The 72,089-nt window shown below is 33.8% G+C and overlaps 1 long non-coding RNA gene across 1 annotated transcript; it reads right to left on the bottom strand.

Annotated features, from left to right (window-relative positions):
* Window positions 1–12,286: 12,286 nt before the first annotated feature.
* Window positions 12,287–65,175, bottom strand: LOC145242452 (uncharacterized). Its single transcript, XR_013862740.1, has 2 exons — window positions 64,944–65,175; window positions 12,287–17,037 (listed from the first exon to the last, which is right to left on the bottom strand). It is a non-coding gene; the product is annotated as an uncharacterized LOC145242452 (long non-coding RNA).
* Between the last annotated feature and the right edge of the window lie 6,914 nt (window positions 65,176–72,089).

Genomic DNA, 72,089 nt, shown 5'->3' with positions numbered 1-72,089 from the left:
CTGGAATACTTCTTATGTGTTGTCGGTTTCTTCGCAGCACATGCCCATTGACATTCTCCAGGAGATAGGAGCGATGACCATCTACCTGGGATACTACAGTCGCTGGATCCCAGCTTCCAGACACAGGATTCTGTACCCTTACCCGTTGACCATGGTATAGGGGTGGTAGATCCTCTTTAAGTGCATGTCGGTCAAAATACCCCTTTTGGTTCTGCTGACGTTGTTGGAATGCGCTGTATATCTGATCCTGATCATGGTTGTCGCTTCTGATTTTGGTGATCAGTGGAGATTGGATTTGTCTACCTATGAGTAGTTGTGCAGGGCTTGGTATGACACTTGAAATTGGGGTGCAGCGCCAGTGCAGCAGTGCGATCTCAGGAGTTGTTCCCGACTGTTTGGCTTTCTTGAGAATATTCTTGATAGTCCTTATTTGACGTTCTATGAAGCCATTCCCTTGTGGTCTCCGAGGTGACGTCTCATGATGGAAGCCCCATTCTTTGGCGAATTCGCGGTAGAGATGACTTGAAAAGTGTGGTCCGTTATCGCTCACTATCTTTGATGATATGCCAAACTCTGAGAAGATTTAGCGTGTGATGTTCACTATGACACTGCTTGGTGAATGATCAGGTAGGCGTTTGACTATAGGATACTTTGAATAATAGTTAGCTATGATCAACCATTGACTTCCGTGGAGATCAAACAGGTCTGTGCCAACTACGTCCCATGGCTTTGTTAGGATGTCATGTTGCATTAGCGGCTCTTGCATTTGGGATGGCTGATGCTGTTGACAGATACTGCATGACTTTGTGAACTGTTCAATGTCTTTGTTTATGTTTACCCAATGAACAGTGTCCTTGGCAAGGAGTTTTGTTTTCTCTTGTCCTAAATGAGCAGCATGTAGTTGTTCTAATATGTCTTTTTGTAGTGTCTGGGGGATGACGATTTGTTGTCCTTTGAGGATAAGACCATCATCAATTGAGAGCTGATCTCTTAGGCCCCAGAACACTCTAATGTCAGTGGGCAGCTGCTTGATTGTCTCTGGCCATCCCGTGATGATGGTCTCTCTCAGCTGGTTAAGCAGAGGATCCGCTGTCGTACACTGTCTTAGCTGTTCGATGTAATTAGTGGAAAAACAAACTGTATTAACCCGAACATCAAGTTCAATAGGGTCCACATTACAAGGTGGTGGTAGGCGCAATAACCCATCAGCCAAGAGGTTGTCAAATCCCTTGTAATATGTGAGCCTGAAGTTGTATCCTTGGAGTTTTATTAGCATTCTTTGCAGACGTGCCAGGGCTGAGGTGAGCGGTTTGTCAATGATCATAGTGAGGGGTTTGTGGTCAGTGACGACTTGGAAATGGTGGCCATAGAGGTATGTGTGGAACCTCTGTGTACCAAATACGATGGCCAGTAGCTCACGTTCGATACATGCATATCTCTGTTCTGTCTGTGTGAGGCTCTTGCTAGCATATGTGACAGGCGATAGATTGCCCTCCTCATCTGGTTGTAGCAAAGCTGCACCGATTCCATGTAAACTCGCATCACAGTGCATGTATATCGGTTTTTTAAGGTCAAAATAGTGGAGCACTTTTTATCTTTTTGAAAGCTTCCTGATGGTGTGGTTCCCACTGGAAAGCAGAGTTCTTGCGTAATAGGTCACGCAACACTGCTGTCTTGGAACTGAAGTCCTTGACAAAATGAGACAGATATGTCATCATACCCAAGAATTGTTGTAGTTCCATCTTGTTATGTGGTTCAGGCATCTTCTGTAGGTTACGTACCTTCACCGGGTCTGGTTTTAGTCCAGTGTGTGTGTACAGGTATCCAAAAAAGGATATTTCACGGCATTTGATCTTGCACTTCTCCGAGTTCAAGGTAAGGCCTTTTACGGTAGTGACCTCCATGAAACGTCTTAGGTTTTCGTCATGTTCCTGCTCTGTCGACCCATATATGGTGATATCGTCAGCTATACCACAAACACCAGTGCATTTCTCGAGTATTCTGTCCATCTCGAGTTGGTAGATGTCCTGACTGACACACAAACCGGCAGTCGTTCAAAACAATACCTTCCAAATGGTGTTTGGAAAGTTGTTAGTGGCTGACTTTCAGGGTCGAGCTTTATAGACCAGTACCCAGACTTAGCGTCCAACTTTGAGAAGAATTTGCTCCTGCAAATCGGTGGTTGAGTTCCTCGACAGTTGGAATTTGGTGGCATGGCCATATGAGAGCTTTGTTTAGCGCTTGTGGGTCTAAGCAAAACCTAATTGTGTTGTCACATTTGGTGACATAAGTGAGAGAGCTTACCCAGTTTGTAGGTTCGTTGATGCAGCGAATGACTCCTTGCAATTCCATCTTGTCGAGTTCCAATTTGATTTTTCCGCGCATGGCTATAGGTGTCCTTTCGGTGGGTCTATGTGGCATGGTACATTGGGGTTGACAACAAGCTTGTGAGTGTTCTGAAGTTCACCAATACGGTCAAATCTCTCAGGGAATAGATGCATTAGGTCAGCTACACTATTGATGGGTTGGTGCTGGGCTGAGATGGCACAGTTCATTATCACTGCCCTAAGAGCCACTGATGTTGGCATGCCCAATACGACTGCTTCTGGTACATCAACCCCATAGAATTGGGTATCCAGCCATGGGGAGTTTTTATACTTGCACCTAAAAATTGTGGTGCCATAACAGTTTATCCTGGTATTGTTGTAGGCTGTTAACAGACATTGTGTTGAGGTGAGTGATTCAGGCATTGGGTTTCCAGCTTCATCTATACTGCTAGGGTACATGTTGTGGAATATGCGGATAGGCAATGTATTTGCTTGTGCCCCTGTATCTACTTTCAGGTTGAAGGTATGAGTGCCTGGGTGGTCCTTTAGTTTGATGCTTAGATCAACAAATGCCTCATTTCGAGGATCTTTCATGTTTGCTGACTTTCCACTGTTAGTTGTGATGGAGCTAAAGGTGAGGTTCTCCATTGCCGTGCCTGTGTCAGTCATGGCTTTGTCATCGTGTTTGGCGACGCTGTTTATTTTCTTGCCAAACTTCCGTTGTTGGTATGACTGTTATGCCATGGCCTTTCTTATTGTCTCTTGGTTTTGTGCTTCCCTGTGATGCAAACTGTAGCCCAGTGACTTGTTTTGCCACATGTGTGGCATATATCATTTTTGGCAGGGCAGTGTTCTTTGCCAAAACGGTGACTGCATCCACAATTTTTGCAGGTTTTGCCGCGTTTTCGATCAATCCCTTGCCACTGGTGTGTACCATGGCTTATTGCGGCTATCTGTGGTGATTCCTGTAACTGGTGGAGCTGGTTGACATAAACTGCTCATGTGAACGGGCTAATCTAACATTTTTTTTTTTACATTAAGTTTTAATATAAACATGGCTCTTGTCAGTTATTTTATCTCCAGATTAAAACCGATTTGAAAATATTATTGCACAAATATTAAGCATTTTGTAGGATCCCCCTCATATTTTGTTTGTCTCTTTTTACAGAACAAAATGGAAGTCATATTTAACCAAATGAACATTCAGTAAAACCGTATTTCATATTTAATATACAAATTTTTTTAATATCATTAATCATTAAACTGTGTAAATCTTAAAACCTAACAAAATTATAACAAAGATTAATTATTAATTGCAGTTTGAAGAAGATGAACAAAGGTTTAAAAAAATCATTAAGTCGCTTATGCTTTTCCATAGTTCGTATAGTTAACACAAGTCTGGCGTCACGGAATCATGCTTTCTTTTTTTCACATTGTTTTGGAGGTACCTAGTGATAATATTAAATTAGTTACATCGTGGTACATACAGGGGTGTGTGTAAAACTGTGGTGCCTGTTGGAGGTACCTATTTATTATTATATATTTTTTTTTACAAAGATTAAAAAAGTGACACATTGGGCTGAAAAAAAAAAACGTCTCAGTCTCAGAATTTGAGAAAAATAATCGCGACTTAGTAGTTTTATTGTTTATTTTAATGACAACAATTTTTGCGCTGACGGATTCAGTAGATCCCTTGGGTAAAAGGGAATATTTAATCAAAATCGGGAGTTTTCTTTAGTAAATATCTTTTTAGGTATGGACTTAAAAATATTTGCCAAAAATAACATCTCAAAACTTCTGAGTAAATTCGTTTTATTGTTTATTACAAGATTATTTTATGATATTTTATGCTGACGGACCCAGTCGATCACTAGCAGTGTCAGAAGTCGCCATTAAAAATGCGTGATAAAACCCTATTTTTTTTTCAATTAAAGGACAAAGACCAAATTAAAAAAAAAATAACAGGTTTAATAGCAAATTATGCAATATTTATTTTTTTTTAAATCGGGTTTCTTTAAAAAAGATCTAAAGGAAATCAACAAATTTTAATTTCGATAATAATAATAATAATATATATATATATATATATATATATATATATATATACATTCTAAAAAATCACTTATCTATAAAAAATACTAATCAATGGGTATTTCCATTGTTCATTGTTAAGAATTTATCCATATTTATATTTTATATTCCATGTTCTTTTTAAATAAAATACTTTTTTAAGCAATGATTAAAAAACACGACATCAGATGTTTTTCACAGTTGAAATAAAGGGAGACAAGTGTCTGCTTTTCTTTGAGTTGATATCTTCGGTGGCTTTAAGCTCCAGAATTAATGTCTCTTTCTATTGCGTGCTGTAAAAAAAAGTTAGTAAATATGGGCCACCGTAGTTAAAAAATGATCCCATTTCATTTATCAGTTTTTGCCATTAAAAAATTGAATGAAATAGAAAAAATTGTCGTAATTGTACGACATTTTCTGAACAATATAACAAGATTATAAAGTTTCACTTAAAAAAAAAATTCAACGTCGTTTAAAAAAAAAAAATGTTTTAAACTTTGGACTTTACTGGTAAATTTGCAAATAACTGTTCTTTTTTTTTGTTTTAAATTAGCTTATTTTATTTATTGATCTTTTATCTTCAATTTGTGATATATAAATTTGAGGTGACAAAATTAATTATTTTCATTTTAATAGACATTTCAAAATGGGGGGGTGAATTTAAAAAAAGAACTTGTCTAGAATATTATATTCGGTTTATTGGAAAGAGCATAACATTTCACATTGAATCTGAAAATATCTTAAAAATTGAACCAATAGAAAAATTATGATAGATTTTTACATTTTTAAAATTGAAAAAAATTTAATTCGTAAAATTCAATTGATTTCATTACGTAAAAAAAAAAATGGCTGCATGAACGCGCGCAGGCAGTTTGTAACCACTGTTTTTTAAAAAATAATAAAAATAATATTCCTATTATTTTTTAAACAACTTTAATAGTTTATTTTGGAAGTATATTTCATACAAAAAATAAACAACCCACTTTAAAAAGAGAAATTACGAGGTTTTTTTAAATATTTTATTCACAGTTTTGTGTTAGGGGTGTCAAAAATTCACCCAAATTCTGATACCTCTAGTCGATCACCTGTGTCGAAGTTGCTTTAAGCAGCAGCAGCGACAATTAGTCATACATTGATCGTACATAATCTGATAAAGAAAGCACTGATTTTTTTTTTATATAAAAAGTAAAAGGTATACAAAGATTTGTACGTTGTGATATACTTCATCTTTATAAAAATAAGTTATAAAAAATAAAGTATTTTTTTAAATCTCGTTTGTTTATATTTGTTATTTTATTATGCATAAAAATTCGCTTAGTCTAGAAGGATTTTTCCTTAACTCACTACTGACAGCAATCAGCGTCCTAAATTCTCAATTTGATTGAAGTAAGTAATAAAAACCAAGACCACTGAGAATTCTTGAAGGCCTGGATCGACCAACTTCACTGCGAAGAAAGGAGAGGGAGAAAAAGGATACCTTTCAGTCGACACTGGTTTGACCTTGACCTTCATACACACATTGGCTCTGTAAACAAATATCGCAAGAATACCAAACTTTGTATACATCTATTTTGACAAAAAAAATAAATAAATAAATAAATAAAATAAAATAAAAAAAACAAAAAAAACAAAAACAAAAACAAAACAAGTTATATTATTATACTAACTGTACCGGGCCACGCGTTGCTATGGCTAAGTTTGTTTAAATGCCCCCCACTCCCCCAAAATAGACAAAATTAAGTTTTTATTACAAGGAATTAGCGTAACAAACTTTTTTTTTTTCATTATAAAAAATATCGAGAGAGAAAGAATTGGGAAGAATATATATAGTTTTCCCAACTCTCTCTCTCATATATATATATATATATATATATATATATATATATATATATATATAAGTTATGAAAATATTTATGGCAATTAAGCTACACAGAATATTCCACATTTCATCCTTGTAAGAATTTGTCAGGCTTATGGCAAGTTCTACTTATGTATTAAGCACTGTTGGAGTAAATACTGAAAATTTGTGCATAAAATTATGTCTTCTCATATGAATTTATGTGATTAAATGCAATAGTAATATATATATATATATATATATCTTCTGCAGTCTACACCCCATTTCTCCATGAGTCCCGCCCAGTGGACAACGAAAGCCGCTGGATTATACTGAGCATATGGAAGTCATTAAACAAAATGACTATGAAAACAACACTAAACAATTCATAACTTTTACTATTTTTTTTTATGAAAACCATCGGCCTATACTCAGCAGACTTCATTACAAAAACAACCCCAAAAATTACCTATCCTAATAAATTCATAACTTTTAATAGTTTTTTTTGACGAAAACCATCGGCCTATACTCAGCAGACTTCATTACAAAAACAACCCCAAAAATTACCTATCCTAATAAATTCATAACTTTTAATAGTTTTTTTTTATGAAAACCATCGGCCTATACTCAGCAGACTTCATTACAAAAACAACCCCAAAAATTACCTATCCTAATAAATTCATAACTTTTAATAGTTTTTTTTGATGAAAACCATCGGCCTATACTCAGCAGACTTCATTACAAAAACAACCCCAAAAATTACCTATCCTAATAAATTCATAACTTTTAATAGTTTTTTTTGATGAAAACCATCGGCCTATACTCAGCAGACTTCATTACAAAAACAACCCAAAAAATTACCTATCCTAATAAATTCATAACTTTTAATAGTTTTTTTTGACGAAAACCATCGGCCTATACTCAGCAGACTTCATTACAAAAACAACCCCAAAAATTACCTATCCTAATAAATTCATAACTTTTAATAGTTTTTTTTTATGAAAACCATCGGCCTATACTCAGCAGACTTCATTACAAAAACAACCCAAAAAATTACCTATCCTAATAAATTCATAACTTTTACTAGTTTTGATTATTTATTTTTCTTTTCCGACTGATTTTTAGTCTTATGTTTTTTTTAAGGTATTTTTGTTACATTAGGTCCACCTCCTCAAATTTCTTTAAATTAACGACCTCTTCAGGTTTCCGAGTACGCTGATTATGAAAATCTTGATTAGATTTTGCAAAGACAATTAATTTTCTATATACAAAGACATGCGCTAAACAAATCTATTTCTCTGAGGCCAACGTGTTTCTGTGTTCATCATCCACCAAAATTTTGTAGTGTAGCAGTAATTTTAAATAGCGAAAAATCATGTAAAAACGGAAAGAACCATTGTATTTTATTTTGGTGTGTTTTGTCGGCATAATCTAAGAAAAAGGGTGCAGTAATGTAGTCAGTTGGGAAAAATAGGTATCATTGCGATACCATATTTGAATGGTAGGTTAGTGTTAGTTTATTGATGCGAATAACATTAATCCCGAATATAAGAATGGTCAGCGCTCAGCCAATCACAATAGATGGAATCAGGCAGGGGAGACTTTATTATTTGTGAATCCAAAAATGGAAAGTATGTTATATATATATGTAAAAACCAGTTAGTAGCAGTGCAAGCACAATATTATGCGAAAATATAGAATTTGACCTGGTCTCAACTGGTAGCACTAAATATTGAGAGAGAAAATCGGATCTTCTTCCTCTATAGATATGGCGATTGTGATGCTGCTGCTCATTGGATATAATGCAGCATTTTATTATCATGAGTGAATGTAAGCTACATAAGATAGTGGTTATCAGGGTATATGTATTGAATTTGTATGTGATATCTGTTGTTGTAAAACCTATGGTACTTTGGTCCAGAAGAAAATTTTTGCAATCAAAATATTGTATATCAAAAAAAAAAAAAAAAAAAAAATATATATATATATATATATATATATATATATAATGACAATAAGACATTTAAAACTAAACTTTGGGTGGCTTTTTGTTTTATTTAAATAATAATAATAAAGATAATAAGAACAAGCTATATTATTATATTGTGACAGTAAAACGTTTAAAATCAAACATTGGATTGCTTTTTTTTAAATAATAATACAAAACGAGTTATATTATTATGTCATGGCAATAAAACTTTTTAAACCAAACTTTGGATTGCTTTTTTATTTTATTTTATTTTTGTAAAATAATATAACGGCCAAGATTGATTTTCTTGTAGAGTGCATTTATATATTTACATAATTTTTTACAAAACATTCCGTGGGGAACAAGATTTTCCCTATATTAAAAATGATGTAATAATTAAGGGATGAAGTATGGAACAAGGACTCCAGAAGCTAAGAGACTCAAATGGGACACATTTCAATCGACACCAGTTGACTGTCAAAGCATATGTCATGATTATTGAATTTCGTTTCTTCTTTTAGATATGAAATATTTCTTAATGTAGGCTGCATTTTTATTTTTTCTTTGTTCTCATATACTTTTTGTCTCTCTGGTTTTGTCATATTGTCAGGAGGTATATAAAAACGAGTGTATATTATTTACACGTCGATATGCTTATGTTTCAACATATCTGATTGTCTAGATATAAATGTTTTTATTGATCATCTGTAAGGGACAAATAACAATCTCTGGTGTTTTACATAATGGAAAAACATACCTGGTTCATCTTAGGTTGATCTTGATTTAACGGATCCTCAGAAAAGCTGGAAATGAAGATTCCTGCGACCCGACCTGGTAGTATTTACAGCAACTTTATTTCGGATGTTTCTCCCATTGGAAAACTGCAACGCTGGTCCTAAATTTATACTATCAACATTTTCCTTTACTCGGAGCGATTACGGTTCATAGACCATCTTTCTTCCACTGACTACCGACTTGGTCAGTTAACTGACTCCCAACTCTTGACTAATGTATTTTTAAGCAATCTCATTACGTCATTTTGTTTATGTTTTAACATTCTTTTACACCAAGTTAACATTTTTGTTAGTGGTAGTTATGAAAACTAACATTCCTTTCTATTAAAACATTTTAACATAAATAATTTTATCTGTAAATATTTGTTTCTCTATGATAACATTCTGTTTTTACAAATATTAATAACGATCATAATAATCATTAATCAGCACATCTTTTGGCATTGCACAGCCAATATCTAACATTTCTACTCTCATTTTTTTTTCTTTCTCGCCCACATACCCTTATTCTGAATTCGTACCAATGGGCCAGAATCAATGGACATTTTTCTTTTCTTTTTTTTTTTAACCATAACAGTCATTAACTTGGAATTAAGTTGTTTTTTTTTTAAGTTTAACAAACTGATATAAATTATTGCACAGTAAAAATAATTAAATTAAAATAAAAATCATTTTTCTTATTTGTCTGTTCAAAAGAAACAAGCCGTGCGTGCGTGCATGGCCCTCCTCTTGTGCTGCATGTGAGATGATGCTATAAAAAAATAGTGAAGAAATGACGAATGTGAGAAGTGTGAAGGGCCAACCGTTGCCTTCACATTTTCACCAAGTTTCAGAAAAATATAATGGATGGAGCAAAAGTTATGGGGTAAAAAGTGTAATATTTTTTGCAATTTTGGGGCATTTGTGACCCTTTTTGAGCTCCTGGGAACGCCGAATACTAGTGAAAACGGACAAACAATGCAATTTCACGCTGTAAGACACGTATATTTGAATTCAGCACCATGAAAAAAATACTATATAGACATACATATCAAGTTCTTGAGTAATATGAAAAAAGAGCTCCTAAAAGTCCCAGAGGGATGCGAACCAGAATTTTGCCAGGGTCACCCATACTGAATTTATATTAAGAACAATAGCCTCCAAATTTTGGCCAAGTTTCAGGAAAATCTAATGGATGGATCAAACGCTATGGGGCAAAAAGTGTCATTTTTTGGCGTTTGAGCCCTTGAGGATGTTGAATCCCAGTATAATGGATAACGGTGCAGTTTTAAGCCTTATCACATGTATACTTGAGTTGACCACCATGAAAAACCACTATATAGTTAGACATATCAAGTTTAAATCCATTAGTAATTTTTTGCCTTTCATCTACTGCCAGTACTCTATTCGTGTGCCAGTCCACCCAACAGGTGGAGCCCTCCTTGATGCACAGGTACTTTCTGCAGTGGGTGCACCAGAACCTTGTCTTCACCTTCTTTTGGGGGTTGTTTTTGTAAGATCCTCCAGGGTGAGTCTGTTGTATCTTAGGTGTTTCTCCATGCACTCAGCATAGATGTGTTCAGATGAGGTGCTAGGGGGAATTTTAGGGAAGTGGTTGCCTGGCTTCTAGCGTTGAGCACAGGGTTCTTGTTGTCCTTTGCAAATGGCTGTAGAACGGTATTTTCCTGCCAGTTCCAGACACCGTGCTTGAATGTATCTTGTAAAGTACAGAGGTTTTCTGGCAGCTCCTTGTGTAGAAAGAACAAAATGACATTGTAGATTTTGTCTCTCTTCTCCTCCTTATCAACCACATGCAGGAAAGTCCAGATGGCCAAGAATCTGCCTCGTGTCATGACATTGCGGCACCCTGGAGTATATCCAATGAAGTCACTTTCATCATTTGACCAATAATCCTGATAGATGAGTTTCACACAGATATATTCCATGTAGATCCTCAGCGGAACAAAGGCTTTTATTTCCTCAACAGAAATATCCTTGAAATTCTTGCAGTAGTAGTGTGATACTATAAAGTGGCCCTGGGGTGGATTTGAGCCACTAAGTGCTGAGAGGGGGGGGGAATAGACAAATGAAGAGGAAATAGCTTAGAATAAACAAAAAAATCGGAAATATCCTACAATCAACAATAGATAGGAAATAGCAAACAATAACAATAGAAACCTACTGATAAAACAGGGAAGGGCAGCCTCTGGTAGCCAAGGTGGGGTGGGCAACCTGAGAGACCAGGACAGAGGAGACATGCAGTTGAGATCTAGACGCACTCGAGGGTGGATGGAAGTTGGACAGAAGCAGTTGAGATCTAGATGTGCTAGACGATGGATGGGGGTTGATAACAACTACGGTTGAACAGTTATGGAGTTGACTGTGAACTAGAGACGTGGACGATTTTAGAGTTGACTGTGAAACAGAGATAGACGAATGTAACATCAATAGAACGAGGAGAAGACACACACACACACAAGTCAATTGATTCAGAAACATACTCCTGATCAAGTTCGCCTTCAGCTGAATCGGAATTTGTCACTTTATTCAACATGTTGCACTGTGAAACTCCTTGGTCTCGTTCTTTTACCAGTTGAAGTGCTTGGTTCATCATTAGCTCACTTCTACAAAACAACTCACAACTCCACCAAAACAAAAAACACATTTGCAGAACATTAGGCTTGCGCTAAATCGAAGCTAAACAGCGATTGGGCAGCTATTTTTAGCTCCCTGACAACACAAAACACATGATTGGAAATATACCGGTTTAGCGGTAACTCAGTATATAACATTTTCAGAAATTACCGGTATATCAGTAACTCACTCTGGTAGTGTTAAAACCATGCATTTCACATGTACTTATACATTGAGGAGTTTAGCTTGTGCCTTATATATTAAGATTTTTCCTAAAAACATAAAAACAATGACGTCTCTTCATAGATGACGACGACAACCTCTTTGTCAAAACATCAACAAAACATTAAACTGCGTGTACATTGGTAATGTTCCTATTTACTTGCCTCCCCACGAGAGCAGAATTAGACTATATACAGGGTGACCCCAAAAAAACAAAAGCTAAATGGAGGCCATCTAGAACATATGCTGTAGAACGGAGCAAAAAGGGCCAAAAACCCTAGTGTTTTGATGTGATGTTTTGAATATAATAAACTAGTTATGACCAAAGTTTCATTTCATTTGAACACTAGGAAATGGGGCCTAATTAGAGTTGGGGCCCGTTTTTTTTGGTCACCCTGTATATATTCAGTGCCAATTTTTTCTCTCATCTTGGCATGCTGAATTGAATCATTACTCTCTTATTTCATTTTATTTCAGTCCAAGTTCTCAAAAAATCAAGGAGCCCCTTACTAGGGACTAACACTTGATCTCTATATGACACATAGATATTCGAATGTTCCATTGAAGTATTCCATCTCAAACACTGAGTTAGTAAAGAAGTTGGAACATAATTTTTTTCTCACCAATTAACAATTTTAATATGTTATAGTATATCTTTTATTTTGATCTCTTGGTCTTACTGGATTTCAGCACAAGAATTCATCTAGTCTGGTGGAGTATTAAACTTCGTGTTATTACTTCAAGTAACATAAATTGGAGAAAGTGCATGATCCCTTTTGATTAATAGAGATCTTATACGGATATTTAGTTAGGGTTTTCTTATAGGGAGAAATATCCTCATGTCAGGTTGACCTTACAAACCCCTATACAGAGAGACCTTAGAGATTTGAGGACAGTGTCTAGTAGGCATTCAAGTTATTCTTATGTTTTAATTTTCTAATCGTTTTGTTTTTATGGGGATGAGGTATCCAACTGGATGCCAGACATTAAACCACTATTTCAGTCACTCCAATCAAGAGATCTTTTGAAGATACTAACCGTTCTTTTGAGTGCAATTGTTTGTATTTCTTTTGCACTTGGTTCATCGAGTATATTTGCGAGGTAATTTTAAAATTCTTTGATATGAGACTGGTTGCTCTTATAATTACTGCAATTATGGAGATTCGTTTCTTTTCATACCTTTATCTTTTCCCTCTCAGCTCTATTAAGGCCAGCATCATTAGGGAGAATTACTTCATCTAGAGTTGCTACTTTCTCCCTTTTGTCCCATATCAATATCAGGATAACAATTGTTTTTAGCTATGTAGCTACGTTCCTCTGTTTCATTTTACTTCAGTCAAAGTTCTCAAAAATTAAGGGGCCCCTCTTCCTGGGGCTAACACTCAATATCTATGAGATACATAGATATTTGAATATTCCATTGAAGTTCTCCAAACACTGATTTACTAAAGAAGTCAAGAAGATAATTTTCCTTTCCACAATTAACCATTTAAATGTGTTATAGTATATCTTTATGGTTTCTTGGTTTTACTGGATTCTAGAACAAGAATTCATCTAGTCTGATGAAGTATCCAGCTTTGTGTTGTTACTTGAGGTAACATCACTTGGAGAATCTGCCTCATTCCTTGTAAAAGGCAGTGTTGGCTAGCCATATTGAGAACTTATTTAGGCTGTGAATATGATGTGATTTTGAATATTTAGTCAGGACTTACTTGTAGAAAAATATCCTCATGTCAGGTTGACCTGTGTATGTACAGAGAAACCTTAGACACTTGAGAATAGTATCCAGTAGGCAATGAAGTTCTTGTATGCATACGTGTATTTTATCAAATTTTTCAAATCCTTTCATTATACTTTAAAGTTTGTGTATTTAGAAGTCCATTTGTTATTCCTAACATAGTGTTTCCTGTTGAAACCTGCATAGATTTGGAAACAGTATTTCTCACCAAATTTAAAAGAAAGTATTTTCAGGCATTAAATTAAAGTTTGTTTATTTAGAACTTTATTCTATTAGAAAATTGATTTGCTAAGAATTTTTTTTTTATCAAAACTTGCATATTTTCAGAAATGGTTTTTCTTTTCAAATTTTAAATTAAAGTTTGTGCATTAAGAAATGGATTTATACGTAGCTACATTTTCTTATCATTGTGTTTTCCTGGGGATGGGCCATTCTACCAGATGCCAAACATTCTCCCATTAGTTTAGTTACTTCAACCGAGAGATCTTTTTAAGATTCTAACCATCCCTTTAAGTGCTATTGTTTGTATTTCTTTTGCACTTGGTTCACTGGGTATATCTGCCAACTAGTTTTTGAAATTCTTTTTCATTAGTTCGGTTGCTTCTGTAATGACTGGTATGATTGATACCTTTTTAAAATTCCAGTTTCTTTTCATGTCGTACATAAGTCCTTGGTATTTTGTTATTTTCCCCCTTTCAATTCTGTTAAGGCCAGCATCATTAGGGACGCTTCAACTAGGGTTGCCACATTCTCCTTCCTGTCCCATATCACTATGTCAGGTTTATATGCCCCATTTTCTAGGTATATAGCTGTAGGAATTTCGTAGTCGTAGTGAATTGTGTATGACTTATTTCCAACTGTTCGTTCTGGTAAACATGTTCCCAAGATTTATTACTACATGGGATATTTAAGTTTTTACAGATTTTCTGTATGCATGCATATGTTTTTCCAAATGTGACTCCTGCATGAACGCATATCTGCACACCCGACATGAATATAGTCTTTCCACAGAGTGAACATGCATGCGTCACGTCAAATCTGATTTTGACAAAAACAAAGATTCACATGTTCCACCAAACTATATGAATTCTTGTCCTAGAATCCACTTGATCTCTATATGAGATATGTAGATATTCGAATGTTCCTGTAAAGTTTTTTGCTTGAATATCTCTTGCACTTGGTTCACTGGGTATATTTGCCAGGTTATTTTTGAAATCCTTTTTCATGAGTCCAGTTGCTCCTGTAATTACTGGAACGATGGAGATAGTGTTTAGTAAGCATTCAAGTTCTCTCCTACATTTCTGTATGCATACTATTTGCAGAAGGTGGTGCAGCTCCGTGTCAGAGTTGGCGTACAGCTTAAGGTCATCCATGAAGAGTTCCTTTATGTAGGTAGTTTTCCGTATGTATATATCCTATATCACTATGAGAATAACAGCTATTTTCTAGATATGTAGCCATGTTTCTGTATGCAGGTATGTGTTTTTTCTTTCATTTCCTCAAAAGTCACAGGGAGCAAGGTCTTGACTCTATAGTCAAGGAGGGTGAGGAACTGTCTTGATGCCCATCTTGTGACAAGGGTGGAGCTGTGGACTGGTGCATTGTCCTGGTGGAAATGCTACTGATCTGATTTGAAGAGTAATGGCCTCTTCTGACGGAATCTCTTCCTGAATTTCCTTAAAACCTCAACATAGTATTCCTTGCTGACTGTCTGTCCAGTAGGAATCCAGTGCATGCAGATCATGCTAATGCTGTAAAAAAAGGGGCTCATCATAAGTTTCTGGGTGGATTTGCTCTGTCTGGCTTTCTTGGGTTTGGGAGAGCCAGCATGTTTCCACTGGGAACTCATAGCTACGTTTCTGTATGCATACGTATGTGTTTTTTCAAATGTGACTCTTGCGTGAACGCATATCCACACACCTGACACGAATACGGTCTTTCTCCAGAGTGAATGCGCACATGTCGCGTCAAACCCGATTTTGACGAGAACGAAGAATCACAAACGTCACAACAAAATGGTTTCTCACCTGTGTGCTTCCTCATGTGTTTTTGCAAATGTGACTTCTGTGAAAATGTTGAACGACAAACTCCACAACAAAATGGTTTCTCTCGCGTGTGTACACGCAGATGAGTTTTCAGGTCAGCAAACGCCAAACCACAAATGTCACAACAGAATGATTTCTCTCTTGTATGGATCACCATGTGTCGGTCGTAGCTGGATTTGCTGGAGTATGTTGAGCCACAAATGATACATGAAAATGGTTTCTCCTGCATATGGGTTTGCGTGTGTCGTTTCAAGTTTGCTTTGATGGAAAAGGAAGTGCCGCAAATCGTACAGGAATATGGTTTCTCTCCTGTATGTGTACGGATATGGACTTTCAGATGAGTTTGTTGCGAAAATGAATTTCCACAGACTCCACATGAAAATGGTTTTGCTGTCGGAACTTGCATTTTTGGGAAAAAAGAATTTTTTTTCAAATTTAAAAGAAAATATTTTCAGGTCCTTTCATCATACTTTAAAGTTCGTGTATTTACAACATCATTTGTTATTCCTAATATCGTTTTATATATCATTTATTCCTAATATCGTTATATATATCATTTGTTATTCCTAATATCGTTTTTCCTGTTGAAATCCGCATATTTTTGGAAACAGTGTTTCTCACCAAATTTAAAAGAAAATATTTTCTGGCTTTAAATTAAAGTTTGTGTATTCAGAACTTAATTTGTTAGGAATTTTTTTTTCTGCTATAACCTGCATATTTTCAGAAACAGTTTTACTTTTCAAATTTTAAATTAAAGTTTGAGCATAAAAAAAGATTTGCTAGGAAATCATTTTCTGATGGAATTTCAAAAAAGGTTTGGCTGTTGAAACTTGCTTTTTTTTTTTGGAAACAGTATTTTTCTTTACATTGAAAAGAAAATAGTTTTATTTTTTTTTGCTCTGCTTTAAAGTTTGTGTATTTTATTTGTTAGAAAATGTTTTTTTTTATTCTGTTTTAAGGTTTATGTATTTTATTTGCTAGGAAATGGTTTTTCTATCAAAACTTGTATATTTTTGGAAACAGTACTTCTCTTCAAATTTAAAGAAAATATTTTTAGCCATTAAATTAAAGTTTGTGCATTCAGAAATGGATTTTCTAGGAAATTTTCCTGATGGAACTTCAAAATGGTTTTGCTATCAGAACTTGCATTTTTTTGGAAACAGTATTTTTTTCCAATTAAAAGAAAGTATTTGTAGGTTTTTATTTTGCTTTAAAGTTTGTGTACCTCATTTGCTTGCGCATTCAGGAATTTAGGAAATGGTGTTTCTATTAGAACCTGTATGTTTTCAGAAACAGTATTTCTCTTCAGATTTAAGAGAAGATATTTTCAGTCTTTTTTCTTCTATAAAATGTAGATGTACACAATAAGGTTTATGTATTCAGAAATTCCTTTTGAAAACTTGAAAAAAGGTTTCCATCCATCTGTAAATAAAAAAAATGATTAAAAAAAATAATGATAAAATAAAAACATGTTTTGATTTTTTTGTGATAAAAAATTATTGAATGCATGTTTTAACTAAAATATATGAACTTAACACCAACAAAATGATTTTAAAAAAATGGAGAAAAATTACGTCTTCTACGAATTAATATGATCATGTTTTATCTTTGACTATCTTCATTAACCTGTAATCTTGAACAGAACCCTTTTTACGGGGTAGCATATTCTTGTTTCATCAGCCATGATGAGATAGAGGTCCTAAGTAATTCACAATTGTATTTTTCAGTCATTCACACTAAGAATTGAACCTTTAACTTTCAAGAGAATATCACATTTATAGTTGATTTTTTTTTCAAGTACTCTAAGTACACGGGTCCAATCAAAATGTGAAAATGACACTCAAGATGAAGAGAGTAGTCCAAAGAATCCAAATCCAAATAAAAAATGAGCCTGTGCATAAAATAATGTTCTCAGAGTCAGATTTGATGAAGTAAGGTGCCAGAATCAAAGTGATAAGCAAATGAGATTATCCATGGTGTAACAACTGTTTTTGCCACCCAGAGCGGTTGTAAGATTTGACCCTCACCATCCTGACTGGCTGTTGATAATTCGTTCAAAATTCCAGAAAGTCCTCAAAATATTTATTTTCATGGAATTATAATCAAGGATCTAACTTCAGACTGCTGTTATTAGTCCTAGACTTTCATTTTATTCCAGTACTCGTGTATGTATGTATATATATATATATATATATATATATATATATATATATATATATATATATATATATATAGTTGTCATCCATGAAAACCAAAGATTTTTCAAAATAAAAACATGTAAGTCAAATCATGAAAACATTGTTAAATTAATTTTGCTGGCTACACAAACTGTATACACAAAGACTGGATACGCAAAGAAATGAAACAAAGATCTTTCTAAGCAAAAACGTATAATTCAAATTATAAATATTTTTTATTTGTAAATATTAACAAAAAATTTCTTTGTAAGAGAACTGCTGCAAGGCATTAAGTAGGTTGAAAATTTAGAAATAAAATTTTCAGGTTTTTTTTTTTTTTGCAAAGTTAATAAACTCTATCAAAATTCAGTCTATCGGCAAGTTCCCTCTCTATGGCATGATATTTTTGATTTTTTGTTAACATTTTATTTAATTTTTCTATTTTCTATCTTTACCATCTCAAAATGCTGCCCCCTGTAGTAGTCCAGAAAATCCAAATACGAATAAAAAATGATTCTGTGCATAACATAATGTTCTCAGATTATAATAATAAATAGCGTATTAACTTTATAATAATAAATAGCGTATTAACTTTATAATAATAAATACGAAGTCTGCATGAAAAAAAAATATTTAAATATGTATTTTATCATCAGGCCACGCTGAGCAGAGGCACTACAATATGATAATCAATAGAGAATTGTTTTGCTAGGAACATGGTTTATCACTGTGTATATAATATATTAATAATGACTAAACTGATTTATATTAGGGTCAGATTTAACGAGGTAGGGTACCAGAATCAAAGTAATAAGCAAATGAGATTACCCATGAATATGACGTCACTTGAGAGAGAAACAAGAGAGAATTATTCAATTTTAAAACTGAGACTGAAAGCAGATGGTCATTTGAAATTAAAAACTCCGAGAATTACATGAATCAATAAGTGCTGATCTACTTATCAAACTCTCCATCTATCATTTTAATTAAAGTATGAATAAAAATATTTCTTTCACATTTTTTTTTCTGTGATAATGAAAATACTTAGTTCAATTCAACTGCATTTTTACATAGAGCAATTCTTCCGGTCTGTTAAACTCAATTTTGTAAACATTCAACTCGATCTGTGTAATGTATTTGATGCTTGTGTAGATTAGTAATATTTTAAACCAACATATTTTCTGTGAAAATATTATGTTGAAAATTAGTATAAATTATAAAAATTACAAAAAATAATCCAGCCGATATATTTAAAAAAAAAATATACTCATTTTTGTTGATTTTAAAAATGATGGACCCTTAATTCAATTCAATTCATGGGCGATAAGTCAGTTTGTCAAACTGAATTGGTCGCACAACTTTTCTATATTAAAACATATGAGAAAAATCAAGAATTATATTATAGAATAAGTGACAAACGAAATGGAGTTTCATTCTATATTCAAAAGCAACTTTATTTGTCATCTTTGTTAGTAGTGTGTATAAGAGAGAAAAGGATTAGTAGCTGGAAGTGGGTAAAGATAGATTGAATATTATGCTGGCTTGTTGAAGAGAAGAATCGATCTTTATACACATGTTGTAGCCAATAGTAGGGTTGGATCAAATACAATTGTATTTGTATTTCAATTGTATTTAAATACAATTTTAATGTAATTGTATTTGTATTTTTAGATTTAGGAATAAATGTATTTGTATTTGTATTTGTATTTTTAGACTTAGGAGTAAAAGTATTTGTATTTCTGGTAAGCTAAACGAAAGTATTTGCATTTCAATTGTTAAAAGTCAGTATTTTATCCAACCCTGTTCACATACATGTTGCGTACGTGTACCAGTCTACCAGCCCTGTCCACTTCCAGTCAAACACGCTGCTGCTAGTTGAGTGACGATAAGTCTGTGAGTCAAGTAGCTTCAATTCAGGGTTGCCAGCTTGGCTTTTTTAACGCCAAATTTCGCGAATTTGGCTTTTTTTGAAGCAGTTTGGCTTTCAAAATTTTTGTTTGTTTTTTTTCAAATTTATGCTTCAAATTTGGCCTTTTTCGGATAATTTTATATAAATATTTATTAAATATGGATTATTAAAGAAAAAGTTATAATAAAGTAATTTAAACAGTTGTTTGGATGTCTAAACTTGTAGATTAAAAAAAAAAACTTTTGACCTCCCACTCCCATTCATGGATTTACACCCTCTCGCACTAAGCGAATCTCATACCTAAATGTTTAATCCGGTTTCACAGTTACTTACTAAATGTCTATATGGACCCTTTCAAAGAGTTCACAGTTGAGTATGAAACCATTTTGGGGACATTTTTTAGTGCTGGCGCCTTGTCCCTGCCAATTAGGTCACTGAGTATATTTCCTCTGAAATAATTAATTCTTGTATTTTTCGTTTGAAATTCTTTAAAAGTAGTGTCTTGAAATTAATTGAATTAATTTATTTTCAATTTATAGAAATTTGAAAACTTATAACTATAGCTATTTAAAGTTGTATTTAAAATGAATATTTTTAAGTATTCATATACTTTTTACTGAGTAGTCCCAAAAGTTTAATTAAAAGTCAATAATTATAGATTTTCTAACTATCTTGGATTAATAGACACATTTGCCTTAATAATGACGCATAGATTGTTCTTGGAAACAAAGTCTAGTTTTAGAGTTATGACTAAAATTAAATTTATCAATATTTTAGAGATATTTTAAGTTGATACCTCCAATCCCCTGAGTAAATTTGGTCTTCTGACGACTGACATAATTCTTTTAAGAATATGATTGACAAATAGAAACTTATTTACAAATTTTACCAATAAATATGGTATGGAAAAAATGGCACTAGTAAAAATGGTAAGTAGATGTGGAGTCTAAGATAATAACCAACTACTTTTCAATTATGCTGTCATCTTAGAAATCTGTCGATTATACTCGCATGTTTACTCATTGTAAGTGTTTTCTTCAGATTTCATGTGTAATATTAAATAGATTGTAACTCCAAATGGTTACTAATATCATAATCGTAAAAAAAAAACATTTATAAACATCTCTTTTATGTAATCTGTCCCCGTTGTCAATCAATGCTTACATTAAAGTGTAGTACCTGCTCTGATGACCTAACTTTATCTAGTCTGTCCTTGGTCGATGAAAGAAAAATTCTTCTAAATGGGGGTATATATTTTTGGCTATGGGAGATAAATTCTGTGCCTTTTATTTTTTAAGGCAATTTCATTTGGTTTTACAATTTTGCCAGTCAGACTTAGAGATAGAAAAAAGTTAACTACCCTAAAAAGTTATGATGGCCCGAAAATGAAAGATCATTTTATGTATAATTTATATGCGAAACTAATTACTTAATTTAAATTATAAAATATTCCTTTTCTAGATGTTCACAAGTAATCTTTTGAAAAAAAGTAGAATTACATTTTTAGGAGGGATAGCTGAGGGTTCTCATCTACTAGGTTGAAAACCTCAGTCTTATTTACCTGACACTAGACCTCTGGACAAATCAGAAAATGGTATCTTTTCTTGGTGTCACCGTACACTTCATCAACTCATCATGGGAGCTGAAGTCGCGGGTCATTGCTTGTGATAAGTTTGAGGGGCGACACACAGCTGTAAATATTGCTACAGCATATGAGGATGTAGTGACTAAATTTGGAATTCGTGGCAAAGTGAGGAAAGTGGTTGCAGACAATGCTTCGTCTATGGTGAGAGCATTTGATATATGTCTACCAGGATTATATGGAAATGAAGTGGAAAATGAAAGTATCAAGGAAAATGGAGACATAGATAACATTGATATTTTGGAAGAAGAACTTGATATTTTGGAAGAAGAACTTGATCTGAATGAAGTCCTTGCCCTTTTTCCACCGGATCGGTCCAGTTGCTTTGCACACACACAACAAATCTGCATACGAGATGCCTTCAATGATCCCAGTGTCAGAAGCAGCGCAATTGCAACTGTGATACACAAGTGCTGTAGTATTGTAGCTGCAATACGGCGATCTACTGTGGCAGCACCGTTCTTGGAAAATATTGGGATTTCACTGCAGGCTGCTAATGCTACTAGATGGAACTCTCAACTGACTATGCTTAAGTCAGTTCTCAAAGATGTCAATGGCGTCAACTCAGCTATTTGTCTCCTAGGATCGTGCAAGAACATACGAGAATTGAACGTAGTGGAAATAGCAATGCTAAAAGAAGTGATGCAAATTTTGGACCCATTCCAAGAGGCAATGTCGCAAGTGGAAGGAGAAAACATGGTGACACTTTCTTGCGTTGCACCAGTTGTATTTGGCCTTGAACACAGCCTCAAACTATTCATGGAAAGTAAACCAACCTACTGCTTAAACTTGGCTAATGCACTACAGTCTTCTATCAAAAAGAGATTGCATCCGTTTCTTGATAGGACTGATGTCATTGCTGCAGCTGTCATGGACCCCAGGTTTAAGCTGTCATGGCTGTCATGTGAAAAAATGAAAAATAAAAATATTTCGAAGATTGTGGACCTAATTATTTTGCAGTCAACTCAGTTGTCTTTGAAGAACACAGTTCAAGAGAGGAAGTTTTTCATGACCGTGAACACAAATCAAGACGAGGCTGACATGAATGCAAAACGCCCTCGTCTTTTTGCCTACATGCCACCAGCTGGGAAGCTAAATGTAAGTCCATCAATAAGCGACACTACAGCGGTAAAGGCAGAACTCGATTCCTACTTAGAAGAATGTGTTCTGGCTTTTGACGTCAACCCACTGAGGTACTAGCGGGAAAACAAGAGCTTCAAGATTTTGAAGCCTTTCACCAGAAATATTCTAGGGTGCTGTGCAACATCGGCACCATCTGAAAGAGTTTTCAGCAAGGCTGGTAATTTTTATACCCCAGAGCGAGCCAAACTTGGCCCGGAAACTTTCAGAGCTCTAATGATGATAAAATGCAATGAGGACATGATATAGAGTGTAATGTAGATGTCAAATTTGGAAGGAAATATTTCTTCTTTTTTCTTCTTTTCTTCGCATATTTTCAGATTGTTTAAATCAGTTATTGTATTTTTATTTGTATTTTGAGATTGAGGAATAAAAGTATTTGTATTTGTATTTTTAGCGTTAGTATCTGTATTTGTATTTTTAGAGTTAGGAATAAAAGTATTTGTATTTGTATTTCTGGTAACCTTAACGAAAGTATTTGTATTTCAATTGTTAAAAGTTAGTATTTGATCCAACCCTGGCCAATAGTCGTTGGGATGAAGGAGGCTGATTACAGGAGAAAGAAAGAGCAGAGTCTTCAAAGTGTTTATGTGCTGTAGTGGGTGCTAGGATTCAGTTTCGATGTATCGACGAGACCAGTTTTGTAGCATGATAAAGAAAGTCCATGTGGGTACCACAACGTGGAAATAAGTTGGTGTTTGCAGGTCGCCATGTGAGCTTGTTGTACTCGAAGACCCAGGCGAATGTCTGCTGCCAGCGAAAGCCAGGGAGAAACAGAAGGAAGAGTTGCCAATTTCGCTTTTTATGTACTTGGTCATGTGATTGAGAGCTGGCTTGTGATTTAAATCTCCAGCCGCAAGATTTCACCCCTGCCTGCTATTGTAGAAAGTTTTGATTGCTACAATAAAAATTCTATTTTTACTTGTACTTAGTTTTCTACTGGGTTATTTTTCATAATTTTTTTAATTTATACTAAGTTTGACATGACAAGTATGTAATAATGATTTCATCTGAAATGCATTTAAAAATTCACCAATTTATTCAAGCACTCCATATTTACACATTTCATTTCTTATGATGTAATTTTCTTCTGAAAACATATACCTACTTACCTGAAAAATACAGTGCCTAATATTCCTAAATGATCACCCATTTGGTGTATATATATATATATATATATATATATATATATATATATATATATATATATATATAAATGTAAAGTTGGTTCGTTCTAAACGAATAAAACCATATTTCTACGTTACTAATTTATTTGAAATTTTCAGACAACCCATTTTTAGAGTCGGGGTATGTTTTTATGTTATTAAAATAAATTTACCTCGTGAATCATTAAAATTAAAATATTAAATAAAATATATTTTTTTAACCGTTACTGCAAATCTGTTCTGTTGATAAAACTGAACTTCCGGTTCGATTCATTTCACAGCCACGAATTGACGAAAGATTTCATTTTCTGTTAACTCGATAAGTAAAAAAAAAAAAAAAAAAAAAACATATTTCATTTGTTTATCTTCCAAATTTTTTAATTTACACATCTTTTCTTTATTATATAAGGCCAAAAAAAAGTTTGTCGCTTGCTTTTTGAGTTTTTTTTTGTTTTTTGATATAAGCTTGGTTGGTAAAGTACTATTTTGTAAATCGTATTTCCAGGTTTAATTAGTTTTATATGTTTTTTTATTCAATTGTAAGGTTAAAATATACCCTCCCCTCCCCATGTTAAGAATGGCTTTTTAAATAATAACGTTATTATTTCAACACGGATCACTCTCTGCATGAGTACTGTACTTTCACCTAACAATTTAATAAACAAAACATGGTACTTATGCAGAGAAGATACCGTGCTGAAATAACGCTATTAAAAAAAATAATTCATTTGTTTATCTTCCAAATTTTTTAATTTACACATTTTTTCTTTATTATATAAGGCCAAAAAAAGTTTGTCGCTTGCTTTTTGAGTTTTTTTTTTGTTTTTCGATATAAGATTCGTTGGTAAAGTACAGTTTTTTTTGTCCGCGCTATTTTTTAAATCGTATTTCGAGGTTTAATTAGTTTTATATGTTTTTTTATTCAATTGTAAGGTTAAAATACACCCTCCCCTCCCCATGTTAAGAATGGTTTTTTAAATAATAACGTTATTATTTCAACACGGATCACTCTCTGCATGAGTATTGTACTTTCACCTAACAATTTAATAAACAAAACATGGTACTTATGCAGAGAAGGTACCGTGCTGAAATAACGCTATTAAGAAAGCCATTCTTAACATGGGAAAGGGAGGGTGTTCTGTAACTATTTTATATTTTCACCTAACAGTTTGATAAACAAAAGATAGTACTTATGCAGAGAAGGTACCATGCTGAAATAATACCATTATTTAGAAAGCTATTCTTAACATAGGGAGGGAGTTTTGCATCTATTCTAAAATATGAATGCTTTTCATGCACTTATTGATCCGTGCTGAAATAATAACGTTATTATTTAAAAAGTCATTCTTAACATGGGGAGAAGAGGGTGTTTTGTAACTATTCTGGACTTTCACCTAACTATTTAATAAACAAAAATTAAACTTAAGCAGACAAGGAACAGTACAGAAGCATTAACATTATTTATAATACAATTGAATAAAAAAAAAACAACTTTAATTAAACTTTGAAATACGATTTAAAAAATAGTACGGATCGGTAAGTGCATTAGCCCCATAAATTTGTTTAATTCTTAATTTCTTATGTTATTGGAAAAAAAAAAAAAAAGGTAAATATGAGGAATTACTCCATCCTCGAAAATTCCTTTAAAATTACCACTCCTATAGGTTTTCGGGGTCGCTGAAAACGAAAATAACCTTTATAATTACGGCAAACGAGTAGTTTCCAAGATATGAAGAAATGTTAGTTTAAAAAAGTGAAGGATCACTTTTCCATAATAATTTAACGTAAAATGATCACCCACTTTGTGGCCACGATATTTGGGGTGGGGGCTTTCTTTCTACCCTTGGAAAATCCTTTAAAATTACCTGCTTAAATTGGTTGGAGAGGCGGGGAGTCGGCCGCCCCCCCCGCACACACACACAGAAATATGCCCTTCTCTCAGGTGGCCAGAAAGTGGGTGCTCATTCTAAGTTAAATTTAAATTGAAAAGTGATCACCCACTTTTCGAAAAAGTAATTTCTTCATATCATGAAAACTTTCTTTTTGCGACGGAAACGGTTTGCAGATTCGTTTTTAGTACACTGAAATCTACAATAAAATATTTCATTATATACGAACATGAGACGGGCCTTAAAGTAAAATAATACCGGATTTTTGGGGCAGATTTGCCATTTAGTTGTATAATATCCTCAAACCAGGTAATCACTAAAAGGGACTCTTAAAAGTCGTTACCTGTATCGATCCAAATTTAAAACCACTGATTATATGTCAGCCTACATCACAGTAACATATATTGAGTGAGTTCCTAACAGTATTTTGTATAGTTTTTTAGTTTAAACTCATTTTCCCAAAATTTCCCCAAACTTAACGTGTTCGATACAGTCTGCCGCCATTTGTATTTTTCAAATATACCGATAAACACTGCATGTTTTTGAACTGATTAAACATTATACATTACATAAAAACACTACAATCTTATCCAGTTAGGTAGAACATTTACTTTTCTTGCCTTTGATAACATTTATTTGTTATATATTCATTTTTTGACAACTTCTTTGTATCTGTTAATACAAACCCTTTTCATTTAATGTAACGTTTAGTCAGCTCGAAAAACAGTGTTTATTGGTGTATTTGACAGATACAAATGGTGGCGGACACTGTTGATTATGTTAAGTTTGAGAAAGTAAGTTAAAACTAAAAAACTATACAAAATACTGTCACAAACCCACCGATTATGTCAGCCTATGTCATGGTAACATATTCGGTGGGTTTTTGACACTGTATTGTATAGTTTTTAGTTTTCAACTTAATTTCCCAAACTCAACGTATTCAACAGTCTGCAACCATTTCTGTTTTTCCAGCCGATTAAACATTTTACCTTACATAAAAACACTAAGCAATTATCCAGTTAGGTAGAAATGTAACTTACCTTACCTTTGCTTTCATTTGTTTTTGGACAACTTTTTCGAATCTGTGTATAGTACCCCCCCCCATCACTCAAATATTAATTACTAACTCATATTTTTGTATACAGAAAAAAAAAAAGCATTTAGCGTTTCAACGTTAGTTTTATCCACTGATTGTTGGTCGAGCCCAAGCAATGATTGACGGTAATCCTGAGGATCAGGATCCAATTCTGCAAGAGTACCATTTTTTTCATTTTTTTTTTTTTAGAGTGGATTGCTGTACTAAGAATATAAGAAACATGCATTTTCTCTTTTTATTAGAATTTTCCATTACACCAAATTTAGCCACAGCAACGCATGGCAGGGTACAGCTAGTATATATATATATATATATATATATATATATATATATATATATATATATATATATATATATATATAAACAGAGGCTGAAGAGAATTCAATATTTCTCGACCATAAACTGATCCCCTTGAATTGAATATGAAACTAACGGTATTAATGTTTTTCTGACTCTCTGTAACATTTGAGAATATATATCAAATTTTATTCATTCAATGAATTTAAAAATTTATGACGTGAAATGTTTGAGTTTCATATCAAAGATTTTTACTATTCTATGTAAGACAAAGAATACATTAGAAATATTTTAAGTCCTTATCCTATAGGATTTCGATGTCTACCATCTCTTCAGAGCAAATAATTATATGGTTTACACCTTATTTGCTAAAGTCAGTGAGACATGGAAAATCACAATTCAAAGTTTTTTTAAGTATTTAAATATCATAGAGTAAGGAAAGTTAATGAAAAGGATATAAAAATTCACGTCCAAATTGCATGGTAAAATCCAAAGTGAATGTCTTCAGTTCAGTTTCTCTTAATTTGCGTAGCGGTTTTATTTTATTTTATTAACAATTTGAAGCTACTCCAGAGTGAAACCCAAAGCTCATGGTCTATAATTATAAAAACATTAAATATACCAAATCACATGTTTATTAATAAACAGATCCACCGAACCCATGTAAAAATTTTTTTTTTTTTTACATGGGTTCGGTTGATCTGTTTATTATTATTATTATTATTATTATTTAGGTGGAATAATACTTATAGAATATTACTGCCAGTAATGTCTTGTAAATCTTATAATCACAGGTTTCAATACCAGCTGATTGTTGGATAATTTTATTCTGAAGTATGTGTGTGTATATATATATATATATATATATATATATATATATATATATATATATATATATATATATATTCTGGCAGCAATTCATTATTTAGACACGTCTGATTGAACACGATAGAGTTATTCCTTTTTCCGATCTTTCTGGAAATCTTTTCCACTTGCCAAGTAGTCTTTGTAATTTCAGCAGGCATATTATATAGAATGGTGCTCAAAAGTTGTTGTTCGTCCATATTTTTCCACAAGCACTTTCCAATTGTCAGGAGCAATTTTTGTTGTTTTTTTTTTCCTTTGAGTCTTGGTGTATTTTTTTTTTTTTTAATTGGCAATAAAGGTGGGTGCTGGAGGGTTGTGGGGTAAATTATTTTTATTTTATTTTATTTTTAGTTTCGATTTTCCTATTTTATAGTTTATTAATTTATGTTATAGTTTATTAGTTTAGTTTCATGTTAGTTATTAAATACTGTTGGTGTTTTTGTCCCGGTGTTAAATGAGATTCAGTTTAAAAAGGGCTGTAGTTTTGTTTTATATATATACTAGCAAAAGTACCCATCGTTGACTGGGTTCAAAAACAACCTACAGAAAATGGACTCTGATTTATGAAAGTATGATAGGTTATAAAAAGGAAGGGTTGTAAATTTGGGTTGAATTTGGGGGTATCAAAACCAAAGCAAAATATGATGAAAGTAAAAATAAAATAGATAAACCCCATAATTTATTATACCATACCTGTTCACACTGAAACACTTATCACAATATTCTGTGGATCTATATTAAAGACCCTTGTTAATCTTTGTGACATATTTCCATTCTATAAAGGTCAGGTGCGAACGAACACCCCATAATTTTATTATACCATATTTCTTCAAACTGAAACATAATTATCAAAGTATACTTATGCAGATAGATATGAAAAGTCTTTATTAAAGTTTGTGCCTATTTCCATTCTATGGAGGCCAGGCACGAACGCAGATCCCACAATTTTATTATACCATCCCTATTTAAGTTAAAACATACTTATCAAAGTATTCTTATGTACATCTATATCAAAAACACTTGTAAATGTTTTTTTTTTAAATTTTAAAATTTTTTATTTCCATACTTTTTTAATGAATCACTGTTCTGCCAGATCAAACATACCCATTCCTGTGTCTCGATACATCTTCTATCATTATATGCAATCAGTTTTTTTAAATAGTCAACCATATAGGAGCCTATTCGTGACCACCAGACACACACACACAGACATTCAGCTTTATATTTTATATATATATATATATATATATATATATATATTTTTTTTTTTTTTTACATGAAGGTCATCACTTATCAAGGCCTGGAAGCCACTCGAGAATAAGGGTTATTGCATGTACAATGGGATAGTATCGTAGTAATCGTTAGTATTGGAGATTTGAAAAAGTGTCTTACTTAAGGGGGCGATTCATAAAGAATTTGTTTATGTTGGACTTGAAGACATCCAAGTTGTTGTTAGGTGGGAAACAGGCAAACAGAACAGAATTCCACAGGCATGCACTTCTAAGAAAGAAGCTTTGTTCATGGAATCTATGTTTTGATTTAGGCACAGATAAAGAGTGGGGAAAATTACTGACAATGGTTTTAGCTAGACGGGTGTTTTTCATGAAAGATTGGCGAGGGGAGACCAGAGATTGGAGCTCGGACGAGCACTTGCCATGGAAATAACAATAAAACAAAGACAGGCTCGCAACGTCTCTTCTGTGGGAGAGAGGTTGCAGGGAAGAGAAAATGGCATCCCTCACTAAGCCACAAAGTCTATTTTGTACTCTGTCAAGGCAGGATAGGCTGTTTTTAACAGCTCCATCCCAGATGTGGCAGCAGTACTCCATCCTTGGGCGTACTTGGCTTTTATACAGATAGAGAATTGCATCAGTAGTGAGATATCTTCTGGAGTGGTAGAAGGATCCCATCATTTTTCCAGCGACCTGGGCAACAGACAATGTACGTGTTCCATTTCAGATCAGGAGTAAAGGTCAAACCCAGAAGCTTGTCAAAACATGGAGCCTCCCCAAGACAAGAGCCATCCATTTCAATTGATGCCAGATGTGGATCAGAGCGTTGATGATGTAAAGATAGGAGCTTGGTTTTAGATGCATTAAAAGTAACCAGCCATCTCTTTCCCAACTGTACCACACGCTCAAGATCAGAGGAGAGAGAATCAGAGAGAATTTTGTCATTTACGGCCTTTGATGTGTTGCCATAGATAGTCGTGTCATCAGCATAGATGTCAACGAATGATTTAAGTATGTGTTTTGGGAGATCATTGATGTAGATCAGGAAGAGAGTTGGGCCCAAAATGAACCCCTCAGGGACTCCAGCATTAATACTGTGGGCCTCTGATTTCTGCCCATCAACCACATAGTGTGTTGCTTGTTATAGGAGGAAATACGGGGAGTTTATGGCCTTTGTCGGGGTAGAATTAGCTGCAAAGTTCTTGGCAATTGTCTATTGATGATGGTTGGGATAGAACACACGCTTCTGTTCAAGATCCTGTTTGCTATTTGTCAAAACTGGTGGGACCCAAGCCCCTGCTCAGCTACTTTGAATTTAACAGACTGGGCATATAGCTCTCTTGCATTTTTTATTACTCTTTTACAGCGATTGCTGGCAGTCCTGAAAGCAGCTTTAGTCTCAGTACATCTGTTACATTGGTAGCTATGGAAAAAGTGATTTCTGTGCACGATGGCAGCAGCACATTCTGGGCTGAACCATGGCTGGCTGTTAGGTTTTTGTTGAAATTTTTTGGATGGTATGAATCGGTCTATGTCTACAAGTAACCATTCGGTCAGGTCTGATACTATAGAGGACACATCCTTTTTAAACATGGAATGCAGAGGTAGATCAGATATGAATGTATGGAAGCTATCCTAGTCAGCCATAGAGTATCGATATACAGTACAGTGGAGAGGTACGTCTGAAGACTTATTACATTTCATTTTTATCTTAACTGATACAATGGAGTGATCAGAGGATCCCAGGAGAGATAGAACGAAACATGAACATAGCTCAGGGGAAGTTATGAGAAAGAGGTCTAGAAGGCTTGCATACTGACCGGTAGTATCGGGCACACGAGTGGGTTCATGAACAATCTGAGTGAGGTCATAGGCAATGGCAAAATCATGACAGAACCTCCCCTCATCATCTGTCTTATTTGAGTGGGTCAGCCATTCCACATTATGGACATTGAAGTCACCGCAAATGTGAATGTTAGCCGAAGTATGAGCAGACAGGATGTGGTCAATTTTCTCAGATATACTCTTAAAGATAGTAACCCCGCTGTTGTGGGGGCGATAGAGGACAAATATAAATACAGTGGTGTAAGCAAGTGCAACTCGGAAGCACATATAAGGTAAATTAGGGTCTTCTCTGGAGATATCCCTACCATACGGAAAGCCATCTTTAATATTCCATGCCCATGGCGATCTTGGGGATCAGATTTAGATTTTAAGTTAGAGTATCATTTAATTATAAACTCATCTAGGAAAGTGGTCAGCCCTATGCCAGTTTCACTTAGAAAGAATATGTTCGGTTTCGTCTCCTATAATTGGGTTTCAACCTCTGGAAGGTTGGAACGTAGACCCCTGATGTTGGAGAAGAAGACATGGTAGTAGGGGTCTACATTGAAGGATGGGGTTCTAGGTTTATTTGTTTTTTTTTTTTGAGATATTTTATGTTGAGATTTTGGGATTTGTGGAACAGGTCGACAGACTTGGTTAGAGCAGGACAGAGAGGGAAAGTAAGAGAGAAAAAGACAGGCATTTTTTTTTTTTGTAGCACATGATAAGGTAAAGCCGCAACAATTACCCACTAGTATGGCATCGATAGGCCCCACCAGAAACTACTGCATGGTCCAGAATCCATTCACCAAATGGCAATACAGCAACCCCAGTACTTTGCACCTGTTGATAGGACAGCCTCCTTAGTGGTTAATCCAAGGTTCCGGTCCTTGACTATCAGGCAGATAACGTCAGCCCAGATGAAACGTTTACCTCCAGCACCCTTACTAGTGACATGGCCACAAGGATAGACATAGAAACAGAAAATTTCCGATATCTCAGGCTACTGTTCACGAAGTACTACCGACCTGGGAAGCAGCTTTTTCTTCATCCTTTGTCAGAAAAATCACTCATTGAAAATGAGGAATAAGGGACAAATAAGGAGGAGCGAGAGTTACTGGAGCTGCCAATAACACATCCACAGTGCATTATCTATTCTCCATTTGAAAAAAAAAAGGTAAGAAGGACTTATTAATATCTACTTATATAAGTCCGTTGCTCCATTCCCAGTTTAGGACGATATTTCCAAATAGTCTCTCCTCCCATATTAATGCATGGATGTTTTTGGTTTTATCTACGTTAAGTTAGAATGTTCGAGCTTATAAATAAAATACGATAATTGAACTTTTATCAATTTGTGAAGTTGGGTTATTTTGTATTAATTTACATTTGAAGAACTCATTTAAAAACTGGTTATAGGTAATACCATTCGGGTTATGTATTAAGTTTAGACTAGTTAAAAATAATGCATGCTGCAGAGAAAAAGCCTCGTTTTTCTGAGTTTAGATAATAGTACAGTTTTAATTTGGAAAATTTCTTTTTTTTTTTTTCATTTTAAATATAAGAAAACCATATTGGTTAATAATAGTATATTTGACAAAAAAGATTTAAAAAAACTACAAGATAAGTACAGTTAAAATGTTCAGAGTTTAAGTCAGAGCTGAAAAAAAAGAAGTTTGCAGTACACAAATCTTTGCGATATTAATACAAGTGGATTTCAAAAGTTGTAGATAGAAAAATTGCTTAACTTAGCTTTTGGTCCCAAGAGTTTGACCCTGCTTTTCGGAGTTCATACCGAAGAAGCAAATAGCCGACCTAACTGATTTTATGCTGGGTACTTAAAGGAGGTATTAGAGGTTGGAGGGGTGGCGGGGTTGGCATCTTGGGTTCTGTATTTTTATTTATTTCTTTTAATTCAACAATGCTTTCATTTTTGGCTTTATCTACCTCGAGTGTTCGAGCATTCTAGCTTTACCTTATAAGTAAAATATGATAATGAAATTTTTATCAATTTGTGAAGTCGGGTTATTTTGTATTAATTTTGTATTAATCTCTCTCTCTCTCTCTATATATATATATATATATATATAGAGAGAGAGAGAGAGAGGCATATTATATAGAATATATATATATATATATATAGAGAGAGAGAGAGAGAGAGAAAGAGAGGCATATTATATAGAATATATATATATATATAGAGAGAGAGGCATATTATATAGAATATATATATATAGAGAGAGAGAGGCATATTATATAGAATATATATATATAGAGAGAGAGAGGCATATTATATAGAATATATATATATATATATATATATATATATATATATATATATATATATAGAGAGAGAGAGAGAGAGGCATATTATATAGAATATATATAGAAAGGGATATTATATAGAATATATATATATATATATAGAGAGAGAGAGGCATATGACGATGATCTTGCTTTTCAAATAGAGGAAGAGAAGATGGGAGAGGAAAAACAAATGTTTATGAGATTCCTGTCCACCAGAAAAGAGTAAATATTTCAATGAGAAAAGAAAATATAAGATCTGATAATATGATTCGTGGAACAAGAGATTGTTTTTCTAATTAGATTTGGTAAAAAACATGAATTTTAACTACTAATTGAGTGAGACAGGTACAATGACTTGGGTTCAAAAGGTCTGTTTTGGTGTCTGGGAGGTGTTGTCCTTTGGGCCCACCTGTTGTGTTTAACTGCCAGATCACCAACCAGTGATGGGTTGGTTGGACGGATAAATGGATAAATTGAACCTGGAGAGAGATATGGTCATGAAAGACGAAGAAGAGAGAAAAGAAAGAGAAAATGAAAAGAATAAAATGAGTTCACGAGAGAAGAAAAAGAATAAGAGAATGGAAAAGAGAAGAATAACTCCAAAAAGGTGGAGGGAGTAATTTCTGATTTGATAAAAACGATTGTCTTTTTTAGAATAGAGTCCAGAGTCCTTTTTACTGACTGGCATCGAGACGTACACATCGCTCTCACCCCGCCAGGGGGGGGGGGCGAAACTCTCATAACAGCTAAGTTGAAAAGCTCTTGTTTTTAGCTGGGAAATTGATTAGTGGAACTTAAGTAAGCAACCTGCATCATGAAACTTGAATCAAAGAACTCGACTAAACAAGTGTAAAACGATTTATGAATAATTATTTTGTTTCATTATATAAAAATGTCCCAGAGTTTTTCCTTGTTTCTCGATTTGCCAGCCTGGATGAAGATACAGTTTGTTTCAGATATCCCCTGACGCCAGATGATGAAGGAGACAGACTGGATCCAGCACGAAGCTAGAGTGACGGCCAGAATTGACAATGTTGCCACACGGACTTAGGGTCATACACATTCACGTGCCCTGAGCAGCAGAAGATATTTCCTGTGACCAGTGAGAGTCTGATCACCCTTAAGGGGTCCACCCCTAGACAAGTAAGAATGTAGCCCTGCTGGGTTGCATCTATGGTTCTGTGAGCTGGGAGCGACAAACACGGCCAGAAGTACATCACAAGTATGCTTCCATGAACCAGGATATATATATATATATATATATATATATATATATATATATATATATATATAAAGGGAGAGAGAGGAATATTATATAGAATATACATATATAGAGGAATATTATATAGAATACATATATAGAGGAATACTATATAGAATACATATATAGAGAGAAAGGCATATTATATAGAATATATATATATATATATATATATATATATATATATATATATATATATATATATATAGACAGGGTCATCAATATTTAGCGTTCCAGTCTATTTTAAACTATAATTTTAATCATTTTTCTTGGTATTCCTCTATTTTTGACACTTATTCATGGATCTTTATACTTTCAGAAACCAGAATATAATGATGAGTAGTATTTTAGACAAGCGGACTGCAATTGTTGAGCTGTTTAAAGCAGGAAACTCCAGGAAGGATATCTGTAAGAGCCTGAAAGTGAACGGAATGCTGGTGTGGAGGACTTTAAAACGTTTTGAGAAGACTGGAGACATTCAGAATAGGCCAGGGCAAGGTCGCCCTCGAACAGCTAGAACCCCTAAACTTGTTAAATCCATCAGAGAAAAGATCAGGAGGAATCCTAAGAGATCCATCCAGAATCTGGCTCAAGAGTCGAGAGTGTCATATGGGATCATGTCAACTGTACTCCGAAAGAAAAATGGTGGGATCTTTCTATCGATCCGGTAGATATCTCACTGCTGATGCTATTCTCTATCTATATAAGAGCCAGGTACGTCCAAGGATGGAATACTGTTGCCACATCTGGGCAGGAGCTGCTAGAAAGGACTTGTCCTGCCTTGATAGAGTTCAAAATAGACTTCGTAGCCTCGTAGGAGATGTCCTTTTCTCTTCCTTGCAACCTCTATCTCACAGAAGAGATGTTGCGAGTTTGTCTCTGATGTATCGTTATTTTCATGGAAAGTGTTCAACTGAGCTTCAATCTATGGTCCCCCCTCGCCAAACTTTCACAAGAAACACTCGTCTAGCTGTAAACACTATCAATAATTTCCCCCACTCTTTATCTGTGCCTAAACCTAAACGTAGATTCCATGAACAAAGCTTCTTTCTTAGAACTGCACGCCTGTGGAATTGTCTTCCGTTTTCCTGCTTTCCGGCTGACTACAATATGGTTGTGTTCAAGCCTAAAGTAAATAAGTTCTTGATGAGCCGTTCCATATAAGTTATCAAATTTACCAAATTTTCATTACTAATGATTACTATATTGACCAATTTCTACTGTACACTCTTTAACCCTTATCCTTGAGTGGCCTCTGGGCCTTGATAATGTGGTGACGCCTATGTAAAAAAAAAAAAAAAAAAAAAAAATTATTGGAATTAAAACAACCAATCACAGATTAGATTACTCTCATAATAAAATTTTTAATTTTGTTTAATTTCCTAAATATAACCACTTTAAGTTGTTACAATAAATATTGATCACCCTATATATATATATATATATATATATATATATATATATATATATATATATATATATATATGCATATTATATAGAATATATATATATATATATATATATATATGCATATTATATAGAATATATATATATATATATGCATATTATATAGAATATATATATATGCATATTATATAGAATATATATATATATGCATATTATATAGAATATATATATATATATATGCATATTATATAGAATATATATATATATATGCATATTATATAGAATATATATATATATGCATATTATATAGAATATATATATATATATATATATATACATATTATATAGAATATATATATATATATATACATATTATATAGAATATATATATATATACATATTATATAGAATATATATATATATACATATTATATAGAATATATATATATATGCATATTATATAGAATATATATATATATATATATATGCATATTATATAGAATATATATATATATATATATGCATATTATATAGAATATATATATATATATATGCATATTATATAGAATATATATATATATATATATGCATATTATATAGAATATATATATATATATATATATATATGCATATTATATAGAATATATATATATGCATATTATATAGAATATATATATATATACATATTATATAGAATATATATATATATGCATATTATATAGAATATATATATATATGCATATTATATAGAATATATATATATATATATGCATATTATATAGAATATATATATATGCATATTATATAGAATATATATATATATGCATATTATATAGAATATATATATATGCATATTATATAGAATATATATATATATGCATATTATATAGAATATATATATATATGCATATTATATAGAATATATATATATGCATATTATATAGAATATATATATATATATGCATATTATATAGAATATATATATATGCATATTATATAGAATATATATATATGCATATTATATAGAATATATATATATATATATATATATATATATATTCTATATAATATGCCTCTCTCTATATATATATATAATATGCATATATATATATGCATATTATATAGAATATATATATATATGCATATTATATAGAATATATATATATATATATATGCATATTATATAGAATATATATATATATATATATATATTTGCATATTATATAGAATATATATATATATATATATATATGCATATTATATAGAATATATATATATATGCATATTATATAGAATATATATATATATATGCATATTATATAGAATATATATATATATATGCATATTATATAGAATATATATATATATGCATATTATATAGAATATATATATATATATATATGCATATTATATAGAATATATATATATATGCATATTATATAGAATATATATATATATATATATGCATATTATATAGAATATATATATATATGCATATTATATAGAATATATATATATATGCATATTATATAGAATATATATATATATATATGCATATTATATAGAATATATATATATATGCATATTATATAGAATATATATATATATGCATATTATATAGAATATATATATATATATATGCATATTATATAGAATATATATATATATATATGCATATTATATAGAATATATATATATATGCATATTATATAGAATATATATATATATATGCATATTATATAGAATATATATATATATATGCATATTATATAGAATATATATATATATATGCATATTATATAGAATATATATATATATATGCATATTATATAGAATATATATATATATATATGCATATTATACAGAATATATATATATATATATTCTATATAATATGCATATATATATATATTCTATATAACATGCATATATATATATATATATATATATATATATATATATGCATATTATATAGAAACGTTTTTTTTTTGTTTTTTTTTTAATGAAACCTTGGTCCTTGCTCCCTTAATTGAAAAAAATTAGGGCTTGAGTTACATTTTTCGAGGAGTTATAAGCTTGGAAAAACGGGGTGAAATTATTCACTATTTTTCACGAAATTTCTGACACACCTACCAATCTACCCATGTTAAGAACGGCTTTCGGAATAGACACTCCTAACCTTGCCAGCACACCCGAAAAGCTATAAAAGTTGATGTGTCGAATGTGTAACGATGAGTTGGACGTAATGTAAAAATGTACCGAATTTAAAAGGGAACGAAATTCAAATTTCCGTTCCATTTTTACAACAACCGTAAAGCAGAGCATTCTATGCAAATTTTACCTAACTTACTGTATTAATGCTATTTTTTTAAGCAAAAAAAAAAAAAATATATATATTTAGGTTTGGCTATAAATTCCTAAACTCATTTCACCCTAAATAATTTAGGTTACTGAAATAGAAATCTAATTGAATCTTTAATTTCCTGAATAGTATGCGAGAATTCATTTTTCTTCGAGTTATATCGAATTCATTAATACGGACTTTAGCGTCTTTTTTCGGGTAAAATCCATTGAAAGCGGTCGGTGGTTCTATGAGAAAATAAAGCTGTGTACGCATTATAAATGTTTCTTTTCTGTGTCTTACGTTATACATTAGTACATTAGGGGTCATTTCGAGTTAAAAGTTTATTTACTGCACTCATCTGGACTAGAGAAAATCATGATTTAAATGTGTATGTCTCGTCTAAATAACTAACGATAAATATCTAATATGGCCGACAAGACGGGTGATCAAAAAGTCAGATTGAGCGTACCGCGTACAGGGGGTCAACAGTATGAGAAGCAACACCAGACAACGTTTTTTTTGGCCTGGTATGGGAGCACAATTGCAGGAAAAGCGCAATCAGTGCAAGCGCTGTAACGAAATTGCCCCATCAAACCATAAAGAACCTGCAATGGAGCCTGTCCACCCAGAATACCCTTTCCAGTCGACAGTAACAGATATTTTCAACATGGCGGGACGGAAATATATGATATATGCTGACAGATATTCAGGTTGGACAGAGGTATCTTCAATGCAACAAGACGCCAGGCTCTCCACAGTATGCAACATCTTACGCAGGTATTTTGTGAATTATGGTGTGCCGGAGGAAATTGCTTGTGACGGTGGACCCCCATACAACTCTGATGAGTGGAGGACATTTCTCAAAACATGGGGCATATCCCTCCGAGCCTCGTCGGCATATCATCCACAAAGCAATGGCAGAGCTGAGGCAGCTGTCAAGCATATGAAGAGGATATTAACAACAAATGTTAGCCCCAATGGTTCACTGGATACGGATGAAGTGGCAAAAGCACTGCTACTCCATCGCAACACACCACCACCTGACATAGGTGCGTCACCATCAGAACTTCTATTCGCTCGTCCCCTGAATGACCACTTACCAAACCCCACAAAATTTCGCGGTGAATGGTTGGAACTCGCCGACATGCGCGAGAGGGCCATTAACCAGCATTTCCTCAACAACATGAAACACACTGAAAACAGGCAACAACTCAACCCACTAAGAATTGGGGAACATGTGTCAATTCAAAACCAACATGGACACAAACCACTGCGCTGGGATAACACCGGCACGATTGTTGAAACTCTCCCCCACAGACAATACCGTGTATTAGTTGATGGCAGCAGAAGAACCACACTCCGAAACCGCCGTTACCTTCGCAAAATAAGCACTGATAGCCGCAACCTGGCTCATGATGACACCCTACCAGATGACCTACCAAACAGAATCAGGATCCATTCCCCACAGTCACCTACAAACTCAAACCCAGTACGCCCAGACAGCCAACAACACCCTCAAATACAAATAACACCAACCCCACCTTCCACACCAGGTACTCAAATAAAGAATGAACCCCTGAAAATGACAGATACAGGGCAGAATGAAAGATCTGAAGCTAGGTCTAGACCTATCCGTAACAGACGATTACCGTCTAGATTTAAGGACTTCCAGCTTGAATGATAATAATAATAATAGTGGTAATAATAATAATGATAATAAAAAAAAAAGACTTTAAATAAAAAAAAAAAATAAATAAATAAATAAAAATAACATGTAAACATAACACTGAGTTATGTACCCTTAACCCGAGCTCTCCAGGAAGGAGAGAGAAAAAGGGACTGTCATGGCGGACCCAATAAAGGTACACATGTACGTCGCTTATCGAGGCTAACTACTGTGTCTTGTTGTCTTTCCCTTATGAGTGAAGTCCTTCCCTCCTAATTATACATGGCCTATCTGTACAAAGAAACCCACCTATTTATCATAGAAAAATTAAGTATAATGTTATAATTAAAAAGAAATATATAAAAACACACATGGATATAGTAAACATATTATACCAAAACGTGGAAGCCATCCGTCCAGTGGTTTTTTAGACAATTAATTGCAAACGAACCAAGAGTTACATTTATATATATATATATATATATATATATATATATATATATATATATATGGGCATATTATATAGAATATATCTATAATATAAAGCTGAACGTTTGTGTGTGTGTGTGTGTGTGTGTCTGGTCACGAATAAGCTCCTATAGGATTGACTATTTTAAAAAAACTGATTACATATAATGATAGAAGATGTATCTAGGATCAGGAATGGGTATGTTTGATCTGGCAGAATGGTGGTTCATAAAATTTGTAGGGTCTGCGTTCGTGCCTGGCCCCCAAAGTATGGAAATAAAAAATTGAAAAAAAAAAACGTTTACAAGTGTTTTTGATATAGATGTACATTACATAAGAATACTTTGATAAGTATGTTTTAACTTAAATAGGGATGGTGTAATAAAATTGTGGGATCTGCTTTTGCGCCTATACTCCATGGAAATATGGCACAAACTGTAACAAATACTTTTCATATCTATTTGCATAAGTATACTTTGATAATTATGTTTCAGTTTGAAGAAATATGGTATAATAAAATTATGGGGTGTCCGTTTGCACCTGACATCCATAGAATGTAAATATGTCACAAAGTTTAACAAGGTTTTTTAAAAGGGGTGAGGGTCCACAATAATATGTTAGCTTTTATTTATTTTTTTAAGTTGAATCATATTGTATCGAATAAATTCACCTCATAAATTCATGTTAAACTGAAAGCCAAAAAAAAGTCGGAACTTTAGACAGTTCTCGACACAAATTTTGCATAACTCTGTTTTTTCCCTTCTCCACTTGCATGTGGCACTTTTTCGAAAATAGATAAATAATAAAAAATAAGAACGTTACTTGTTATCATGTCAAAAGAAGGAAAAAATCCTGCTCACGTGATTGTGTCTTTTTAAAAACATTTACATAACCTATTTATTTTTATTTATATATCTGTTTAAGCTTTTTTTGTAAGTGTACTAGAAGGAATTCAGTTGATTACAACCCTTTCTGTGTGTTCTTTACATTACAATAATACAACCCTGAATCTGACGGCGCAATACTACACCGTTCAATACTATAAAACTGAAATGAACTGTTCTGCTTGAAAAGGGCGCCATTTTCCTCTTATTCATATTTATATCGATTCTTTGCTTTAAAAAACTAAAGTAATTACGTGTTTACTTTTTTAATATCCTATTTTGCTGTTTCGAATTATTTTACTAAAGTAAGTAAAACTTCATTATTTTTCAAAACTGTTTTTGTTTCTTTGTTTTTCGATATTTCGTCGATATTATTTAGTAAGAGTGTTTAGCAGAAAAGCCAACAAATGACTACCGAAAAAATAAATATACAAGAAATAAATGTTACCATAGTCAATAAAAGTTCAGTTCATGTTTTTTTTTTGTTTTGAAATAGTTTTTAATGCTCTTTACTTGAAATAATTTCAGCAAACTGAAATTAAAACGAAATTTGAGGCGATAGCTCCTTAAATGAATTTTTATATAAACTACACATGCCATAATCGAATATTCCTCAAGCACAAAATAACGGAAAACATTAAAATATGTTTATAAATATTCATTATGTTGACGGAACTCTCTTAAATTGTTTACACAGAATGTTCAGGTGCCCCCTCCTTCAAATTGAAAACGGGGCTCTCCATTTCCAAGTCGCTGCCAGTTTGATTTTTTTAAAACCGGTTCGTGAATTTAAAAAAAAAAAAAAATTTTTTTTTTTACAAACTGCATAAAAATACAAACCAATAAACTTTTCTACCATAAAAGTAACTTTTATTGACTATGGTAACATTTATTTCTTGTATATTTATATTATTATATATATATAACATTTTCTCTTTGTAAGGAAACATCATTTTGTTGGTCACTCTTGGCTACGAATGGAAACAAAGTTGATATAAAAAAAATATTTTTTTGCGAAAATTATCTTTACTTTCATCATATTTTGCTTAGGGTAAATTTTTTGAGTATCAAAACCTATCTCTTTACAACCCCCTCAATTTCATAACCTGTCATACTTTTATCAATCACAGTCCATTTTCTGTAGGCTGTTTTTGAATCCAGGCAACAACGGGTACTTCTGCTAGTATATATATATATATATATATATATATATATATATATATATATATATAGAGGCATATTATATAGAATATATATATATATATATATATAGAGAGAGAGAGAGAGAGAGAGGCATATTATATATCTATATATATATATATATATATATATATATAGAGGCATATTATATAGAATATATATATATATATATATATAGAGAGAGAGAGAGAGAGAGAGAGGCATATTATATAGAATATATATATATAGAGAGAGAGAGAGGGAGAGAGAGGCATATTATATAGAATATATATATATACATATATATATATAGAGAGAGAGAGAGAGAGAGGCATATTATATAGAATATATATACATATATATATAGAGAGAGAGGCATATTATATAAAATATATATATAGAGAGAGGCATATTATATAGGCATATTATATAGAATATATATATATATATATATATATATATAGAGAGAGAGAGGCATATTATATAGAATATATATATATAGAGAGAGAGAGGCATATATAGAATATATATATATATATATATATATATATATATATATATATATATAGAAAGAGAGAGAGAGGCATATTGTATAGAATATATATATATATATATATATAGAGAGAGAGAGAGGCATATTATATATATATATATATATATATATATTGCGTGAGCCTTTTCTAGTCTCACACAAAAACATGCATTCACATCTCAAGCTATATTACTTGTTATATACATACGCGCCCACGTCCACACATGCATATATATTCACGTTCGCGTACATACACTCACATTCACGTGTATACACACACACGTTAACGTACGCACATACATGCACGCATGCACAACGTCACTTCCCCTTTCAAAGGAAATCGACACATGCGCAAAAGACCACCGGAAACACCTATAAAAGCAAAAGACAAGCCCTTTTCCAACTCACTTTCCGAGGTGAGTGGTTGGCGCACCAGCCGCCGCCGTTTTGGCAGGCGCGTGCCTCATGCCACTTGCTACTATGTGGGACAAAAAGCCAACAGACAGTACGCACACTTTATACGCTTTCTCTCTCCATGAACTGGATTGACATTCTCACTCTTTCTCTATCTACCACTTGTGCCAGAGAACACCACTGCATAGCTGACTGCTAACATAGCGCACAGTTTAACTGATGTCAACCCTCTATCCTTTTCTTTGTTTACACGCTGGACTATCATTCCCATTTTCCACTACATCACTCACTTCTCTTCCCATGCGCGAACAAACGATAGTGACCCGAACGTGAGATGAACACACATTTCCTTTTTCCTTCTATACTACCAATCCCGCAACAAACGATGGTTACACCCGCGCGGACATGAACACGTGTTATATCTAAAACATTCATTCTTTCAACAGTAAATAAACGACACGTTTATCTATTCCAGCAATTGAGTCTTTGTTTCCTTCATTCCATTCGTTTCATTATTTTTCTTTTGTAACGGGATTAGGATTTATATATCCTAGTCCTCTACAATATATATATAGAGAGAGAGGAAGAGAGAGAGATAAAAAAGGAACAAACCAAGTCATGTGTTTATCAACATTTTGTCTTTGTTGTAAGACTGTTTCTGGGTGAGTGAAATTAAGAAAATAAGATATCAGTACAATATTTGGTAATGTATTTTTGTTGTAATGAAATGTATGACTGTTCTGTTTCAGAATGAAAAATATTGGAAATTCCAAAAAGGCATAGCATTATAAAAACAATCAGATTTTTTTTAACATACGTTTAAAAAAATATGATATAATTTATAATCTTTTTGGAATAAATATGTCCGTTATAATTCAAATACGGATGTGTAACTGAAATGAAATGTGTGCATTTTTGTTATGTAATTTATTGACTGATTGTATGTATTAATTATTATAGGTGGTGTTTTCTATAGTGTAAGTGGGTTAACCTGTGTCTAAAATTAAATTATGTTCTTTTAATAGATGTTTACTTATTGATGGCGATAAATTATAGAAACGTTCATGTTGTTTAATTGTGCTTGAATTTGCGATAAATGCTGATTTAAGAAGTCTCCATTGTTGTTTATTTGAAATGAATTTAACTATTTTGGCTTGTTTGAAATTAAAATTATAATCAAACTTTTTAGTTAAATCAAGCAAAAATAGTTGACGAACACATAACTTGGTTTGTTCTTTTTTATCTATCTCGTCGGAACACTATTTCCATTATTTTCATCATATATATATCTATATATATATATATATATATAAATGTAGTCATCCACATACAGTACTGTTTCGCTGTAGCCTACCTCATCAGTGTAGCTAGATCAGCAACTACCTCAAGCCAGGATTGAAACTCGACCGTTTAGGTGACAATCAGTGCTTCTCACCATTGAGTTATTTGGCTGCTGCTGGGATAGGTATATGTAATTACAATGTTTAAACATTGTCCAAACGCCTAAGCTTTATTTATTGCTTTTTTCACTAGTGGCAGTTTGTATATTTCACTCCCCAATATGCTCAACCCAAGATAGGAAGCATTATATATAAACTGTATCAATCGCTTTATTGCAGATTAGTAAAATATCACTATTTCACTAAATATACATCACAACAAAATGAAAATTTTTATAATCAAATGACTGCTTTAAGGTTAGTTATTTCCCAAAATTTTATTCAAATTCATGCGATATTCACGAAGTTATGACATTTTATTCTTTATCGTGGAATTTCCACTGTCCATCGCTTCATTGCAAATTTCTTAAAATATCGTTTTTATTTTGCAAACTTTATTTTTTATTATATTTTTCTGTCAAGGAATAATGAGAAAAAGCACATCCTAGGTGCTAAGCCTGAAAGAAATTAATTATTTATCGACATATCCACCATTTTTTAAATAACTTAAAACAACCTTTTGTCCCCCGGGGAAGTTAATTGTTTGATCTCAAAAAGGAGTTATGGCTCTAACAATATCAACTATGTTCTCCACAGGGCATCCTTTGAAGTAAATTGCTCTCCTCCCTTTTGTAAATTGCTCCTCCTCCTCCTTTTTTAATATTGACCAGAGATATTCAATGGGGTTAAGGTCTGGAGAACACGGTGGTGAGGTCATAAGAGTTTCTCCAAAGAAGCCCATAGATTCAAAGAAGGCTGCAGTTGCCCTAACAGAATAGGATGGTGCATTGTCATGCATAAAAATCATCTGAAAGCGACGTGACAATGTCTGGTCATCTAGCCATGGTGACAAATTTTTATCCAAAAAGGCTGTGTATGTATTGCTGGTAAGTTTTACACGCTATGGAACTCAGAATGGTCCAACCAACTTATCCCTAATGATTCCTGCCCAAAACATGATGACTCCACCTCCTTGTTGGCAATGAATTCTGTAAGGGGTTGGAGTTCCAAACTTTGGTCCATCCATCCTGATCATCAAGAGTAGCACGGGTCCCATCTGTAAATAGGACACGTTGGAAATCCATTTGGGGTTATTCACGAATGAAACCAAAGTTCTTGGATCCCAATCCAGCTCCATAGCTAAATCTTTGATGAACAATCCTTCTACGATTCCAGCAACAATCCTTTCCTTTTCGATAACCGTTAATCGTCCTTTTTTGTGCATTTTAAAAGACCTGCAATAAAGCGATGGACAGCATAAATTACTTGATAATAAATAAAATGTCATAATTTCGTGAATATCGCATGGATTTAAATAAAATTTTGAGAAATAACGAACCTTTAAACAGTCATTTGATGATACAATTTTTATTTTTGTATGACGTATATTTAGTGAAATATTGATATTTTACTAATCTGCAATAAAGCGATTGACACAGTTTATATATAAAAGTGAGAATGTTTGTGTGCACATGTGAGGACATGTCTCAACCTATATTCTCAGCAAATTCTTGATCTACAAACTTGAAATTTGGTATATAAGGTATTCAGAAATGTGTAAAACATTTTAATCGGTTTTCATCTGGAAAAAAAGGCTACTAATGGGTCAAAATTGAAAAACTTGGTACATGGGAGTCATCGGATTTTTATCTGTTTGTCAAGTGTTTCATGAATGTGGCATGTGTGAATCTTATGTTAAGAATAAGTAGGTTTGAAAACGCTTTTTAAAGATAATGTCAAGCTGACCTAATGGTTATTATACTTGACTCCTTGTCTTTAGGTTTTGGTTTCGATCTCAGCTCAAATATTTTTTTTTATTTACAAGAAATAAACTATTTAGAAAGAACATAATACTCACATTTTCTCAATTTCTTTCCAATTTTTTAAAACTTTTTTGGTAGGTGTAAGTTGACTTAGAATGTTCTTGTATACATGAGTCAGTTTTTTTGTAACTATTTCTTCACCATTCTCAAACGGTAATGACTACGGCTAAAGCGCTATATATTTTGGTTTCAATTCTAGCTGATGGCACACAATCATATCTTTTTACTTTTGAATATATATTAGGTACAATATAATAATAGAGTATAATAATAAATGCGAAATCTGCATCAATAAAAATATCATATGTAAATGTGTTTTATGATTAGGCCATGCTGGGCAGAGGACTACTATATATTGGGTACAGTATACTAATCAATAGAGAATTGTTTTGCTAAGAACATGGTTTATCACTGTGTATGAGGTGCCTTCAATAAGTTTCCAGACTTTTTTGTACAGGCATTTAAAGTTGTTGAAGACTCTTGAAAATTCAGTATGTTATTGCTATATATCTTATGAGACAACTGACTAAAGTTTATGATTTAAGGTTCAAATGAACAGCTACAGCAGGAATTGGAATACACCCTACTAAAGCCTGATTGCCACAGCTGGTGAATTTCAAAAATGCAATCTGAACATGAGGACACTTTAGAAAAACGATAGGTAATAAATTTTTGTTTTTTTTAAACTTGGAAAAATGCCACAGAAACGTATAGAATGCTTTAGACTGCTTTTGGACCATCTTGCATGAATTGAGCATCAGTTTTTGAGTGACATACGAGATTCACAGAAGGCAGGGAGTCTGTGAGAAGTGTTGAAGGAGTAAGGAAGTCAGAACACCAGAGTTGATTGGCCAAGTAAAGATAGAGTCTACAGAGATAATAAGTGCACAGTTTGATGTCAGTGTAGGAACTGTACACACAAGTATTTGTGAGAAACTGAAGATGCGGAAGATTTGTGCAAAGTTTGTCCCAAGGGTGTTACATTTTTGTCACAGACTATTTGACCAAGGTGGACATCAAGACAGTTCTTCACCCTCCCTATAGTCCAGACCTTGCTCACTGTGACTTTTGGTTATTCCCTAAGTTCAAGGAAAACCTTAGAGGCTCTTGCTATGAGACAATTGAGAAAATGAAAGAGGCTGTGATGAGGGTCATACACACGCTCACACGAGAACTTTCATGGGGTATTCCAGAAGATTTTGGAATGGTACCACAAGTGCATTGCAGCTGAAGGAGATTACTTCAAAGGGGACTAAGGTTTCATGTGTATACTATCAATAAAAGTGTCCATATGAAAAAAGTCTGGAAATCTATTGAAGGAACTTCATATATAAGTTGTTCAACATGTAATAGAAAAAACAATTAAGAGATTTTGAATGAAAGTTTTATTTTGAAAAAATTCTTCATCTAATAATATTTAACAAAAGCCTAATAAACATTTTTTTTATGTCAGCACAATATTTTTTTGCAATAAACTCATGCTGTGATTTATTGACTTTACTAATTATCTTTGAATATTAGTTCTAGAATTAGTTTTATGGTCCTAAAATTAGTTTTATGGTCCTTGCCAAACTTTCACAAAAGAGACTCGACTAACTACAACCACTTTATATGATTTCCCCCATTCTCTATCTGTGCTTAAATCTAAATGCAAATTCCATGAACAAAGCTACTTTCCAAGAACTGCCCACCTGTTCACTAGTCTGCTTTCTGGTTAATTACAACATGGTAGCCTTCAAATCCAATGTAAACAAGTTCTTGTTAAGCGATTCCTATAAATAATCAAATTTACACCATTAATGATGACCTTACATTCATTAAATCTTATCCTCTGGTGGACTTCAGACCTTGATAAGTGGTGACTCCCAAGTAAAAAAGGAAAAAAGAGAACTGATATATTTCAAGGAATTTTTACAATTATTAATTTCAAATTTTTACAATTATCAATTTCTAATTTTTACAATTATTAATTTCAAATTTTTACAATTATTAATTTAAAATTTAGCTGAATTGATTTTTATGAAAACATTTTTTCATTTTAGAAATTAAATTTATACTTGAATCAAACATAATCAAAAAGGTAATTGGAAACTTATAAAACAATTATGATGAGCTGGCTTTTATAAGCCCTATAATCTAACATCACTTTATCCCTCATAACTATAAGTAGAAAAAGTGGGGTTTTAGCAGAGAAGCCAACAAACGAAAAAAATAACATATTTTAAAGCTTTTTATTTGGTTAAAAAAAAACAAGTAGTGCCGAGCTGGTAAGTTAAACTGACAACATGCCATCTTTGGGTGTCAGTAACAGCCGTAAATTTGAAAAATAAAAAAAATACTGATAGAAATCAACCCCAAAAATGTCACTGTGACATATAATAGTTGAATTTGTATTTTTGGTGGTTATTTAGATTGGCACTTATGGCGATAAAGAAAAATGAAGAAAAACTTTTATCATGGATTGTCACGGAATGAAGGCATATTCCAAAAACCACAAAAATTGACAAGTAGTCTTTTTGTATTTTTGAAAATACAAATACAAATTTGTTTTGTTTTTTTATCGATTCTTCAAATTTTGTTTCTAATTTATATAAAACTAGCCTGGGTGCCCGGCGTTGCCCAGGTGTTTGAAGGTGTGTGTTGAGCAAAAAAAAAAAAAAAAAGTGGTAGTAGGCACATTTCCAGCCGTTCAATTCAATGGGCAAAACTGACACATTACCTTTCCAAAGTTTTCTCTTGAGTTCAGCATGATTGATTCTTTCCCACACAAAAATTTCAGAATCCCTTTCAACTAGCTGCCTCCATTCAGGCTGGCGTTCTGCCAGGGTCTCCCAGTTCTGAACAGAAATCTTAAAAGCTTTAAGATTGTCTTTTATGCAATCCTTGAAGTGCTTCTTTGGTTGATGTTGAGGACGTTTCCCATAAAACAACTGCTTAGTCAACCTCACATCCTCCATTCGAACAACGTGACCTGCCCAATGCAACCGGTTCTTCATCACCATTGCTTTGATGCTCAAACACCCAGCCTTCCCAAGAATATCCGTGTCAGGTGTCAGTGATTGCCATTTCACATTTAGAATTCGTCTGAGGCATTTCTAATGAAATCTCTCGAGTTGCTTCAAGTGCTGACTTTGTGTTGTCCAACATTCAGATGAGTAAAGCAAAACAGAAAGTACACAGGTTGAGTAAACACTAATCTTGGCTCTGACAGAGATATCACAATCTCACCACAGCCGCTTTTCTAGTGTTCCAAATGCCATGCTAGCTCTTTGGATGCAAAGATGTATCTTCGCATCCAGAGGGCTATCTCTGGAGATTGTGCTATCCAAGTACATAAATGTGTCTACAACATCCAGTCTATTTTCCCACACATAAATATTTGGTTTAATGTACGGAACATCAGATGCAGGGATTAACATCACTTTCATCTTCTTAATGCTGATAGTTAAGCCAAAGGCATCACATGCTACTGAAAAATAATTCACTATATTTTGCATATCATGCTCTGAATAAGACACAAAATCAGCATGACCAGCATAGAGTAGTTCCCTAACTAAACCTCCAAATGTTTTTGACTTGGTATTAAATCTTCTTAGATTAAATACTTTGCCATTAGTCCTCAAGTGGAAAAAGACAACTTTTTCGCAATCCTTGAACGTGTATGCATGAAGCAGTGCGAAGTAAATTGAGAATAGAGTTGGAGCCGGAATATCCCGTGTTTCACAACGTTGTCAACAGCAAATTCCCCAGATAGTTGCCCGTTGTATGCAATGCGAACCTTCATATTTCTGTGGAGTACTTGAAGCATCTTGACAAAGGTAGGAGGACATCCAATCTTCCCAAGAATTACCTACAAGTCCTGTCTATTTACAGTATTGGATGCCTTTGTGAGGTCAACAAATACTTGATAAAGTAGCGTCTGTTGTTCAATACACTTTTGCTGCAGCTGCCTTGCAGTAAATATTATATCCACAGTGCCCTACCCTCAATGAAACCACATTGCGACTCAGGAATCATTAACGGACAGATGTTTTCGATGAGCCTATCCAACAAGACTCTCCTCAGCATCTTCCCTGCCGATTCAAGAATTGTTATCCCACGGTGGTGATCGCAGTCAGATTTTCATCCTTTCCCCTTGAAGAAAGAATAATAGGCCATTTATCCAATCCTGTGGTACTGGTGAACCCAGCCAAGACTTTTTGATCAGCATGTGTAATGCCTTAGCTACATGCATCCCTTCATGTTGAAGCAGCTCAATAGGAATGCAGACTGGTGCTTTCTCAGGCTTTATCTTCCCCATAGCAGAGAAAACCTCATCGAGTGAGAGTAAGTTTAGCATTACAAGTTGATTTTTTTTTATTTTATCAACTTGCATGAAAAGAGTTATGTAAAAGATGCTTAAAACCGTTTGAATTATGCAAATACCATTAGTAGTTCAAAAGTTATGAGAACTTCAAGTGCCAAAATTTATGCTTTTCCGTGGACATTTTTCTTTAGAAAAAGTGGGCTAAATTATGGACCTGAACATTTCAAGAAATTTGGTAATTTCGCCACCATTTATTTATTTTTTAAGCTATTCTCATGAAACTTGGAATTCTTATGTAAAATTGTATGCTCTTTCTGATTATGCAGTCACAGCTGATGTATCTCTTTACCATAAGCCATCTATAAATATAAAAGCGAAAATGTATGTATGTATGCTTTTCCTCGATGTCCACAAAAGGCTTCTTTCAGAAGCGCTCGCTCGCTTCACAACTTCTTAAAACTTTTTATATCATCTATAAATTGTAATATCTCGCAGTTAACCATAGAGCTCGCCTGTCTATTTAATTTTGTTGACTTTCAAACGTTAATTATTCCACATTTCCTGCATCGGCACGCGTTACATTCGGTTTTCGGTATAAAAAAAAGCGAAACTCGACTCTAATCACAGGCCCAGAGCCAGTGGTCTCTAGAGAGCTAAGTAACGTTTGGTCAATGTCGACTTTGTCATATCAGACGGGGGAGCGGGTTTTTAAAAAGAAACAAACCGATTTATTGACCTCATTTGTCCTGCACAAAATGCTAACTGCTGAATACCTATCGCCGTCATGTCAATCAAAAACGCGCACCTGTTTTTTTTTTTCACACTTTACTATTTTCCAACTGCGCGTCGTCAAGGCTTTTTTTTTCACGGGCACCTGTTTTTTTTTTCATACACACCTACAAACACCCGGGCAACGCCGGGTACCCCTTGCTAGTGAATTATAAATTCAGATGTACAAATTTCAATTTTTATAAACTGGCGCATGGTATCATACAGTGGGTGTCTATTTATGAACAAAACTAAGTATTATAATAGTATTTAAATATTTAATTTATTGAAAATAGGCATTTTCCTGCCTCCTCAGCAAAGGAGAGCTTAATTTTGGGTGTAGCCATTGAATGCCTAAAGAGCATTCATGGCCGGTATTTACTACTCCCCTCAGAGAAAAAAAATTGAGTAGATATGAATTAATCTCAGAAATAAATCAAAGAAAATTTTTCATATAGATTTTGGATTTCTGTAAAAGATGGAAATTCCCATAGTCAACCAGAACTTATGCATTTTGAGACTAGTCCAATTTTCAATTTTGTAAATCCTCTCTATCTGGCCCAAAATATACCCCTATTTTCTGAGATGCAACCATAAATCGTACTCTACATGAATACTCTATGCAACTTTCACAGTACCAGTATACCAAGAATCCTGATAAGCAACAACTATATATTCACCAGTTGATGGTAATTTTTTTCATTTCTATTTTGTTGTTACTGAAAATTCAACTATGTAAACAAAGAAATAAAACGGTAATTGTTTACCTTGTTTCCACCTTAACATTTAAAATGATTACTTCTATAGGTTTTAGGGTATGCTGAAAACGAATATCGCATTTAAATTTTCTGCAAATAAGTACCTTTCTGGATACTAAGCAATGTCATTTCTTATGTTATTGCTGGTGGCCATTTTGGTACGCGCAAATCAACCCCGAGAAACTATGCACAAATGCGCATACCAAGATGGCTACCAGCAATAACATAAGAAATGACATTGCTTAATATCCAGAAAGCTACTTATTTGAGGAAAATTTAAATGCAATATTTGTTTTCAGCATACCCGAAAACTTTTAAAGGTAGTCATTTTAAAGAAAAATGTTAAGATGGAAACAAAGTAAAAATTTACAAAATGCGAACTGCCTAATTATTATTATTATTATTTAGATATCCTCAGGTAAAAAAAATCGGGTTTGTTTTACAGATTCGAAAAAATGAGTTAAAAATAAATTTAAGTTTCACGATGTCTTTTTTATTTAATTGTTAGGTGGAAGTACAGAATAGTTAACAAAAAACACCCTTCCCCATGTTAAGAATGGGTTTCTAAATAATAACGTTATTATTTAAGCATGGTAGCATAAGTGCACAAGTACCTTTTTATTTGTTACAAGCACCCATGTTTGCCCAGATGGGCAAACTTGAGTCCTTGTACCAGAAAAATATCCAGTAAATAAAACGTTGTTTAGTAAATCGTTATTTTTTTGCATTTCCATACACCAAACATGGATATAAATATCATTAAAACATCTGCTGGGTCATAAGATTCATTTCGAACCGCCTGCCTGTCTCTCTCTCTCTCTCACACACTCACTCACTCTCTCTCACACACAGTAAATCGAACTAACTAAGGGAGATAATAACTTCTGTTATCTTTATTTTTTTACATTTTTTGTATTTTCATACACAAAACATATGGACATAATAAAACATCCGCTGGGTCATAAGCTTCATTTCAGTATCTAACTTTCCTGAGTGGATTGCCTGTAGGCTGAGACAAACCGTGTCTCTCTCACACGCACACACACACAGTACGAAAATTTATAATAGGATATATATTTTTTTTTTTTTATCACTAAAAAACACAATTCTACCTTAAGTACAAATAAGAAGTTAAACAACAAAATGTACTTGTACATTTTGTTGTTTTTTAACGCTTTTAGTGCATGTGTACTAAAAACGTTAAAAACAACAAAATAGTATTGTTTGGAAATCAAATTTGAAAAACTTGAAAATAATTTTTTTAAATTGACAAACTCAGAAAAAAATTACTAGTCTAGTAAGACAAAAGCAGAAAAACAGTTTTACATTTTTAAGAGAATACTTTAGTCAGCTCAGTGCATGACGCGCTTAGTGACCGTTTTTCTGTAAGCGGATTTGATTTCTATAAAAGATAACATTTTAAAGAAAATTCTGCACAATTAATAATTATAAAATATTTACATATACATGAAAATAATTCTGAAACTATTATCTGTATGAAAATGGATGACATATGCCGATTTATCGTATCAATTTTTAAATATTCTTTGTCAACTTTGCTCGGTCGTAACTTTGCTTCCTGTGGTAGTAAAAATAAAAATCAAACACCAGTAGAGATGGACTTCTTTGTTTATATAGCCTGTAAAATTTCAGCCATATCCAATCAAATTTAACCCCGTGCATATGTATCCAAAAGTAACGTATAAAATGTAAACATTGAAAAAACTGTTTCCCTGTTGTTGTTATTTTTTACCGTTTTTCCATTTTTAACTTGGAGCATAAAAACATTGAACGCATAAAAGAAAAATAAATTAAAATCATTTGAATACTTATTTTATTCTCTTTCCAGCAATGTAATTCTTTTAAAAACTGACCAACAAATAAAAAAGATATACTTATTGAAGCACATTAGGTGTGTAATATTGCTGATGTCCATGAAAATGCAGCATATGCTTGTAATGCTAGTAACTTATCCATGTGATGAAGAATGTCGAACTGAGGCTGCATGGGTTGAAAAACAAATCAGCAAAGTGCTCCATCCATAGATCTCTGATTTTATCTGCATCTTTGATGAGAGTTGACCCATCTTTGAACAGTAAAGGTACAAAAGGAGCAGGCTTTGGGTCAAAACCTGATTAAGAAGACTATGTAGGTCTTTGGTGACTTTTCAGTCGTAAGCAGATTGAACTTCTACAGATATATTGGACCACCACATATTCTTCATTCTCTTAAGCTCTTTCTGTAGAACTGCCTTATGCTCCTTGTATTTTCTTTTTATGACTGTTCTGTTTTTAAGATTGTCATTCAAAAGTTTCTCATGGAGGACCTTTTCTCCTCTAAGAAAACCTTTATCTCTTGATCATTATCATCAAACCAGTCTTTGTGTACAGACTTCTTCAGACCAAGTATCTTCACTCCAGAAGTATATACCTGATCTTTAAAAGTTTCCCAGGTGTCATCAAACTCAACTGTGCTTAGTTTTTCCTCCAAAGCCATGCGAATTGCAGGATCTCTTAGTTTGGAGACATCAACACATTTTGGAACACTAAACCCTGCCATTCGAATCTTTCTATGAATGCAGAGCCTAAATTTTCCACGAACCAACTTGTGATCAGTTTCACAGTCAGCGCATTGCACATGTCTCTCATGTCACGTTTACGTGTGATTATAAAGTCGATCATATGGCCATGTTTTGATCAGGGGTGTGTCCATGTGATTTTAAACTTAGGCTTTTGACGAAAGAATGTATTCAACACAAGATTAACTTCTGAACAAAGCTGCAGTAAAAGTAAACCATTACTGTTAACTTTGCGGATGTCAAATTTCTGACCAACACGTGCATTGAAATCGCCGAATACAATCAGCTTCTCTTCAATTGGTACAGCTGCAATGGTATTTCGAAGAGTCTCATAAAAGGACATGATGCTTTCTTCTGTGGATTCCATAGTTGGTGCATACACCGACAGAATAGACAAGCATCGACTACATGCCAGAGGAACTCTGAGCATTATGAGATGATCAGTGATTCCAGTTGGATGTTCAATCTTCTCAACAAGAGTAGATCTAATCGCAAAGCCAACACCACCATCCAACTCCATGCCCTCCACTTTTCCTTTCCAGAAAAGTGTGTAACCTGACTTTACTTCAGTAATTTAGTCCTGACCTGATAGATGTGTTTCAGACAAAGCTGCTATATCGATGTTTAATCTTTCTAGCTCATTCATGACCAGTGCCGTTCGTCGCTCTGGACGCGCATTTTCTTCCAGATCAAGAAGAGATCTGACGTTCCAACAACTTATGTTCAGTTTCATCTCCGTGTGAATTTTTTGTTTCTGTTGTTCCTGCTGTAGTGAGTAAGCTAACCAACTTGATTCCAATAGGTAATTATTAGTGCACTTTTTCTAGCACCCTCCCATACAATGGGTGAGCAGTGCTGTCCCTAAATAGGGCTGCTCAGTCACAAAAATCTTCACCGGAAAGTGTCCCTATCAGAATAAATCAGAACATCATAACAACATTAAGAAAAGAGTCTTGCCGCCCATGTGTGAAATTATGGCTGTGTGCACATGTCACCATGCCTTACTCGCTATAAGACTTTGAAAAGTGATTAGATAAGAATGATCTAGAACCATTGGGATATATGTACTTCGATGGATTTAAGTGGCAGAACCTTGTACGAAACCAATACCACTCATTAAATCCTGCAACTATAACCCAATGACAAGCTAAAAACGCAAGATGATTGGTAAATGCGTGGATCACAGGTTTTAGTTGAGAGGTTTCATCTCCTAGATGGATGTCAGAACAGTGACTTAGAGCCCATCACTCCTAGTGGTATAAATGCGCCCCCGAACACCAACCAGGAAATTTCTATGTACCGGCACGTGTATATGATTCATCATACACTCATCCGTGTACACAAATACAATATATACATATACGTATGTGTATATACGCATGAGACAGTGGTGGTTTGAAATCTTCTCCTAGATGATCTGTCTTGCCAGACTAACGAGCACCATTTGCCAGGAGCTAGTGGTTTTATGGCGCCAATGACTTGCCCCCTCCTATCAGTAGAACAGGTCTGCACGGCTTAGTGATAAGTCACACGAGAAGGCCAGGAGTAGAACTAGATTGTCAGAGGCTATAGATTTGAGCATGCCCTGGAAGTATTTTATAGGAGAGAAGGAGCTCATCCCCACTTCTACCCTCAGCAATGTAACCACTATTTGAACTCATTTAAACAGACAAGTGAGGTTTATATTAAAGATTATAAACTAGCTTGTGTGGCCGGCATTGCCTGGACGGTTGGAGGTGAGCAGTGAGCAAAAGAAAAAAAAAGTGGTAGTAGGCAGGCAGGCTCTAACCCAAACGTGAAGGCGGAAAAGAAAGTGAAAAAAATCTGACATCTTACTGCTACTCCGTGATGTGACCGGAAGTTTGGAATATTAAAATTAGGCAAAGTCAATCCAACCGATACAATAACTTGCAAAAAATCGATCCCTCCTTTTAGAAAACTGCCCATTTGAGGGTGAAAGAATTAATGTTTTTGGCCAATTTTTTGATATTTGTCGTCTGAGACATTGAGCTTCAAAATGATACCAATATCATGAAAATCTGTTACCTCTGTCAAAAGTTTTAGGTAGACATACAATACATACATACATTTAAACAGACAGATGAGATTTATATTATATACTAGTGGGGTGCCCATCGTTGCCCAGATGTTTAGAGGTATATGTGTTTGTGTAGGGGGGGGGTAAATCAAAACAAAGCGAAGTAATAACCCTATTTAAATATAAACAAAAAATAACAATGTTAAAACTATTTTAAAAAATCAGAAAAAAAAAAACAAAATAAAAAACAGTTAACGTGATGGAAAAAAAAATAAAGAAAAAACCGAACGTGATGTAAAACGAACGTGATGTTAAAACGACGTTGACCGGGCGTTTGAAAAAAAAAAAGCATGATTTACCTCGACGCTATGAAGGAATGAGAATTGATGAAATTTAATGGTTAAAAAGTGAATTGACAGGTGCGTAAATTTGATGAAGTCAAACATCAATCCCGCAGTTAAGTTTGGCTGCGAGGCAGTTTTTTTGGTTTTGTTTCCCCCAAGATGTTGGGTTGGGGGGAAAACCAGCTCCCCATAAATAATGGGGGTGTCCAAATGATAGCAATAGATAGCAATTATCTGATATAAGGGGTTTTCCCACATTGATCAAACCTTATTGCTTTTCTGGACGTCCCTGTCACGAGTGCCAGGGAGCTGATGCTACGGATTCAGTTTCACTTTTATACTGACAAGCGAAACAAAGCGAGTGAAAAAAATCTTAAAAATAGCAAAAGTAAAAGTCACCCAAATTAAAGATACACGTGAGCTCGTTTCATAAATTATGGATATTATAATCTATGTAGCACATAAAAATATAATATATGTAGCGCCCCCCCCCCCCCTCCTGAAAAAAAGCCTTTGTCGGACATGCACAAAAAATGCACACACACACTAACACACATTTTTCCTTTCATATATATATTTTCATATATATATTTTCATATATATAGACTAGCCTGGGTGCCTGTGCCCGTGTGTTTGGAGGTGTGTGTTGAGCAAAAATCAAAAAAAAATTGGTAGTAGGCAGACAGGCTTGAATCCATATTGCGAAGGAGAAAAAGAACTTGAAAAGAAAAAAAAGCATGAAGTCTTTGCCGTTGTGTCCATTGCCAAACCAGAAGGCTAGTCAATCGAAAAGAGGGAATGAATTTTGAAAATATCGGTGAAAAAAAGCGTAGAAAAGTGTCTAGTTGAGGATGAAGGAATTAATGTTTTTAGCCAATTTTTGGATATTTGTCGTCCGAAGGGTCGACCTTCAAAATGATATTGATCAAACATACATACATATGCGGGGCGTGCAATAAGTAATGGCCCTGACCCACTTTCAGTTGTCTGATCTAGCTGAAATTTTGCATGTGCAATGATTTATATCTCTACAGGTTATGTGGCGAATTACAGCTCTGAACTAATTGTGGTTTCTGTTTTACAGGTGTTAGAACTGAGTCAGGTGTGAAATGGAGCCTGTTGAATGTCGAGCAGTGATCCGGTTTTTGTATTTGAAAGGACGCACACCACAGGAGACTTTCGATGAAATGAAAGAAACTCATGGTGATAATGCCCCATCATATGACCTTGTAAAACGCTGGCATCATGAATTCAAACATGGCCAGAAGTCTGTGGAAACAGCTCCCAGACCTGGTAGCCCCCCCCCCCTTCTGCGATTGATGAGGCATCTGTCCGTCCAGTTAAGGCTGCCATTTTGGAAAATCGACGCATTACTATTTGCCAAATAGCCAAAGATGTCAAGATTAGTACAGAGTCGGTGGAAACTCATTCATGACCATTTGCATATGCATAAGGTGTCTGCCAGATGGATTCCCAGGTTGCTCATACCATTCCAGAAGCGGGAACGCGTTGAGTGCTCGAGGATGAATTTGGAGATGTGCCAAGAAGATGAGTCAAAGTTTTTCGAAAGACTGATTACACAGGATGAAACCTGGGTCCATCACTATGATCCAGAGATCAAAGCATAGTCAATGCAGTGGAAGCACTTGGACTCACCACCTCCAAAGAAGGCAAGGGTGCAGCCCTCCACTGGCAAGGTCATGCTCATATTCTTCTGGGACCAGGACGGAGTAGTGATGACAGATTTCCTGGCAAAGGGTATCACAATTACAGGAGCCTATTATGCTTCACTTTTGAGGAAATTAAGGGAAGCTATCAAAATCAAGAGACGGGGCAAGATCAGCAAAGGTACCCTCCTCCTGCAGGACAACGCTCCGGTCCACAACTCGCATGTCACCAGATCAGAAGCACAGACATGTGGTTATGAAATCCTTCCCCATCCTCCCTACTCTTCTGACCTTGCACCCTCTGACTTTCACCTCTTCCTAGCCATGAAGTTATTTTTGAAAGGAAAGTGTTTCCCAGATGATGCAGCCTTGATTTCTGAAGTCACGTTGTGGTTGGAGGACCAACCTGGGGTGTTCTACAAAAACGGTCTTCAGAGCTGCATCAAACGATGGGAGAAATGCATAACTCTGAGTGGTTCCTATGTAGAGAAAGACTAATAACTGTGCAAAGTTTCATTGCTCTACTGCTATGCACGCCCCTCATACATACATTTAAACAGACAGGTGAGATTTATATTATAGATGCCCTTTCTAAAAAATTTTTTCCATAATTTGAAAGTTTTATTTTCTAATAAAATAAAATAAAAATATAAGAAAATACACATTATATAAATAAATTATTGTTTGGTTTTAAATCTTGCATTTTGGTTGTTTTTCCGACATTAGCAAAAAAAAATAATAGTTGAAATTGTCCACACTTGATTTCACCATTGCCGCTACTCCGCCATTCCCCTCATGAACACAGAGTAAAATTTTATTTTCTTGAATTAAAAAATAAAGTACTTGATAAAATTATGTGATTTTTGGAATATTTAATTCTCGTTCTGTGACTGGTACGTACATCATACAGACTTTTCTGTATTTTCTTTAACTTTTAAATGCTGCTATTAGCGCCAATTTGAATAAGCACCATATAATTTTTTTATTTTCATGATTTAAGCGATTATCAAGACTTACCAGTTGAAGTCTAATGTTTGCCATTTTGTCGTCATTCATATTGGCACGACTTTTCTTTTGAATTAAATAGACGCTTTAAAATATGGGAGTACCTGAACCTGAACATCTTGCCCCCTCCTCTCTATTTTTGTTTTCGTCTTTTTTTCAATGGATTATTATCAAATGGACGTACCAGATTATAAAAAAAATATTTAAATATTTGTGAGGGTGCTCAGTTTCTAATGCAATGTTCTAGTAAATCGATCACCCATTTTAGAACTGCACAATGTTTTTAGGCCAAATTTCGCGAATTTAGCTGTTTTTTTTTTTGTTTTTTTTTTATAAAGTAGTTTGTCCCTTTGTGAATTTCGCTTTTAAAATAATTTTTAAAAAGGCTAAACTGCTTAAAAAAGTTAAATTCGCGAAATTGGGCCTAGAAATATCGAGTGGTTCTAAAATTGGTGATCGAATTACTAGAATAGGTATTATTTTACCTGTTTCATGTTCACATATGACAAAATATTCTTTTTGTAGATTTTGGTGTGCTAAAAACGAATCTGCAAACCGTTTCCGTCGCAAAACAATAGTTTTCATGATATGAAGAAATTACATTTTCGAAAAGTGAGTGATCACTTTTCCATGTCAATTTAACTTAAAATGAGCACCCACTTTCTGGCCACCCGAGAGAGGGGGCATCTTTTTGTGTTTATTGGCTAAAAAGTTTTTTGTTTGATTTCTTTTGCATGGTATTAACCCCTGAACACTGGGACTCTTTTCCATTTCACAGCCTAGCCTTTGTTTACGCTATGTGCGAGCATAAACGAAGGCTGTTGCGCGTACAAAATGGCCACTCGTGATAACATATAGAATTACATGGTTTAAGATTTGGAAAACTACTTGTTTTTCATCTAATTTTAATTTTTCGCCAATACTATACTGTGACAAGGCAGTTTGGTACACGAGTGCACATTTAACAGCCTTTTTTTATGTTTGCGCGTAGCGTAAACGAAGGCTGGGCTGTGAAATGGAAAATAGTCCCAGAGTTAAGGGGTTATAGGCACTGGGGGCGGGGGGGGGGGCAGGCAAATACTTTTTGACGGACTTTCTTTTTAAAAAATCTACTAAAAATCAGGTAATTATCCAATCAATACGAAATTTTCAGCGATTATTAAGAGAAGAATGAACTTTATAGCAGTGTACTTATTTTTGATAAACAATATTTATATATATATATTTTTTTGCTTACAACCCCCCCCCTTGTTTTGAGGGGGTTCCAAATATGCTTAAAATAATCATCTGAAACTGAACAAAACATATTGTGTTGTTGTAAGGGACGGCATTATAGATTTAAAAAAAAAAAAAAACTTGTTTGCATACCTTATTTTGATGTCTGAATATCAGAACTTCGATTGTGTTTAATTATCCCGCTTTTGAGTTTTGAAGTGTGAAATTTGGTGAATATGTTAAGTAAAATAATTAATTTAAGTTAAGCAAAACAAAAAAAAAATTATTTTAATATTTATACGAAAAAAGCCATTTTAAAATCTTTTATAAATAAATTAACAATTTCTTTTTAGCGAGCCGAATAATGCATGACCATTATTAAACAGGGCATGCTTTGAAGAATCGATACAAAAAAAAAAAATTCGATAAATATTGTGCCCTTTGATGATGATATTTTTAAAAATATCATCATTTTTTCGATTCAGTTTGGAAACGTTTGCCGCCTTTCGATTACGGTGGACCAAACGTGCTAAAATAATTTTTTTTATTCTGCTTTAAATTGCCCCCTCCTCATTTTGGAGAGCCTGGTTACTACATCAAATACACATTAAAAACCAAACTCATACAAATGGTCACCCATCTGGTACTGGCCAGCCTCAGCGTTAATATTACATTGAAATTTTCGTCACTGAAAAATAAGTTTGTTTTTTTTGGCTTTTTGGTCTTCCGTAGTTTCCTTTTTATCAAGTACAAATGTAAACAGGGTAATCAAATCAACTCGAAGTAACTGGTTGCCTATATGAATAAGTGGAATTATTTTAAATTCAGGTACTTATATTATAATATTTTTGCATATTCTCATAGAAAATCACCCTAAATCTTAGTTAGACAAGAAATAAACAAATTAATTCTTTCAAAAACCTTTCTTTTTTTTTTTTTAAACTATTTATATACGTTTTTTGTGCAAAACAAAAAACGCCAATTGTTAACTTTTGGGGAAAATTTAACATTTCAAATTTAATTAAAAATAGTAGAAAAAGTTTTACATTATTCTGCTTTCTATATGATAAAATTTATCTTTCTGGAAAAAAAAGTTACTCAGAAATAATAGATTTTAATAAATGTAATTTCGTTTTAAAAAACAACAACTTGATTTTTCGGCCACTTTTGGCGGTGCCTAGGTTAATACCATACAAACGGTAAATTTGCGACGGAAACGGTTACCCTATTCTTTTAAAGCACATCGAAAACTACCAAAAACTATTTTTTTTTTCTATACGAATGTGAGACGAGCCGTAAAGCAAAATAATACCGATTTTTCTTTATTTTTTAATTTCCTCGTATCTTTATTGAAAGATGAAAACAGAAAAAGAAATCGAAACACCTTTTAGCCAAAAAACACTAAAAAAAATGCCCCTTCTCTTAGGTGGCCAGAAAGTGGGTGCTCATTTTAAGTTAAATTGACATGGAAAAGTGATCACTCACTTTTCGAAAATGTAATTTCTTCATACCATGAAAACTATTGTTTTGCGACGGAAACGGTTTGCAGATTCGTTTTTAGCACACCGAAATCTACAAAAAAATATTGGCAGGATTGCAGTTTACAGGGAAATCAAGGGACGCAACTCCTGCCAAACTAAAAAGGACGCAAACAGAATCACCGGGGGGCACCTGTTTCAATTTTTCTTTTTATTGTTAATTTAAATGAACTGTTTGAATAAGTTATTTTTTTAACAAAGGAAGAACATAGAACTTTATAAAACAGTTATAAATTATTTTAAGAAAGAATTATTTTAATAACATAGAATTATTTGAAGAACATAGAATTTTATTAAACAGTTAATTTTTAAAACGAAAAACAGTTATGAATTATTTTAAGAAAGAATTATTTGAAGAACATAGAATTATTTTAAGAACATAGAACTTTATTAAACAGTTAATTTTTAAAACGAATACTGTTCGCGGATGCATCTGATGATTCGTGGAAAACATTCACCCTTCTCTCTTTTTCGCCATAAAAATTCCATCAGATGCAAGCCGAACATATTTTGTCGATTCCCGAACTTTCGTATATGTTTTTTGGCGTGTGACCATAGTCCTTCAATAGTCTGTGTGTGCACTGAAGGGTCCAACGGATCAACGAAGTTGTCTTCGTGGACGACAGTGTCGTGCTCATAAATTCCTTGAGCGAGTCGATCAAGTCCTTGGTAAGCCGCCCAACCGTCAGAAATAATTCTTGTTCCTGGCAGGCACCATGAATTTATGATTGGAAACAGGGTATCTCGATCCCTATTTTCCACTATTGCGAAATTGCACAAATTCGAGCCTCTTTCCACCGCCAAAAAGCCAAACGCCCTTCCTCACACGTCCCCTATTATACTTTCGTCGGAAAAAATATGACTCATCCACCTCCACTTCTTTAGGTGTCGAATGTTCGTCTCTCCCACCTAACATGATGGGATGGTCCAGCATGTCCTGTTCACAGACTTCTCTTATGAATGACATCCAATCTACGATTGTATGGTTACTCACATTTGCTTCCTGTTTAATTTTAATCTGCGGCATCTCCATGCTCCAACTGAGCAAAATAACTAAAATCTGCTTTATTGTCAGATGACTTCTCTGTAAGAAGGAACCCATCCTTGGCAAACCACCCTTCTTACAGACAGGACACTTCCACGCAAAACCATCCCCTTTGGCTCCGTTTTTATAGAGAATTCGATCTCTCTCACACGAGCTGCAGAAACTCCTATTCGGTATGAGTCCCAATGAGGCCGCTGTTTGTAACTGTGCCTCGTTATTTGGTGGCAGCAAATTATACAAATGCTCATAGGTCCACTTCTGCTCTTCCACTTCAGTCGTAGACATAACGTGGTCAACGATAGTAGTTCTCATTTTGGTAAAAAAAAATAAAAACGTAAAGAATAAAAGTATAATAAAAGATTGTAAAAACAAAAAATTAAAGAAGAAAATAATTTAGAAGTAAAACGAATAAAAAACAAAGGAATTAGAAAGAAATGAACTATTCAAAAGAAATCTTAAAACTTGTTATATTATTCCACGTGTAGTAGGTTCGGTTAAAATTCGTAATTTAAAAATTGAAACAGGTGCCCCCCGGTGATTCTGTTTGCGTCCTTTTTAGTTTGGCAGGAGTTGCGTCCCTTGATTTCCCTGTAAACTGCAATCCTGCCAAAATATTTTGTTATATACGAACGTGAGACAGGCCTTAATGTAAAACGTTACCTTAAAAACTGAGCACCCCTCCCTACAAATATTGACTTTCCTATCTTTTTTTTTTTTTTAATATGATAGACTAGTGTCTATTTGATAATAATCCGCTGAAAATTAAAAAAAAAAAAAAAAAAAAAAAGATGAAAATAAAAAAATATAGAGGGGGCAATTTTCTTCAGGTCACCATAATATGTTAGGACGCACAAAACTTATCCAGATAAGTAAAAGAGTAACTTGGTACTTTGGTATCATGATTTTTATTTATTTTTTTTTTTATATATATTTGAATATTTGGCTACTTTTGTCATTTCGTGGCTTCTCTGGTAAATCCCCGAAAGAGAGATACAAACAATTGGTTCAAAACTTACGAAAGTAAGCCGAAGTCAGATTCAGTGGTCTTTACCAATTTATCAATAAAAATGTGCGAGCAGAGGAGAAGAAAAAGAAAGTCTTACTTTTTAAAATGTGTCGGGTTAGAAAATGTGAACTTAGACCAGCCACTAAGAGAATTAAAAAGTTAATCTCCGAAATTATCGTTCAACTTTTCAAACGATTAGAAAATATTCGTTATGAAAAGCAAAGCCGGCAGTTTTAAAAATACGAAACGATTGTTTGTGGGAGTTGAAACACTCAAGTTAACTCGATTGTCGTCCTTTAACTCTGATAACACTTATGTTGAATTCTACGGTTTAAAATCTGTTGAAAGTCAAAATAAATACATAGTTAAAACTCATTAATTTACAAAGCTAGCAGTTTTAAAACTTAAATACGAAATAATCTATACGTGTACGTTGCATTTTAAAAATCTGTTGAATTTTACGTTTAAAATTTGTAGAAATTCGAAATTAAACAACAAAAAAGAGGCATTTTCATTTAAATTATTTTGTTCTTACGGTTTAAAATATTTTCATTTAAATTGTTTTGTTCTTACTGTTTAAAATATTTTCATTTAAATTGTTTTGTTCTTACTATTAAAAAAAAATTCAGTTTCTTGTGACATGATTTTGCACGCGTTCCTTTTTATTTAATAGACTGAGTTCTTTCTCTCTTGAGTTCTTTATTGAACAAAAATTTATTTCCCTCATGGAGAAGATCATTCGTCTGGATAAGTTTGACGTATCCTCGGCAGACCCTCAGGCTAGCAAGCTTTGGAGATTGTGGTATCGTAACTTTAATTACTATTTATCAACTATTGCTTTGTTAAACCCTGATAACCTTCTTAGTGACACACAATATGGTTTCCGTTCTGCTAGATCTACAGCAGATGTGCTTACAGTTATATCTCATAGGATTAGCGAATCTCTCGACAGAGGCAACCTTTCTAGGGCAATTGCTCTTGACATATCAAAGGCCTTTGATAGGGTATGGCATAAAGGTTTACTTCACTAGATCTCCAGCTATGGTATTGCTGGAAATGTCTTTTCAATTATTAAATCATTTCTCTCTGATAGGTTCATAAGAGTAGTAGTTGAGGGGCAAAAATCAGAAGCTCACAGTATAAATGCTGGAGTCCCTCAGGGGTCCATCCTGGGCCCAACTCTTTTCCTGATCTACATTAATGATCTTCCAAATCACATCCTTACATCATTCGTAGACATTTTTGCAGATGACACTACCATCTATGGTAGCACATCTAAGACAGTAAACGACCAAGTTCTCTCCGATTCTCTCTCCTCTGATCTTGATCACGTTGTACAATGGGGAAAGGAGTCGCTGATTACTTTTAATGCATCTAAAACTAAGCTTCTATCTTTACATCATCAACGTTCTGATCCCCATCTGGCATAAATTAAAATGAATGGCTCTCGTCTTGGGAGGCCTCAAGTTTTGACAGGCTTATTGGCTTGACCTTTACTCCTGATCTTAAATGGAATACGTACATCAAATCTGTTGCCAAGGCCGCTGGAAAAATGGTGGGATCCTTCTATCGATCCAGTAGATATCTCACTGCTGATGCTATTCTCTATCTATATAAGAGCCAGATACGTCCAAGGATGGAGTACTGTTGCCACATATGGGCAGGAGCTGCTAGAAAAGACTTGTCCTGCCTTGATAGGTTTCAAAATAGACTTCGTGGCCTGGTGGGAGATGTCCTTTTCTCTTCGCTGCAACCTCTGTCTCACAGAAGAGATGTTGCGAGTTTGTCTCTGCTTTATCGTTATTTTCATGGAAAGTGTTCAACTGAGCTTCAATCTATGGTCCCCCCTCGCCAAACTTTCACAAGAAACACTAGACTAGCTGAAAACATTATCAATAATTTTCCCCACTCTTTATCTGTACCTAAACCTAAACATAGATTCCATGATCAAAGCTTCTTTCTTAGAACTGCATGCCTGTGGAATTGTCTTCCGTTTTCCTGCTTTCCAGCTTTCTATAATATGGTTGTCTTCAAGTCCAACGTGAACAAGTTTCTGATGAGCCGTTCCACTTAAGTTAACAAATTTACCGAACTTCCATTACTATCGATTACTATATTGTCCTTTTGACTACTGTACACTCTTTAACCCTTATCCTTGAGTGGCCTATCAGCCTTGATAAGTGGTGACGTTTATGTAAAAAAAAAAAACAAAAAAAAAACTGGAAGTTCTTTATTTAAACATCGGTCCCACTGTTGCTGACGTTATCACGGGTTGTTCAGGATTTGAATACGCTGTCGAATTACTGAAAGTCTCCAAGCGTTATTTATGCTAGACATTTGCTTTCAATGCCTCTGCAACAAGAAAACAAGTCTGTCGACCAATATCTTCAGATCTTGAATCAACTGATGCGCTAACTCTCAAAGAGGCTACTCAATGTGCTAGGGCTTTAGAACAAGCTCACTTTCGTGCTGAATCATACGCTTCCCCGATTGGAGCAGCTGCTGCTACTACTACTACGACTACTACTACTTCTATTAGAACTAACAATGTGTTTACTGATCCTGCCGAAGAGGTCACTATTACTAAAATTTCTGATTCTACTGGTTCTTGTATAGAGTGTGACTCTGTACAAATTCTGCTGCCCTTCCTGCTCATGGCAAGTGTTACAACTGTGGCAGGAGACATCACTTTAAGGATGATCGCCGTCATTGTCCTGCCCGTGATAAGGTATGTTGAAACTATGTTAAACTCGGTCATTTCTCCAAAGTTTGCCGTTCTACTATGCCGACACCTTTACGTTCTACTTCTGCTATTATGGTAGCCCATGCTAAAGATGGTGATAGGTGCCCTTCCATTATTAAAATTGTTGAATTAAAAGGAAAAAAATTAACTGCTCTCATAGACACCGGCAGTTCTGATAACTTTATCAGTGCTCGTTTTGTTAAAATAATGAAGCTGTCTACTTCAAAATGTAATTCCGCAATTTCCATGGCATCATCCGCTGTTTCCCTCAAACTATCTGAATATTGTACTGAGAACATTTCATTTAATGGTTGTGAGTATAAAGAAATTGACTTTACAGTGCTTCCTGATTCCTGTATGGATATTATACTCAGAGTGCCTTTTTTAAAACTACATCAGGGTATCACTATTTCTTTTGGTGGACTTCAAGATATTCTAAAAATCTGTGCCCTAAGATCAGCTGTGTCCCTGTGAAATTGTTTCGAAACTTAACCCCCGACTGCAAACCTATTGCTACTAAATCCCAAAATTACTGTGTGGAGGATGCTCGATTCATTGAAAAGGAAATTCTACAACTGCATTAGGATGATGTAATTAAAAGAAGTTATTCATCATGGCGTGCTCAAATTGTTGTGACTTTGTCGCTTAATAAAAAGAAATGGTTGGTAGTTGATTTCTCCCAAACTTTTAACCGTTTCACCTTACTTGATGCATACTCTTTGCTTCGGGTTGAGGATCTCGTGAACCAAATAACCCCCAATATCGTATATTTAGTATAATTGACTTATCCAAAGCATACTAGCAGATCGAAATTTGTCCCAAAGATCGACCCTACACGGCCTTTCAAGCTGGAAATCATTTGTACCAATTCAAACGAATACCCATGGGTGTCACTAATGGAGTTTCTGCTTTTCAACAGTTTATGAATTCTTTCATTTCTGACAAAAACTTATCTGGAACTTTTTCATATATAGATGATATTACTATTTGTGGTAAAACTTAGGAGGAACATGATGTTAATTTGGAATGTTTTTTAAAGGCTACCTCAACATATAACCTCAAAATAAACTGAGAAAAATTAAAGTTTTCATTTCATTCCTGTAGTGATATGCAAATTAAGTATAATAAATAGTAAATTAATATAATATGCAAATTAAGTATAATTTGCATATGAGCAGATAGCTCATATTTATAAACCAACACTAACTAGAATAGATGGTTGTTGAACACTTGCTTAACGTTATACACAACATATCAATGGTGTTGCCGATAGGATGTTCTCTGGTCTTTGAAGACCCGGAATATGTAGATACTTGGATTCGTTGCTTTGCTACTAATGCGAGAAGCAAAAAGTTGAAATCAACAAAAAACAAGGAGGAGAGAATGAAATCACCGACTTGTTCATGGCTAACGCTGGTTGTGAAGCAATTATGAAGGTTGATACAATGGTTTACCTTCGATAACTAGAAGAAATGACTTTTGAAGAAATAAGTCAGGTTATCAAGGGAAACATGAGGCCAAAGAAAAGACTGGTGATTGCAGAAAGGACCAAGTTTATGGCAATGAAGCAGGAAGAGGATGAACTGATAGTAAAATATTTACATCGGTTAAGAAGTGTGAGTAAATATTGTGACTTTGAAAAACTAAGAACAGAAGAACAGACAACAGAAGAAGACTTAATTCAACTAAGATGGATTGAAGGTATGCATAATTCGGCACATAAATATAAGCTAATGGAACAGTTACAACTTACAAACATGCCCTTGAATATGTGTAAGAATTTATACAACAGCAGGAATTGATACATACCTACAACCAAAATAAAAAAAAACTCCTACGAAAGAAATAATGGTTGACACATTTATGGTAGAAACGGGGGAAAAAATGTACTTACTATGGATAAATTTATGAAAGGAAAAAAGAAAAATACCCAGCGTTTGGAAAAACATGTTCAAAGTGTTTTAAAAAGAATCATTTCAAAGAAGTATGCAAAACGAAAAATGTGGAAAAAATAGAGGATGAAAATAGACAAATTTTTAATGTAAAGAAGAATAATATACAAAATACTGGATCAAGGAATGGAGATATAAAAATGAAAATCAACAATTGTGTTGTTGGAATGTCAAATTGATACTGGCAGTGAAGTAACCATAATTCCCAGAAATTTGTGGGAAAAAATAGGAAAACCGCGTTTAAAAAAAAGCAATGTACAATTACATCAGTTTGATGGCTCGGTTATAGCAATTATGGGTTACTTTGAAGGTTCAATAGAACTAAAAGAAAAGTATGAAGTAGTATCCATTATACTTACAAATTGCTGAAAAACGCATGGACTATTGGGGAATGATGTATTAAAAATAAATTCAACAAAGTTGATTAATGAGATAGAAATGGAAAAAACAGGAAAATTAAAAAATTATGAAGCTAGCCTGAAATTAAAAGAAAATGTTCCCCCCTGAAGTGAGTAGTATCAGTAAGTAAAGAATTGCCTTTTAGAAAGGTTTTATTAACTGTAAAATACACGTACGCTCTTGAAAGGATCGAGCGGGAAAATGAAACAGAGGGCGCTTTTATTATGAATGTCAATCCCAAGGGGGATAACTCTTAACAACAAATTAAATCATAACATTTTCCCCGTCCTAAAGTATTCAAGTAAGGGGTAATTAATTATAGACAAAATTTTTTTTTTTTTTTTTTTTTTTTTTTTTTTTTACAATCACATAAGAATCATTTTATTTACAAATAACATATGAACCCAAACTGCAGTTTTTTCAGTATTTAGTCACAAAATCCTTATATTTACTAGGGAATTGTCGAACTCGGGACGACCTCTGCACAGATTGGCAGGAATGCTGATTTTCAGTATTATTTTTTAGTGAAATCTGATTTTCTTCAAGATCAGACGATTGATTTTTGTCTTCCTCATGACCAATGTTTTCATTAGTAGAAGGTTCAAATAAAGTCTCTGAAGTAGTAGGATTATTATTAGAGTTTTCTTCATTTGATGAGTTTGGAGCTAAGTCTCGAACGTTGACAGTGGTTTCAGTACCAGAAGGTAGTTGAACATAAGCGTAGTGGGGGTTGACATCTATTAGGGTGGCAGGCGTTACAGGAGGGTCATGTTTACTTGTTTTAGTGTGGTTTCTAATATATATTGGGCCTGGTTTAACCCAAGAAGGAATTGAAATTCCGGAAGCAGATTTACGACTATATTTAAATAGTCTATCATGGGGAGTCATATTAGTGGCAGTACAAAGTAATGATCTAATTGAATGAAGTGCGTCCGGTAGTATGTCTTCCCAATAAGGTAGTTTCATTTGATTAGAATGTAATGTTGTTTGAATGGCCTTCCATAAGGTACCGTTGAGTTTTTCAATCTGTCCATTACCTTCAGGATGATATCTACTTGTTTTAGAAGTAGCAATTCCTTTTTTGTGTAAAAAATCCTTTATTTCTCTTGCTAAGAAATCAGAAGCACGGTCAGTATGTATCATGTCAGGCAAACCAAAAATTGAAAAGAGTTTGTTTAGACAGTGGATAACGGTTTTGCTTGTCATATCTCTGCAAGGAAAAGCGAAAGGAAAACGGGAATACTCATCAATTAGAGTAAGTAGATATTTGTTGCCATGTATAGAAGTAGGTAGAGGGCCTTTAAAATCAAGATTTAATCGTTGAAAAGGTAATATGGCTTGAATGAGAGTCCCTCCATTGGTATTGGCGAATTTGGGTTTCAGTAATTGACAGGACGAGCAAGAGTCAGTAATATTCTTAATTTGATCCAAAGTAAAAGGGAGGTTCCTCGTTCTTATAAAATGGCTTAGTCTTGAAACACCAGGATGACATAATTGTTTATGTAAATCACGAAGATCTTGTAGATTGTAAGTAAGAGCAGAGATGCGAGAGGATGTGTCGGCAGCAATATTTTCAGGTCCAGGTCGATAAACTATAGTGAAATTGTATTGGGATAATTCTATACGCCAACGACATATTTTGTCATTCTTAATTTTTGATTTTCTTTTATTGTCGAATATGAAGCTGATGCTCTTCTGATCTGTGATGACTTTAAAGTGCCTGCCGAGTAGAAAATGTCGCCACTTACGGAGAGCTTCTACAATAGCGGCTGCCTCTTTTTCTACTGCATGGTGCTTAATTTCGTTAGTATTGAGAGTTCTTGAAAAAAATGCAATAGGACGACCTTCTTGATTTAGTGTTGCAGCAATACAATAGTTACTAGCGTCCGTTTCTACTTCAAATTCTTTATTTGGATCTACCGTTATTAAAATGGCGTCTTTTAGATCATTTTTCAATGTTTGAAAAGATTTTAATACAGATGGAGGTAGTGGAAATTCTTTGTTTTGATTTAGTAATAAAATTTTATCAGAAAATTTTTTAATGAATTTGCAGTAATAGGAAAACATTCCAACTATTCTTTTTTGAGATTTAAGATTCAGTGGAGGTGGCATTTCGAGTAATGGTTTTAGTCTTTGATAATCGGGAGCT

The sequence above is a fragment of the Euprymna scolopes genome, chromosome 21, assembly GCF_053919585.1.
Source record: "Euprymna scolopes isolate OS-2025 chromosome 21, ASM5391958v1, whole genome shotgun sequence".
Lineage (NCBI taxonomy): Eukaryota > Metazoa > Mollusca > Cephalopoda > Sepiida > Sepiolidae > Euprymna > Euprymna scolopes.
Note: the sequence above shows the minus strand (reverse complement) of the source record. Positions and strands in the feature narration are given on the sequence as shown.